Source organism: Daucus carota, chromosome 6 (genome assembly GCF_001625215.2).
Source record: "Daucus carota subsp. sativus chromosome 6, DH1 v3.0, whole genome shotgun sequence".
NCBI classification, from domain to species: Eukaryota; Viridiplantae; Streptophyta; class Magnoliopsida; order Apiales; family Apiaceae; genus Daucus; species Daucus carota.
The window spans coordinates 10,310,173-10,381,170 of record NC_030386.2 but is presented as its reverse complement, the minus strand read 5'-3'; the positions used below and the strand labels follow the sequence as shown (position 1 = coordinate 10,381,170).

Genomic DNA, 70,998 nt, shown 5'->3' with positions numbered 1-70,998 from the left:
TACGGTTATCTTGCTTCTGAAAGTCGTTGATGCACGCTTCTCGATAACTATATATGACGACAAAGCAATCCTTCAGTCGATGAACAATCCAGAGTATCGTCTTACATTGCATAATCGAGATTATATTACTACCCTTCGTCATATATACAGATTATATGTAGATAGTATATACACGTAGTGCCAAACAATATTGCAATTAGTCACATTGACACATAACAGATAATTTGCATGCTTTAATATTTATATAAATATAATCTGATAGCTCTTGTATATAATCCTATACTTGATTATATACCAACACTAATCACCTCAATAATACATCCCTGGATAAAATCCAACTCCAATTTATCATTACAGAAATCAAGTTATCTGAATTACAAGTCCCATTGTAATTCAATCACATCTTAAACCAGCTCAACACTTGATTAAAATAAAATAAAATAATAAAATAATATAAATTTTGGACAACATGTCCTTTAAAATGGAGCAACCTCAAAATCAACAACGCAGCAATCTCTGCTCCAAAATAATATAATACTCGCCAAAATGTCAAATCATATACGGGCATGCTCTTCAAATAATACTAATAATCAGATCTGACAATTAACAAGTCACAATTAACAGTAACTTATAAATAACAATCAGTTCTGGGATTTAAACAAAAATAATCGCGACAACATTATAATAATTTTAATTTAGAATCAATATATAATTGATCTTCAGAAGTAGACAACAACTTCTGGAATTGAAATGAAATTTAAAACTGTCACAGATTTTAAGTAAATACAACCCGAAATTTAAATCAACACTACAATATATACACAATTCCACGATACATAACAGATAATTACCTATAATCGGCTCAATAAAATATTAAAAGATTATTATTATTATCGTTATTATCATCGTTAATAAAAATAATGATAACAATTATAATAACAATAAACTTAATATTTTATCCTCCACACCACTTGGATCTTCTCTAGTTCATTCTGCAATCATGTATACTAAAGTCCTTGTCACAATCCACCCCACTGATTTACTTCTCTGTCCTTCACCATCTTTAATTCTCAATTTCAACTTCTCTGTAATACATGCCTGCACTGATATAATTCTGGCCAACTAACAACTTCTCCTCTCAGCTATGCTGCTACAGCCTAGGGAGCCAACCTTCGCCGGTCACAATTTCAACCCATCGTCCAGCCATCACAGTCCCAACCCACCACCAACGAATCAACACCCTGCAACAATCAACACCAACACTACGATTCCCCGCTGATATAACACCCGTGATCCTCCCTTATTCTCTGCAGAAGGTCCGTTGTTAGCCTATCTCACCTCCTCTTTTACCGTCCTTCTTTACCCAATAATACTTCCTCTTATTTTCTCTGTTTGGCGACTACCAAACACGAGGCCGCTGCCACAAAACACAAAGACACCATGGCCTTAAACATACACAGACTCACACAATCCCAGAATACCACCAAATTCTGTCACAAAACCCCCACCTCCAGTGGATACACAACCCCCATTAATCTCCTTTTTCTCTCCATCTCTTTCTCTGTTAACAGCCTACACCCTGTTTCTTAACACCGCTCCGCAGACCGGCGACTCCTCCACCGCCATCAAAATCAACAGTCCACCACTCTGCCTTTCTTTTCTCCGTCAAACCGCGGCTGCAGCACCACCCGCGGTATCGCCGCTCGCCTTCGCCCATTTGCCTCGGCTCCTCTGTTCACCGATCGAACTCAGGCCACCAGTCTCTATCTCTCCATGGCTACAACCCTTCCTCGACCTCCGAGAGGGCGCCTCCGGCCGGCAGTGAAGTCGTCGCCTCTGCAACCACAACTCCCGCCTGCGACGATCGGCGGCTTGCACCACCACCTCCACACCTCTACTCCTTTACAACCCCACCTCCGAAATCAACAGCACACAGATATGTATACATACACACGTAATAGATGGCACACAAACTCGGATAATCTCACCTGCAATTAAATCTCTTGCTTCTGATTTCTCCCCGCTGCTAACCCTAACCCCCAATTTTGGCCGACTTTGTTTTCTTCTTTTCTTATTGATGTGAATCCTCTGTTCCTTTATTAAACCTAAAGTACTGATGTAGGATTCGCGTGTAGTACTGCTGTACTACTACTACTAAAATAAACTGATGAAAACAAAAAAAAGGAAAGCTGAACTTATAACTTACATAAAAGATATCATAAAACTATTTATATTTAACCAAAATCAAGCCCTAAATTTAAAACTGAACTTTCTAAAGATTTTAAATATCTTGAATACAAAATATTTGCAAATATAATATTTTAAGATCATTTTTCTATTTTTACAAGTAATATTCATAATAAATTTTAAAACTCAAAGAATTAAAATAATCATTTATAACTCTCAAATATCTTTGAACCTGACAGAGATATAAATATACCAAAATTCAAATAACATAAAACTTTTGGATTCAAATAGAAATAATTATTGATTTTGAAATCAACAGACAATTTTGATTTATCAAAAATAATAAATCAAATCAAAATTCTAAACTAACCACTCAGATAGAAAATAAACAATTAAAATGCACAATTAGCACACATATCAATTAAATCAAATGATCATATAATTACAGCAACTTAAAAAAAATATTTTTGAAAACCAACAAATTGGAATAAAATATAATATTTTATTCCTGCTCTTTTAAAAAATTAATGTCAAATTAATAAACAATTATAGAATTTTCCGAGTCATTACAGACTTCCCCCCTTATAAGGATTCCGTCCTTGGAATCCGCGAAGAAAGAGCAAGATAATAAATTTGCTTGCAACTCGTCTCATGATCCGCTTTTGTAGTTGTAGTTTTATAAGAATCTTGAAATGTATTGGCAGGATTAGCTCTTTCAAACATGATTGGCACACCCTCAAAATTAAGTAGAGAAACAAGAATCATGGAATCATAAAATATATCAACTTTTAAATATCAAAGCAAGTGTTAGATGTTTGAGTTTTCAAAGCAAAGCTGACTTAAAACAAAGAGTTACTGAGAGATCAATATGATCTGGAGAACTATGTTGCGTATCTTATTGAAGATACTACTAAAGGTAATTAGCCTTCTTGTAATGCACAACACACAAGTGATGGCGTCCCATCAAACTTCTATCACACAGACAGATAGTCCTTGTGTCCCCTATAAATAGGGTTGTTCATCCCAGTTAGAGCAGAAAAATGTGAAAGTGATTCAAAATCAAGGAAATAATCATTGTCTTTCGATGGATCAAGATGAATCAATCTCTAATGAACACCTTGGATCAAAATCGAATATATTCCAAAGGGGCTAATTTAGATGAAAAGAATAGTCAGAAAGGATACAATGAATTCATGCATCCTCCTATAACTCGAGAAAAAGAATATATGCATTTCAACGAAAACTTTATAAAAAAGATGTTAAAACAAATCACTGATTGGGAAAATAATCAAATTAATCAATAATGAGGAAGGTATTGCCAAGGTTCTCAGAGTTGTCTTCTTGATCGATTCTTCTGATGACTCGTTTCGATTCTAACGATTCTCCTTTGCGTTCGTAGTGATCACTGACATATTCTGGTTGATTCGTATTTGACTCCAAAGATTCCGTCACTAGTATCCATGTTAGGTAGAAGTCTTGTCGAGCTTTATATAACATCAGCACAGAGTTTTGACATCCTAACCTACTCCTGGATAACATGAATTCTATATAAACTCTTAATCAATAATTCTACACTTGGCTTCTCTTTCTAACCTAACAAATCTTTTACTTATTCTATATATCTCTATAAGAAACAATAAATAACCCTCTAATTATTGCTCTAGAAGTGGTGAAGACAGAAAGGAACCTTCTAGATTAGACAAGTTAATCTATAAATCTAGCTGGCACAGGTTACTCAATCACAATTCTATTGACAAAGACTATACCCAATAGTCTCGACTTACCTCTATATGAGGTTCCACTAAACAAAAGCTTATCGCAATCTACATTCTGATTCAATAACTTATAACCTACAGCTCTGATACCAACTGTGACATCCCGCAAATCCGGGGGTCTGGATTTGGTGCCACTATCATAAAAATCTTTTAAAAACCTGTATTTGCGGAAAAAGGTAAAACAGAGATTTGAAAATCTGAACATTTTAAAAGAGATTTAAATCAAAATCACTTTGACCCCCTAAAAAACAGGATCGCTAATAGGTTACAACACTGAAATCAGAAACTAAAACTTTAAAATCTCATTACAACTTAAACTACATTATCAGCTAAACCTCGATAAGAAGAATAACTGATAACCAAATAAATAAATCTATTATACAACTAAACTGGAATAAATCAATTCTAACCAGAACTATTCTTGAAGACATCTCCCTGGCAATCTCGCCTAGCATTACTCCTACGCGCAGCTTGACAAACGAATCATCTAAATCCCTAGCTGAAAAGGTTAAAAATAATAGCAAGAGTGAGCAATAATGCTCAGCAAGTATATAAAAGAACAATTGTAATAAATAAAAGGAGAATAAAATATATCAGATTTTGTATGTAACTTGCCAGGTATTTTCAACAATGGAGAACAACAGTTATAATTCTATAAAAGTATGGCAATTACAAGAGAATATAATCATTTAAAACTATTCTGTGAAAAATCATTCGCTTACGGCGCGTTGTGCTGACACGGTGATCAGCCGAGCATCAAGCACCGGGCACAAGGCGCTACCTGTCCCAAAAACAAAGGGGCCCAAGGCACATATTGGCCTTAAATAATGTAACATGTAACTCACGACCGGCACCACGGTCTAGCAAATGAATTCCGATTGGTTAACAGTTTATAAATAATACTTCTATAATAAAAGTCTTTTAACACCTTTTTCATGTTACCAAACTCAAAAGGTATCCAACCTCTTTAAATCAAAACCTGCAGAGTACCCCTCTGTATACCACAATTTACTGTTAACCAAGTTGAAATCATATATAGTTGGCTATGCTCAACATTCTTAAAAGATATAATATCAAGAGAATATTGCACAAAATAACCAATTGCCACTAGGACAAAGTAAACCAAGAAATATATTTACCAATAAAGAATTCCAAAAAGTCTCAAAATCATCCTTGAATAAATAGAATAAACTGGGAACTTGCTTTTTAAATAAAAGAGAATGATAGGAAAATTGCTCTTTAAATAAAAGAGAAGAATAGGAATACTTGCCTCTGATAGAAAAATAGGTGACAACTCAGTCACTCTACTCAAGATTCTTATACTTGCCTCAACTCTGCTAATCTCTGCAATGACTACAATCTACTGTACTATCTTACGGCACAATATCGCTTATCAAAATATTCTGACTTGACTTGCAGTACGGTTATCTTGCTTCTGAAAGTCGTTGATGCACGCTTCTCGATAACTATATATGACGACAAAGCAATCCTTCAGTCGATGAACAATCCAGAGTATCGTCTTACATTGCATAATCGAGATTATATTACTACCCTTCGTCATATATACAGATTATATGTAGATAGTATATACACGTAGTGCCAAACAATATTGCAATTAGTCACATTGACACATAACAGATAATTTGCATGCTTTAATATTTATATAAATATAATCTGATAGCTCTTGTATATAATCCTATACTTGATTATATACCAACACTAATCACCTCAATAATACATCCCTGGATAAAATCCAACTCCAATTTATCATTACAGAAATCAAGTTATCTGAATTACAAGTCCCATTGTAATTCAATCACATCTTAAACCAGCTCAACACTTGATTAAAATAAAATAAAATAATAAAATAATATAAATTTTGGACAACATGTCCTTTAAAATGGAGCAACCTCAAAATCAACAACGCAGCAATCTCTGCTCCAAAATAATATAATACTCGCCAAAATGTCAAATCATATACGGGCATGCTCTTCAAATAATACTAATAATCAGATCTGACAATTAACAAGTCACAATTAACAGTAACTTATAAATAACAATCAGTTCTGGGATTTAAACAAAAATAATCGCGACAACATTATAATAATTTTAATTTAGAATCAATATATAATTGATCTTCAGAAGTAGACAACAACTTCTGGAATTGAAATGAAATTTAAAACTGTCACAGATTTTAAGTAAATACAACCCGAAATTTAAATCAACACTACAATATATACACAATTCCACGATACATAACAGATAATTACCTATAATCGGCTCAATAAAATATTAAAAGATTATTATTATTATCGTTATTATCATCGTTAATAAAAATAATGATAACAATTATAATAATAATAAACTTAATATTTTATCCTCCACACCACTTGGATCTTCTCTAGTTCATTCTGCAATCATGTATACTAAAGTCCTTGTCACAATCCACCCCACTGATTTACTTCTCTGTCCTTCACCATCTTTAATTCTCAATTTCAACTTCTCTGTAATACATGCCTGCACTGATATAATTCTGGCCAACTAACAACTTCTCCTCTCAGCTATGCTGCTACAGCCTAGGGAGCCAACCTTCGCCGGTCACAATTTCAACCCATCGATTTCCTTCCAGCCATCACAGTCCCAACCCACCACCAACGAATCAACACCCTGCAACAATCAACACCAACACTACGATTCCCCGCTGATATAACACCCGTGATCCTCCCTTATTCTCTGCAGAAGGTCCGTTGTTAGCCTATCTCACCTCCTCTTTTACCGTCCTTCTTTACCCAATAATACTTCCTCTTATTTTCTCTGTTTGGCGACTACCAAACACGAGGCCGCTGCCACAAAACACAAAGACACCATGGCCTTAAACATACACAGACTCACACAATCCCAGAATACCACCAAATTCTGTCACAAAACCCCCACCTCCAGTGGATACACAACCCCCATTAATCTCCTTTTTCTCTCCATCTCTTTCTCTGTTAACAGCCTACACCCTGTTTCTTAACACCGCTCCGCAGACCGGCGACTCCTCCACCGCCATCAAAATCAACAGTCCACCACTCTGCCTTTCTTTTCTCCGTCAAACCGCGGCTGCAGCACCACCCGCGGTATCGCCGCTCGCCTTCGCCCATTTGCCTCGGCTCCTCTGTTCACCGATCGAACTCAGGCCACTAGTCTCTATCTCTCCATGGCTACAACCCTTCCTCGACCTCCGAGAGGGCGCCTCCGGCCGGCAGTGAAGTCGTCGCCTCTGCAACCACAACTCCCGCCTGCGACGATCGGCGGCTTGCACCACCACCTCCACACCTCTACTCCTTTACAACCCCACCTCCGAAATCAACAGCACACAGATATGTATACATACACACGTAATAGATGGCACACAAACTCGGATAATCTCACCTGCAATTAAATCTCTTGCTTCTGATTTCTCCCCGCTGCTAACCCTAACCCCCAATTTTGGCCGACTTTGTTTTCTTCTTTTCTTATTGATGTGAATCCTCTGTTCCTTTATTAAACCTAAAGTACTGATGTAGGATTCGCGTGTAGTACTGCTGTACTACTACTACTAAAATAAATTGATGAAAACAAAAAAAAGGAAAGCTGAACTTATAACTTACATAAAAGATATCATAAAACTATTTATATTTAACCAAAATCAAGCCCCAAATTTAAAACTGAACTTTCTAAAGATTTTAAATATCTTGAATACAAAATATTTGCAAATATAATATTTTAAGATCATTTTTCTATTTTTACAAGTAATATTCATAATAAATTTTAAAACTCAAAGAATTAAAATAATCATTTATAACTCTCAAATATCTTTGAACCTGACAGAGATATAAATATACCAAAATTCAAATAACATAAAACTTTTGGATTCAAATAGAAATAATTATTGATTTTGAAATCAACAGACAATTTTGATTTATCAAAAATAATAAATCAAATCAAAATTCTAAACTAACCACTCAGATAGAAAATAAACAATTAAAATGCACAATTAGCACACATATCAATTAAATCAAATGATCATATAATTACAGCAACTTAAAAAAAAATATTTTTGAAAACCAACAAATTGGAATAAAATATAATATTTTATTCCTGCTCTTTTAGAAAATTAATGTCAAATTAATAAACAATTATAGAATTTTCCGAGTCATTACACTCTTCCACTTTCTTAGGTTCTGTCTGAGATAGAAATGAATGAAATAGGCATTCATTTGCTATTGCAGTTCTAGTTTGTACTCCAGCATCTGGATCTCCAATTATTAGATCTAGAGTGTATGACTTTGTCCACTTCCTATCATGTGGCAGTTGACTTCTGGAATTTGATCCTCCCCCATGATCCATGCTATTTCCAGTGTCAGTCTGATTCTCTGATGCTTCTCCCCCATGATCCATGCTATCTTCATGAGCATTCTGAGTTACTGAGGCTCCCCCTGAAGATGTAGTCTCATGATTTTCTGATGTAGAGTTATCAGAGTTTGATGAATCAGTATCAGAGTTTGCGTTTTCTGCTGAGTCTGCATTACTTTCACCTAGATGTTCATTGTGAAAATGCTCCCCCTCAACTTGTTCTTGAGGGTGATGAGTTGGAGTGACATACACTGATATTATCTCAGAATCAGAGTTTATTGAGTCAGAGAATGCATCTTCATCTTCAAATCTCAGTTGCTCATGTTCATCAAAATCTTCCATCCCAGTTACTTTCTTATCATCAAAGGAGACATGGATGGATTCCATGACTACTCTTGTTCTCAGATTGTAAACTCTGAAGGCTTTTGTTGACAGTGGATAGCCAACAAAGATTCCTTCATCTGCTTTCAAATCAAATTTGGTCAACTGTTCAGGATGACTTTTGAGAACAAAACATTTGCACCCAAATATGTTGAAGTATTTGAGATTTGGTTTTCTGCCTTTGACCATCTCAAATGGTGTTTTTCCATGCTTATTTATCAGAGTTGCATTCTGTGTGAAGCAAGCAGTTTGCACAGCTTCAGCCCAGAAGTAAGTTGGCAATTTTGCTTCTTCCAGCATGGTTCTAGCAGCTTCAATCAGAGTTCTATTCTTTCTTTCTACAACACCATTTTGCTGAGGTGTTCCAGGTGCTGAAAATTCCTGCTTAATTCCATTTGCTTTACAGAACTCTTCCACCTTTGAATTCTTGAACTCAGTGCCATTATCACTCCTGTGTATCTTTACTGCATCTTTAGAAATTTTGTCCAGTTGCTTTACATGCTCAATTAGAAGAGAGGATGTCTCATCCTTGCTGTGTAGAAAATATACCCAAGTATATCTGGTAAACTCATCAACAATGACCAGAGTATATCTTTTCTTTGCAATGGACATTATATTTACTGGTCCAAAAAGATCAACATGAAGCAGATGCTAAGGCTCAAGAATTGAGGACTCAGTTTTAGTTTTGAATGAGGATTTCCTCTGTTTTGCCTTCTGACAGGAGTCACAAAGCCCATATGGAGTAAAAACTGATTTGGGTAGTCCTCTTACAAGATTTTTCTTCACCAGCTCATTTATATTGTTGAAGTTCAGGTGAGAGAGTTTCTTGTGCCAGTTCCAGCTTTCTTCAATACTAGCTCTGCCAAGTAGACAGATTGCAGAGCTTTCAGAGTTTAAAGAGAGCTTGGCTTCATATATATTTCCATGTCTATATCCCTTCAGAACAACTTTCCCAGTGCTTTTGCTAATCACTTCACAGTGTTCTTCAAAGAAATCAACATGATATCCTCTGTCACAGATTTGACTTATGCTGAGGAGATTGTGCTTAAGTCCTGAGACCAGAGCTACAGATTGAATGATGACACTTCCAAGATTGATATTGCCATATCCCAAAGTTTTCCCTATGTTGCCATCTCCATAAGAAACATTTGGGCCAGCCTTCTCCACAAAGTCTGATAGCAGGGCTTTATTTCCTGTCATATGTCCTGAGCATCCACTGTCCAGAACTAGGATGTTTTTCTTGTTGCCCTGCAATCACATGCACAACTAATGATTAGTTTTAAGGACCCAGACTTGCTTGGATCCTTTGTTCTTGTTAAGTTTGTTAACACTAGCAGCGGAAGATTTATCAGAGTTTAAATCAGAGTTTATGCTAACAGATTTTTTAACAGAGTTTAAACCAGGAGAATCAATCTTTATCTTTAAAGAAGGTTTCAGTTCATAATAATCATAGTATAAACTATGGTATTCCTTACAAGTGTAGATGGAATGCCATAAACTACCACAATGAAAACAAGGATTTTCTGGTCCAAATCTAGTATTCCTAGTCTTAACTTCTGATTTGGGAGACATAGAATTTATGTCCTTATTCTTCCTGCAAAAAGAAGCAAGATGATTAGGATTACCACAGTTATGACAAGTTTTCCTAGGAGCATTGGGAATAGGCATATAATTATTGCTTTTGTTTATTCCTACCTTCCAATTTCTGTTTTTCCCAGGTTCCTTAATCCTGTTTTCTTGTTTGACCTCCTTGAGCTTATGCTTAAGCTGTTTCTGAGTCATTAAACCTATGTTGACCTGTTTTGGTTTATCAGTCTTTAATTTGTCATGAGCTTTTGATTCTGCAACAAATCTTACTGGAGTAACCTTAGGTCTTTCAATTTTAGTAGTCTCTTGTTTACATGACTCAGCTTCATTCTTATCAGAGTATCCTAAACCTTTCTTCCAGTTTCCACTTTCTAAGATATTCTGAGTGGTTTTACCTGAGTTAGTCCTTGTTCTGATTATTTCCCTTTCCTTAGCAAGTTCTGATTCAAGAGAAGCAGTTTTCTTTAATAGCTCATTTTAAATGAAAACAGAATCATCTCTTTCTTTTTGAACTTCTAGCATCTGAACTAGTTCTTTCTCAAGGTGATCATTCCTTTTCTTAACATCTAAGATCTCAAATTTTAATCTCTCATTTTCTAAAGTCTGATCTCTATAACTGACAAGCAAATTTTTAAGAAACAATCTTAACTCAGTTACATCTTCAGTGTCGAAAGCAAGAGTGGAATGAGGTACTTTAGATTCAACAGCCTCAGTGATGTTGTCTATGTTTGCCATCAAGGCATAGTTGACTTCTTCCTCAGATTCTGATGAGTCTGCCCAGCTTCCTTTCTTGGTAATGAAGGCTTGTTCCTTTTTTTTCTTGGCTTTCTTGCACTCAGTTGCAAAATGACCTTTCTCACCACAATTGAAGCAGGTATACTTAGACTTATCAGCTTTTCCAGATTTTTCTTCTTTGCCTTCATTCCTTTTGAAGACCTTCTTATCATAGTTTCTGTCTTTCCTTGAGAACTTCTTCCCTTTATTGAAGTTCTTGTAAGCCATCTTCTTGAAGCTTTTAACCATCAATGCTGCCAGCTGCATCATTTCAATATCGCTGTCATCAGAGTCTGAAGTCTTATCAGAGTCTGAGTCATTATCAGAGTTTGATGACTCAGTATCAGACTTTGTGACATGTGCTTTTCCTTTGTTTTTCACAGCTGTTTCTCCTTGAACTTTTAGAGCAACTGGTTTGGGTTTCCCTCCATGTCGTTTGCTCCTCTGTTCCATCTCAAGTTCATAGGTTTTTAATCTCCCAAAGATATCATCCAGAGACATCTCTTCAAGATCATGATTATCTCTTATAGTAGTTACTTTCAAATCCCACTTTTCAGGAAGAGCAAGTAGGAATTTGAGATTTGAGTCTTCCAGATCATATTCTTTATCCACTATAGATAGATCATTCAGCAGCTTGACAAACCTGTCATAAATATCAGTCAATGATTCACCAGTTTTTGAATCAACGTGTTCATACTCTTGAGTAAGTATGGTCCTTCTGTTCTTCTTGATGGCTTTGGTTCCTTGACATCTGATTTCCAAAGCATCCCATATTTCTTTTGCAGTTTTGTATCCAATCACCCTATTAGACATAGCATTGTCTAGAGCACTGTGCAACAAGTGTTTTACTTTTGCATCCTTACTGATTGATGAGATGTCCTCAGGAGTATAGTCTTTCTTTTCTTTGGGAATCATCTTCTGGGGTTCATCTCCAACTGCAACAGAGAGCTTTGTTGGCATGTGTGGACCATCATAAATCCTGTCTGGGTATTCTAGATCTGTGGACTCCAGAAACATAACCATCCTAACCTTCCAGATAGGATATTCAGATGCCTTGAGGACCGGAACCCTAAGTGACTCATATCTATTGTTTGAAGTTTGTGATTTTTCAGACATGATTGTGTGATTGAGATCTCACTGTAGGTAAATCAACAGAGCTGGCTCTGATACCACTTGTTAGGCCGAATTAATTCACTATAATTATGAATATAGTGAACACAATCAATAATAAAATACTCAAATAAGAGAATTATCAAAGTAAACTCTTATTCACAAAACTCAGTAGGTTACAAATACTCTCTTAATGATTTATAACTTATCACTAAGAGCTGCTGGGTTACAGAAACAATATACTCGATGTTCTAACTCCTATAGAGTAAACCCTAAGCTGTGTTTATATACACAGTTACATGATATCTACTGATTGATTTACAATTGTCTGCTTCCTAAAATAATCTAATCAGTAGCTATCCTTCTGCTGTCCTGATCTGCACAATCTTCCTTGATCTTTATCTTCCTTGTTTATATAGATCTGCTCCTGAAAATCAGCCGCCTACAAACTCTGATCTTCGCTAAACTCTGATCCAGCTTGCAGTCGTTAAACTCTGATTTGCAGTTAAACTCTGATATTTGCTTCTGCACACTAAACAAGTTAGATACCTGTGACATCATCAAATATGTAACAGACATGCAAGGAACTTTGTAGCATATATTAATCGGTACTAGATATAAAGTCACACATGATTTACATAGATAAGAATGATAGGAAATTTTTGCATTAATCATGAATATATTAGCTATGCCACTAATTAGTATGTACAATCTGCTTATTATGATAATTAAGGTTAGTACCAATTCAAATCTCAATTTAGAGCAGATAATGACTTGAGGAAATCAACCATTGGATTAGAGAGATGCCTATATATGACTCATGACTTAAAAAAAATAGGACAACCCACTCTCTATTGATTACTAGATAGGATTCTTGGATTGAAGAGTAACTTATGACTAATATTTTTGGATTCATTTTGAATCAATCAATTGGTTACAAGTATACAATCTAAACTTGCTTATATCCCATTTGGCAAATATAAAAGAATGTGGGAGATCACAAATGAGAATCATCATACTTGATACATGAATAATATCAAAAAATAATCTCAAAACATATTAATCTAATATCATAAATCAAATAATATCAATTTACTCTCTGATAAAGTCATAGAATTATGATAAAGTCAAATCAGATCATTTTCAAAGAATACCAATTTACTCTATGAAGATGATTTTATCTGAAAAAGTATAAAACACGAAAAACGTAGAATATTCCGAGACCTTTCTAGAATGGTAAGGCTCGTTAAAAACGAAAGAGTAACGAATTCAGAAAACAAATATTTCTGGGCTGCAGATGCAAAATCGGCTCCTGATTATGATAGTATCTTGATATTTAAGACATCTAAATTATAGAATATGGTAATGGAATGTAAAGACAAAACGTAGATATCGAAAAGTGGTTTCCAGAATGGTATTGCTCATAATATTTGGACAAATATTCAATTTACTATGAATTTTAGAAGTGACAGCATATCAACTTGAATCATATAAACAAATTACACAAAAAGCAGATTTTGATATACTTATAAGCAGATTTTAGAAATACCCAAAGAAGAGAAATTATAGATGATCAAAAGGCCTTTACAACAAGTATAAGCTCAATAAATTCCGATGGACTAAAACATATAACAATATCAAACTAATCAATAATAACAAATATACAGAGAGACACAAACATATTAAGATTAAGCAAATATATGTTACTTAAACTAGATAGAAAACAATTTACAATACCTACAACCGAAGTCATACCATGAATATGTAAATGTAGATGAATTCAAAAACTTACGTATATAATGTCGAAATATTAACCAATTAAAGTTGTAGAAAATTGATGGACAAATATCTTAAATCTATTAATTCTGACGAACAACAAATTCAGTATATATATATATATATATATATATATATTTGGAGAAATGCAAGATTAACATATAACTCAAACATAGACGTTTATTTAGTATAATATTATAAAATGTAAAGAATAGTGAAAGGAGGCGTACCTTAAAATCTTACATTCTTGTAAGTTCAAGATCCCTTGCTTCAAGAAAATTCTTTACCCAAAACAATGATAAAAACCTTTAACATCCAAAAGTATAACTCGCTCTTTGTACCAAAATAAGTGCTCGTCGATTATCCAATCTCAAATTTTCAAATCATGATCCTTTTGAATATGAGTACACGAATATACGAACAGAGTAGAAGAACGAGTCTAACAACATAAAAACAAAACAGAATAGCGAATCGTGCTGATAACGTGTTGTGAAATAAAATAACATAAAAAACGAGAAGAGAGAAATGGAGAGAATATGGATCTTATTAATCTCATCTCAAACAATTTACATGCACCTCTTTATATATGATAATTGACATAGGTTACCAGAGTAGTGAAAAGCCAAAGGTTGGCAAGTTCAAAGGGTAAGAGTTAAAGAGTTAGGAATACAAGAAGTCGTCCATATAATTGTTCATAACAAATAATAAATAAACCTCCCTAATTTAACACAAAAAAATCCTCATTAAAAACTATTGCCAAAAAACTAAAAAAATCTACAAAATTAAACGTATTACAATGCTACCAAAAAGCTAAGAGCATTTCCAACCATTGAAAACTCTTATCTAAAATGTGAGTTAGCATACTAAAAATAAAAAATTTAGCCAACCGCTCTAAAGATTCATACTCCAACCATACTCAGATGTTGTCTATAATTTTAGCTAACCTCTTATGAATGACTAAATTTGTCGAACCTCTACAGGTCTGTAAGATATCTGTAGGAAGATTGCACATCATTTATTACCATATTGAACTAATATATTATATTTTAACAATATAAAATATTAATAACATATTATTTTTAAATTATAACCAACCAATATAACCAATACCATTGAAGCAAAATGTCTTACAGGTTCAGCAAATTTTACATAATGTCTTGCAGGTTCCATTTAGCCAACCATTATAGCAAACGCCGTTGGAGATGCTCTAAGAGCATGTTCAATGGGGTTCGCTATAATGGTTGGCTAAATTGGAACTGGAAGACATTATGTAAAATTTATGGAAGCTGTAAGATATTTTGCTTTGGTATTGACTATATTGATTGGCTATAATTTAAAAATAGTATGTTATCAATATTTTTGATTGTTATAAATAGAATCTATGACTTTAATACTCACCCTGTCGCAAAATAAGTGTCACTTTGACTTTTTGCACGTGATTTCAGGTATAAAAAACATACTTCTACACATTATTTTCCAAATTTTCTTTTTCTGAATAAAGATATAGGTGATAAACTTTTATTCAGAAAAGGAAAATTTGAAAAATAATATGTAGAAGTATGTTTTTTTTGCACCTCAAATGACTTATTTTGGGACAGAGGGAGTATGGTAATAAGTGATATGTAATATTCTTACATATTTTTTACAGACTTGTAGTGGATTAGGAGGTTGGCTATAATTATAGACAGTAGGTTAGTATGGTTAGAATATCGTTTTTTGAAGACCTTGGCTATAATTTATATATATATATATATATATATATATATATATATATATATGTGTGTGTGTGTGTGTGTGTGTGCCAACTAAATTTTTAGCTAAGGAGTTAGAGATGCTCTAATAAGAGCATCTCCAACGGCGTTGACTATAATCGTTGGTTAAATTGAACCTGTAAGGTATTATGTAAAATTTGCTGAACATGTAAGACATTGTACTTCAATGGTATTGGCTATATTGGTTGGTTATAATTTAAAAATAGAATGTTTTTTTTTTGAAGGCTAAAAATAGAATGTTATTAATATTTTAGTTTGTTAAAATAGAATATATCAGTTGAATATGGTAATAAATGATGTGCAATCATTTTACAGATTTTTTACAAACCTGTAGAGGTTCCACAAATATAGCCATCATAAGAGGTTGACTATATTTTTCATATTTGGAATGCCAACTCATTTTTTAGCTAAGGGGTTTGTATGGTTGGAGATGCTCTAACAGCCTATCTGATAAATGCTACTCCCTCTGTTTTTTAATATATGACGTTGACTTTTTGTCACACAATTTTAAGTGTTTTGACCGGATAGTTAAGATTATTTTTTTTGAAATTCTTTTTTTGAATAAAAATATATAGTCAAAATTTTAACTAGTAGATATGCCCGCGGTGCAGGGCGTGGTATTAAAAAAAACATGTTTTTAAGTAAATAATTTTGACTTGTTTGTTGGTAAAGTCTATTCTCATATCTTTTGCAGTTACCTAACTGGATTTGTCTGCATAAGAAAACTCAGTCGTTAGACTGATTTACAACTAATGCTACTGTAATTTAGTTTAAATAATACATTTGCGTTTAATTTTATTGTTTTTCAATTTGCATGAGAAAACTATCCGGATAATGATTGCTCATGCGAAAATTATTGAAAAACTAATTTGATGTGGATATCAGAATAAAAGCCTGCATTCTAAAGTGCAAAGATTTGATAGTTTAATACAGACAACAAAGGATGTAAGGGAAAGCATTATTTCTAAAAACATCAGGCTCTCGAAGGAGCAAATCACAACACGGATAAATAGAGAGAGCAACTTCAGGTTGAACCAAACTGAAAGTAGTAGAGGAAATTCCACTTCATTGCTTGCTTGTATTTCACAAACTCATTAATTGTTATGCCATGCAGCCAACCTGTAGCATCGAATTGTTTCATATTGATTTTAGACATGAAGAAAGGAATTTATCTTTCAATTATATTTGTTACGTTACTAACCTTAATGCGTCCCTTAGATCCTCAACTGCTCCATGATTTGGATTTATGAAAAACCTTGTTGGTGGCAAGTTTGACAACTTTGGCGCGTCTAAATCATAAAATGTAGTAATTTAGTTCTGTGAAAATATTAGAAGACATGAATTTAACTAAATGAAAACTACCTCTGAAGAATTGTGCTTGACAACTTGAGATGATAACGATAATTGGATGTTGGACAGCATCATGAATTGCTTGATCAAATTCTTCTGCCATTTCGTCGTAGAAAAACACTTCTGCTGATGTGCTGTTCAAAGTTTGATAGAATATTTCAGTCTTCGAATATGAACTATCTATTTATTTAACATTAGAGCTTAACAATCTAAATACTAACTGCATATCATTGATGGTAAAGCGAAAACAGGATTTTTGCTGGTTATATCTGTTTCTAAAGGTACTGATTGGGTCATGGTGCTCCAATATTCCAACAACATCTACATAAGAAATCATATAGTCAGAAATAGTTGAAATCACTATATGGCATTGGTGTACATAACAAAAAAGACTCACCGATCAGAAATTTGTTTTCGCTTGCAGCATCCATTAAAGCTGACAAATCAGTGAATTGAAAGACATGAGGCGGGATATAATCCACATCTCCGGTCAACAAAACCTCAGTCATATGATTCAACTGGATATAGATATCACTTGCGAAGCATCTTCCAAATTGCATGTCCGAATATCTCCTAACAACAAAATTATTCACATCATAGGTTTCTCCTTCAATAATATGATCCTCGAACTGGTGCCTGATTTGTCGGGGAATATATGCCTGAATCCATCCTCCCTGTAGGTGAAACACTACCATTAATATTATCATAAGCTTCAACTGTATATTATTTGGAGTTTGAACAAAGTTAACTTACCAACCCATCGACGAAAATCAAGTTAATTCCAACTATTTCTGCATCGCGATTGATCTGCTGCCACATTCTTGTTACTCGAACCTTAAGCCTCCAATTATTTCTTGTTTGAGGGCTTAGGTTGGATATCATTTGGTATGGAATGTCATCCATGATTGTGTGAATTTTTTCTGCTATGCTCACTGGAATTTAAAGTCACGGTTCATTCCATTTATCCTACTGAATTAGTGCTCATGACTGTGTATTTCTTGGATGGTAGCTATTATTAGAAGGAATCTTCCTACTTTAAACTGTAGTCCTGTGCACGGTGTTGTATTATTGAACTTTTCAAATAGAAGGAGTTTATGTGTTCGTCCAGAATGTGTGGTTTACTTGCTTCTATGTCGACATCGGTTGCATAATTGGAGATATATGGGGCCTGGTAGACTGAGTGCCCTGCAAAGTGCATGCTTTCTCTTTTGTTTTTTCTCTCCCATCTGCAAAGTTATATTATTTTTTGACTTATATATTGGGCAGTTTCCAATAGCAGAATGTTTACAATATAATTCCCAATACATTGTTAATATGATAAAATCTGAATACTAAAATTTCAGAATAATCAAAAGCATTATACAGCATGGTTAATTGTCTGCTGAGGCTGACAATTAGTAGAAAGTAGTCCAAGTAGTATCATTACAACAAAATAATAGTCATTGAAATTCATATTACGTGTTCATTCTTCCAAAAGCATTAGCTGGTGTTCTTAGAAATGGCTTATTCGGCATAACTGTAGGTTGTGTTGCTAACACCCTGGGAATCAAAGTTCAGCTGAGAGAGACCTTGTAAATGAGTGCTTAAAGATGAAGGCTGAAAGAAATAATAAAGTTTGGTCAGGAATTGTTAAATTCGAATGAATTATTGATCCTAGAGTATGATTAAACTTTGTTTGACCTGTGCATGGCCAGCTTGCTTGGTTTCTGATTCGTGAACAGCCAGATCATGGAATCCTTTGCAGATATTAGTTGCTAAATACAATTTGACATCCTTCAGAACATTGACATCGCTGATCAAAATCTTGACAGTGTAGTTTTGATTGAGCAGATCCTTTAGAATTTGCGTAAATGTTGTAGTGGGCTGATCCTAATGTAGCAGAAAGAAAATGATTAGTAGAACCATAACAAATATTTATAAAACAAATCCAAGTTGCTTAAGCTTAACTACGATGTCGAAAACCCTCTTGCGAATGATTGTCTTGACTTGACGATCTTTTAGAAGGATCTGTAATTCACCACTATTATCACATGCCATCACTGCTAATTGAAACCTGGAGTAACGAATTCTGCAATTAGTGAATTTCTGAAAGTTTTAAGTTGTTTCGAAATACATGTCCTCACTTACTTCTTATCTGCATTAGGTATTATTCTGTTACATAGAGAACATAAGAACTGGTCATTGTTGATGTGCACTTCATTCCAACAGGTGGTGCAAACATTTCTGTACCATGGTACACTCTCGTCAACAGCCACAAACTTTACGTGTGTAATCACCTCTGTCTGCAAAAGAAGAACGAATGTAACCTGATACATTTGTAAACTGAGTAAAAATGTAATTATATGTTATTAAACACTGACCTCTATGTACTCTTTCCCAAGAGTATGAATTGAGTCAATGGAATGCAACTCGGGTATCTTCCTTTTTGGTTTCCCCATAGTTCTTAAAACAGTACCTGGTTTTTTCAAGCTATAAACAAAAATTTATAACCCATATTTAAATGCTCAATACTGTGATTGTAGATAAAATGTTATGTACATTTTTCTGAGTTCTCTAACACTTGGATCACTTGAGTTTAGATAGAATTTTGACGCAGCTGTATTAGATAATTGCACTGCACCTGTAAAAAAAATTAATAATCCTCAAATCAACTAAGAATGTGTAAAATATGAGTGTAGTACGCTTACCATTCCATAAGCCTACTTTGCAACTTGTTATGATGATTATCACTGGAGTTTCAGTTTCTTTTGCCATTTCATCATTAAGAATTTCAGCCATGCGATCCCAGAACGTGACTTTCACATTTGAACTTGATGCAGTTAAAAAAGTAAAAATTATAAATTACGTGCATATATTTTAGGAGGAATAAAATAAGTCTAAACTTGTAAGTAAATCAGTTTATTCACCTCCCATCCGTAATAGAGAAATTCATCTGAACTTGGTCTATTCCAAATCTATTTTTGAAAGGGTGTAGCTTGTCATAGTCTTGTATTATCCCCACAATATTTGTTAAAATATATAAACATGTTTAATCTTTCGAAGACTATTTGTATAATGTTTTCAAGTGGATTACCTGTCAAGTACAAATTTTTATCTGCAATATTCTTCAAATCTGCATGATCATAAAAATCAAATACCTCCTCCTTTGCAATACTATTATCATCTTCTATGTCCTTCATTTTTGTCTCACCATCAAATATGAGTTGCTTGGTATTGTGTAGACATCTGAACTTGTCGTCCGCTTTGTAAGCTTGTACTTCAAAGTCTGATACTATGAACAAATTTGGTACTATTATCTTCTCTTCAAATTTGTCCACATTTTGTCCTGGAATGAAGGCATGGATCTTGTTGTTCTGCATCGAGAAAGAAAATCTCAGGCAATTTATTCAATAATCAGCCATAATCCTCTATTTAAATTTACTATGCACAGAAGAAAGAGTTATTACCATAGCATCCATGACTACCAAGTTGATTCCCCTGAATGGCACTCCTGCCTTAGTTGCTCCTCTCCAGCATCTCATAATTCTGATCTTAATTTTTCCATGTTGTCTTCCTGTTTTTAGTTTTGACAGGTAATGGTATTTGGTGGTTGACATTGTAACAACAGTTTAATATTAAAAACATATATTTACCTCCTATCAGGATAGGGAATAATTCTTTTACAGTCTGGGCATTCAAATTTTGTTCCCTTTTTTACCACTTCTTGCAGGCAACGGGTGCATTTCTTGTAGAACCATCCTGACTTCTCATCAACTTTCTTTAAAACAACATCACAACATACTTGTTTCTGCAAAAGGTTTATATTTTTGGTTAGAGAAATATTAATTAATGATCCTAATAAAGAACATAAGTCTACCTGTAAAAAATCATCACGGAGCTCTGTTATTTGTTTCACTCCAAATTTTGGAAAGATTTCTTCTTCTTCAGGGCTTGAAATATCCACTGTTGATAGCTTCTCATATCTGTGTTATCTAAATTTCTTTAATTATTTTGCTTAAATATAATAAGTAATACATTTGTAATTAAATTTACCTGTCTTTTAGTTGGGCTACGCAGTAGTGTTTAGGATTTATGTAAAATCGGGTTGCCGGGTAGTTGGAAATATAGACTTTTCCTAAACAATAAACTAAGGTTATTCAGAGGAACAGGAAAGTTTGAAGGATGTGCAGTGTCAGAAAATGTACTTTACAAAAATCAGTTAAGTTACCATGATATTGTGCAACTTTTCCACTTGAAATTGCGATTACTGTATTGTTCTGATAATCCTCAAGAAGAGCATTGTCACAAAGTCTTGCCAGATCATTGAAAAATGTCACTCTAACTGCTGACCTGAAAATTCTTTATTGTTCAATACATACTGATGGTATTTTATAGTATAAATAATGTTAAAAAAGAAAGTAAGTGTAATACTACGCACTTCCCATCAGTGATGTCAAACTTAAGTCTCAAATGCTCCTTCCCATCTTTAACGTCCGATATAAATGGCCTTTTATTTCGAACAATCCCCACAATGTCTAAATATTGGTATGTTAGATACTCGCCAAATAAAGTTAAATGTTATTGCAATTTGACAAAAAGTTTACCGATTAAAAAACGGTTGTCGTTAGCAATCTTTTCAATTTCTTCGAATGCTGAGAAATCGAAAGCAAACATCTCGATCTCCAAACATGGGTGTTCTAACTTTTCAAGTACTGTGAAGGCAGTAAAGTAAATATGCTTTGGATTCTTTACAGCCCTGTGTGTTTCATCCCCCACATATTCTTTAACTCGAAAGTTGGATAACATATAAAGGCCTCCTTCAACTAATTCTTTCTCAAACTTTTCACTTACTTGTTTATTCATAAAAGCATGAATTTTGGAGTTCTACATAAAAAGATAAATAGAAGGCAAAAGTAAAAAAAAGGCAAAAGTTCATTGACAGTTGACATAAAGATATAGCTTCTGCGGTTCAGTAGCTAACTTACTGTGTCATCGATAAAAACAACATTTATGCCATAGAACTCCTGTTTTTCCCTGCTTATTCCTTTCCATATTGATTGTACTCTGACATGGCACTTCCAGTCATAGTTGCTGATGTCCAGATCCGTGAAAGCATCAAAGTTGTTCAATATCATATTAATTTCTCCATTTGGTTCTGGTAAACATTAATGAACAGAAGTTAGGTATATTATAAATAGTGAAGAAGGTCTTCTATATGAACCCCTATCGAATGTAATAAATTGTCTTACCTGCAGGGCTGGGACGTTGCGTTAATGTTTGATGCTCCATCTGTGATTTGTTGCTAGTGATCTATCTTCTCTGTGATGGAGTTATGAGGAAGACGGTAAGAAATAAAGTAGTTGTACCTAGGAGGAAAAATTATTGTACTTTTTTGTAGAGATAGATCTCTAAATTTTACTGTCCCTTGACAACGGTAAGAAAAGATCCCACCGAAGAGCTGTGAAATATTTGAAGGAAAAAACAGTAAGCACATATGAAATATTTTAAGGATAAAATAGCATATAATTTTGAATGTTCAATTTTAATATTTCGTATTAAATGTTAAAAAAATATTTATGAAAGACATTAAACAAATAATTTAGAAATTAATGTAGATTAAGTAAATAAAAGAAGATTGAAAAGTTGAATTAAGTATTGCATATATGCAATATAAAAAAAGGTATTCCATATATGTTTAATATTTCTTCGGAAAACCATATATACCAATATAATAATCTAAAAATGTAAATATTGGTTGGTTGTATATTTCAATTTTTATATTAAATTAAGAATTGAAAGCAATGGTTGAAAAGTTGTGTAATTTTGATGTAGGAAAATGCTAAAATAGTTATCTTTTTTGTAAAGTAAAATGTATTGCAATAAACAAATTTTTATAATTTGAAATAACAAAATAAAAATATATTTATATCAAGAAATATATTTTTTGATATAAATTATCAGACATTTAATATGAAATAGACGAAAAGCATTAAATGATCTTTTGACTGGGACTTAAAATAGTAGTATTTTTTAAGGTTACATGAGATTCAGGCTTATGAACACATAACTTTGAGTTGAAATTTTGGTATTCTTAATAATTATAAGTTTAATATTTCTTCGGAAAACAATTTATTCCAATATAATAATCGAAAAATGTAAATATTGGTTGGTTGTATATTTCAATTTTTATATAAAATTAAGAATTGAAAGCAATGGTTGAAAAGTTGTGTAATTTTGATGTAGGAAAATGCTAAAATAGTTGTCTTTATTGTAAAGTAAAATGTATTGCAATAAACAATTTTTTATAATTTGCAATAATTTTTTTTTGATAATTTATATGAAATAGGCGAAAAGCATTAAATGATCTTTTGACTAACACTTAAAATGATAGTATTTTTTTGAGGTTACATGAGATATAGGCTTATGAAAACATAACTTTGATTTGAAATTTTGGTATTCTTAATAATTATATGTTTAATATTTCTTCGGAAAACCATTTATTCCAATATAATAATCTAAAAATGTAAATATTGGTTGGTTGTATATTTCAATTTTTATATTAAATTAAGAATTGAAATCAATTGTTGAAAAGTTGTGTAATTTTGATGTAGGAAAATGATAAAATAGTTGTCTTTATTGTAAAGTAAAATGTATTGCAATAAACAAATTTTTATAATTTGCAATAAAAAAATAAAAATATATTTATATCAAGAAATATATTTTTTGATATAAATTATCAGACATTTAATATGAAATAGGTGAAAAGTATTAAATGATCTTTTGACTGGTACTTAAAATAGTAGTATTTTTTGAGGTTACATGAGATACAGGTTATGAACACATAACTTTGAGTTGAAATTTTGGTATTCTTAATAATTATAAGTTTAATATTTCTTCGGAAAACAATTTATTCCAATATAATAATCGAAAAATGTAAATATTGGTTGGTTGTATATTTCAATTCTTATATAAAATTAAGAATCGAAAGCAATGGTTGAAAAGTTGTGTAATTTTGATGTAGGAAAATGCTAAAATAGTTGTCTTTATTGTAAAGTAAAATGTATTGCAATAAACAAATTTTTATAATTTGCAATAAATTTGTTTTGATAATTTATATGAAATAGGCGAAAAGCATTAAATGATCTTTTGACTGACACTTAAAATAATAGTATTTTTTAAGGTTACATGAGATACAGGCTTATGAACACATAACTTTGAGTTGAAATTTTGGTATTCTTAATAATTATAAGTTTAATATTTCTTCGGAAAACCATTTATTCCAATATAATAATCTAAAAATGTAAATATCGGTTGGTTGTATATTTCAATTTTTATATTAAATTAAGAATTGAAATTTGAAAGCAATGGTTGAAAAGTTGTGTAATTTTGATGTAGGAAAATGCTAAAATAGTTGTCTTTATTGTAAAGTAAAATGTATTGCAATAAACAAATTTTTATAATTTGAAATAAAAAAATAAAAATATATTTATATCAAGAAATATATTTTTTGATATAAATTATCAGACATTTAATATGAAATAGGCGAAAAGTATTAAATGATCTTTTGACTGGGACTTAAAATAGTAGTATTTTTTGAGGTTACATGAGATACATGTTTATGAACACATAACTTTGAGTTGAAATTTTGGTATTCTTAATAATTATAAGTTTAATATTTCTTCGGAAAACCATTTATTCCAATATAATAATCTAAAAATGTAAATATTGGTTGGTTGTATATTTCAAATTTTATATAAAATTAAGAATCGAAAGCAATGGGTGAAAAGTTGTGTAATTTTGATGTAGGAAAATGCTAAAATAGTTGTCTTTATTGTAAAGTAAAATGTATTGCAATAAACAAATTTTTATAATTTGCAATAAAATTTTTTTGATAATTTATATAAATTGGCGAAAGGCATTAAATAATTTTTTGAATGGTACTTAAAATGATAGTATTTTTTTAGGTTACATGAGATATAGGCTTATGAACACATAACTTTGAGTTGAAAGCAGTGCAGACTTGGAAGAGGGTGGAATGCATTTGTCAAGGGGCACGAAGTAAGAGCAGGGCAGATTCTAACATTTACTTATGGTCAGAATGAGACATTTGAAGTAGAGGTTTCTAGTTAGGGAAAATTTTACAAAATTTGGGAAGCCAGATAATCTGAAATGTAATGCTCATAAGTGTTATGGATACAACTGTTGCTTAACTATTCCAATTGCAAGCTGGGTTTTGTAGTGATTTATATTTGGTGCCCATTACATCACTCCTGTTTGTACATGTATCAACATATATATTTGACAGCATAAATATATAAAGCAAGATAAATTTGTAACTGCCATTCATTGTCAATAGCTCACCAAAATAATAGTTTCAGAGGAATGGCTTACAAAAACATAATACACCCCATCAATCCTACAGTTTTGGTAAAGAGTAGAAAACTTCCTTATATACAACATTTTGAGTTATATCAGATGGTTCCCCACTCTCATCATCACAGAAAATCTTTAAGCCAGATGGAGAAGTGACTCGGCTGATTGCTACGTAATATTGGCCATGTGTGAATACACCTTTAGGCAGGAAAAGACCTACATTGTGAAGAGATTGACCCTGGGATTTGTTAATTGTCATGGCATAGCAGACTTGTACAGGCATTTGTTTTCTAATCAACTTGAATGGCAGTTTACTATCACTGGGGCACAATTCCATCCTTGGTATGAAATGTCTTGAACCAATATAGGTACCGCATATGACCTCACATTCTATACAAAACTTCAAACATTTTGTAACTATCATTCTTGTACCATTGCATAAACCCAAAGTTTGGTTTAAATTTCACATAAGCATGACGACAACTCCAACTTTGAGTTTCAATTCATGATTTGGCATCCCAGGCATGCAAAAAGAGTTTAGATATTCTATTGGGAACGCGGAATTCAAATCAGACTCAGTTCCACCAAATTCGTCTGCGGTGTCAACACTATAATATGAAAATGAATCACCTTGAACCATGTCAACAATCTGTGCATTAAGATGTCCAACAGTTTGGTTTGTTGGAGTAAGAATACTTCTTTCACTTAAATATCCAGGATTTTGGCAGTTTTGCGTGAAATCTGGATATGTGGTGCTAATCATTGTGTCAATAGTGTTTGGTTTGTCAAGATCACAAAACTGAGCTGGAATCTGGATATCATACTCATCATATGTTCTTCCGTCTGATTCAGGCGGCATGACTTGGCCATCACCAATTTGAAGAACCCATTTAGCAAAATTCCTTAGATCTTCAATCTCTTGAGATGATTCCCCTTCTTTAAGACGCATATTCTTGGACAGAAGGAAGATATGACAGAGATACCATAAACGCGATCTTGTAATGCACGCCCCAACAATGTCACTGCGGTCACCTAAAGGGATAACAGGGAGAATTTGTCTAAAATCCCCACCAAGTACCACAGTAATACCTCCGAACGGCATTTCACCACGTGCATAATCAACAGATCTCATAATATCTTTAAGAGAACGGTCTAAGCATTCAAACGCGTACCTATGCTGCATTGGCGCTTCATCCCAAATAATAAGCTTGGTTTGCTTTATAAGTTCAGCGATGTCTGAATTCTGACCAATACTACAAACCGAGAAATCATCAAGAATAATTAGTATTTTAAATCTTGAATGCGCGGTGCGTCCGCCAGGCAACAAAGTTGCAGCTATTCCTGAGGAGGCCACTGGTAAAACAATATCGCCCTGGGATCTTAACTTGGAAATTAAAGTTTTCCAAAGGTAGGTCTTTCCACAACCTTCACTTCCATAAACAAAAAAAATCCGCCTTTCGCTTCCTGGATACTTTGCAAAACAGCATTGAAAATAGTTTTTTGCTCTTCATTACAACTGGCCCATAAAATATTGAACTCTGCTTCCATTTCATCAATGTTGTAGCTAGTCTCCTCTATAATCAGATTGTTTGTTCCTTGCTGTAAATAACTCTGAGGAGGTTGTGGTAAGCCTTGAAATTTTTTTAAAGACTTCCTAATTGATTTAAGTAATTTATCAATTTTCTGCAAAAAAAAAAATTGTTAAAAAATATTGATCAGCTCCTGACATACTTTATTTCTCAGCTGCCGAGAATAATAAAATTACATAAATATTAGTTCATATTTAGGTATATACATATGATCTACTGAATTATCTTAAAAAATGTTACCTCTTTTATACATATATGCTCTACTAAAAAACACAAATTTCCTGATATGAAAAACATAAATTAATTGGAATTATATTTATGAAATTTCCTGATAAGAAATTTCCTACTTGGGGGAGAAGGATTTTGTAATAAATTTTGACTATCCGGGTATTTCACAGCTGCCGACAATAATAAAATTACATAAATATTAGTTCATATCAAGGTATATACACATGATCTACTAAATTATCTTAAAAAATTAACCTCTTTTATACATATATGATCTACTAAAAAACACAAAGTTCCTGATATGAAAAACAGAAATTATATGGAATTATATTTCATTACCTGCAAGTGCATAGAACTGCAGTTGTTTATCGTTGAGCAGGAGGTTCAGATCTTTAGACATTGCTCGTCTGGTCAAAAGTATATCATCAACCATGCTCCTCCAATGAGACAGCCACAATTGTTTCAAGTCAGTAACTTTGCAGTGGACTAATATGTGTACAAAGAGTTGACGTATCTGGGGTGCTAATCCACCTTGTGCACATTGAGTCATAACCTCATGCCATTCCTTGTCATCGTCCAAGAGCCCATATTCTTTGCAAGCATCTCGGAAAGAAGGATACAAAACACCATTGACGGTTCGTAAACTCTCATAAGAAGTAGGTCCTCTAACAAAAGTTAGAAGTATCTAAAGATACCAAGGTTCCCCTGTGCTGGATGAGTATATGCCAGCCTCCCAATTTGAAATCCTCTCTTGCGTCTATTCCATGTCCTGTGACCATCATCCCAAACATAATGTTTGGGAATTTCATCATAGGTGTATTCGCGTGCAGATTGATCATTCTAATTTAGTATAAAAAATGCTTCAAGTTTGCTATTTCTATACTTTTCTCGCTCAGCAACTTTTTCCAAAGATTGGTTATCTCTAAAAGTGCAATTCCTTTGTCCAGGGAGGTGAAATGGCAGACGTTCAACTGAGATAGTCCGGTAATGTATAGGAAATCCAAAAATCCTATAGGCCGCCTCACAACCGCAGAGATATCTCCCATCAAAATATGCATTGATTTCATCAAATCCATCTTCAGCAGAATTGTCAAGAGATTTTTTCATCCTTCTACCATTCACTTGAACAGTAGCAGTGTCATGACCTTTAAGACAATATTTAAACAAATATTTCAAGCTTCTTGCGTGACAACAAATTTCCACATTCATATGACACTGATATTTGACTAACGGATCCCGGTTGTAAGGAACAACCCATTGATTTTCTAAATCAGTCTTGCGCACACGTACTGTGATATCTTGTTTACGACGCATATATAAAGGAAATCCACTTTCATCAAAAACTGTACGGGAAGAGTACCTGCATATTTAGACAAAATAAGTGAGGTTATGTATGAGTAGGAATTTGCAGACATGGGTATTCACTTACAGGAAACTTGTATGGTAACTTACGCTTTTGGAAAATGGCGTATGCACCTGAATTTCTTCATACACTGGGATTTAGGATTTTGCAGACCGCAAGGGCCATGCATCATGAATTGTTTTACTGCAGCGTAACCAACTGGGTCTTTCAAAGGATCAGGAATTTCTGCGCTAACAAATTTATCCAAATTCTGTTTCAGATACATTTTAGAAGGACTGTCAAGCCATATTAACATGTGTACGTGAGGCAAACCTCTCTTCTGAAACTCTACAACGTACATGACTGTATAAGACAATAAAAAAACACATAATTAGTAAGATCTGCTAGTATAAATTCTTAAACATTAATATAACATAGGCATGTTGATAGAGAATGCACCTCCTATACATTTCCCAAAATGACCATTTTTTTTAATGTCATTTGTTAGCTGATCAAGTTTGAGTTTGAAGACTCTAGATATAATGTCAGGACAATTCTCAACCTTACAATGTGGCAAAAAAGACATCATTTTCTGTATCTCATCCCAAAGAGGGTTTGTTGTCATTGTTAGAAAGACATCAGGATGTCCTACATGCCGACATACAGCTAAGGCATCCTGAAAATTTTCTTGCATGTACCTTTTGGAGCCAACATAGCTAGGGGTGAACATAAACCCGTTCAACCCGCTAACCCAACCCAAACCGACCTTTTTTTAGGCCGATTAACCCGATCCGTTCAAAACCGAAAAATAAATGGGTTAATTTTTAAAAAAACCCGATTAAGTTGGGTTGGGTCAGGGTTTTACAGATTTTAACCCTGAACTAACCCAACCCAACCCGATTATATATATATATATATATATATATATATATATATATACATATATATAATATTTACATATCTATTTTATATTTTTTAGTTTATCTCAATCAATCTTTAACCTAAATTTGATTTATCTAGGGTGTGTCTATACATTTACAACAGCAATATGAATAATTTTAAGTATATCGATAACTATAAAATGTAAATGATGACTTTTGGAATTTGAACATGGTTAATAATTTGTTAATGAACTGATATACACCTTATAAATAAGAGTTCATAACTGAGTGTGTATACAACAATTTCCTATTATTTCACCATTGTTCAAATGTTTCACCAATGTAATAGGCTTCCCTCTTCGATTAAAAACTTACGCATCGACTAATATTGGTGAATGATTCATAGAAATTGAGTAACTATAAATATGTATGCCGACTGTTACTAGCTACCGGTGTACGAGTGAGTATTTTTTTTCCTGTCGCGATGAATGACTAAATTTTTATTTATTATGATTTTCGCAAGTTTAACCCAAACCAATCCGACCCAACCCGAATTAATTGGGTTGGGTAGGGTTGGGTTAGATAAATTTTTTTCAGTTAACGGGTTAAGTTTTTATTAACCCGAACTAATTGGGTTGGGTCGTTTTTTTCCAAAAACCCGCCCAACCCAACCCATGTTCACCCCTAAACATAGCTACTTGGAAGAATAATACCTTTACCGATCTTAGAGGAATCAGAATTTCCTTTACGTAGTGAATCACAAATATGAGTATATAACTCATTTCGTAAAGTAGTCTGATTAATACGGAACCACCAAAGGAGAGTTTGCTCAATGGATGAGAAAGCATCCACCATATATTGCTGAAACAACCGACCACCCAAACGTGCAGTCATCCCTACATTTTAATAATAAAAAATTTACACATGTGCTTAATCAGTAATACTACTTTAAATTGACATAAGTGTTGGCAAATTACTTGGAGATAGTCCTAAAGAATGAGTACCTTCACTCTCCCTGACTTGAAATTTATAGGAGTAGTAGTCTTTCATGGAGATGTATTCATGAGAATTGTTGGAGTTGTTTCCATTTTTTTCAAATGGAATTTGGTCATGATAACCATCTTCACCATTAGGAAACAAAATAGGATACTGCAATGCCATTAGTTTCGGATGAATGAAGGATATCCGTTCCAGTCCGTCCTTGTAACTATCAATGATTATATCTCGATCACCGCAGGTAGTGTTGCTTTCACCAACCATGATCCCAGCCACCTCGTCTGAAGGAGCAATGTGATTCTCTCTGCCACTCTGGGCTCGACAAACCTTTAAGGTGATCTTCAAATCAATGATGTCATTATTTTCAAATCGGTCACGTCTTGTTCTGAATTCTCGAACCAACTCATTGGTATCATCCAACATGTTAATAAGACCCTGAACAACCTGAACATCGATTTTATCCTGGTCTTTAACATTTACCCAACGCATGCGATTAGTAATCTCATTGGCAGTGTCATATATATATAATTGACAGAATTTGGGCTCCTCGCCTGTATTTGGTATCAAAGAACCAAAAACATGAAAATTCTGACCATTCAATCTGTATATATATGGACAGCCTCCTTTATTGATTGAATGATCCACATTCCCACCTGTCGATGTAAACGAAAACATAGAATTGTATAGTCGTATACAGCGATGATGGAGATTTAACAGCATCAGTGTGAAGGTGCAGTAGATAGTCAGGAGTTGGAAGAGAAGGTGGCAACTTCACGGCACCTTTCTTACAGCATATAGAGAATATTGGAGTGCCCTTCGTAACATTTTTATTGACCCTCTCTTCTTTCCACATTCTTGCATTGCATTTTAAACACTTAGCAGAGGGTCCACCCAAGCTTGCATACTCATCTGCCACAACACGTTTACTCTTCCATTTATCTTTTGCTCCTAATTGGACGGGAGGAACAACATTTTCCTCTGCAATAAATTTTAAATCAATGTATAAAATAAAATGTTGACAGTTTTTATAATAAAATTACAAATCTGAAAAAACATGTTTAATACCTTGATCACTATCACACTCATCTGACATCGAGTAGTCTTCAATGGAGTTCTCTGCATGTGGATTTATATTGGACATGGTTAAATGCTAATATGGAAGCAGTGAAATCTTCGCACATGTCCATTGAAATATAACAATAGAGTTAAACTACATATGACATAATCTGAGTCATCCTCATCGTCAGTAAACCATGGACCATGAACAATGTTAGTCTCTGGTTCTGCAAACACGATATTAGACTGAGTACGGGACATAATTTATGAGCCAATTGGTAGCAAAATAGATAAGTACCATAGATATCATTGCTTTGATCTTGTGTTTCCAGTACTTCTTCATCAGGGAATAGAGTTCTACTCGATTCAAGATGGCATCGTCTCATAGCTTTCTTTGGAGGAATAAATTGGTCCCCACTACTACTGGCATTACATATTGTACTTGCAGGAGTGGACGTAGGAGAAGTGAGGTTGAAACTATTTCCTATGAACGTAAATGCATGAAATTATTTAATACATTTAGCAACACACTAAATCATCAGTAATACATCAAAGCAAACAATTAAATAAGATCATAACCTGTTGGAGTGTGGTGAGGTACTTTAACATTTCTACGCAACCTAGGCTTGACAGAGCAACGGTCTTGAACAATATTATTGGTTATATCAGACAGGGCACTCCCCTGAGCAGAGGGGCCAGAGGCTCGAGAACGTAATGGTCCTGACAGTAATTTGCAAATATTAGTTGGGCAGTTGAATTGAACAGATATTATCAAACTTAGGATTTACAGAGCACAGATCCTCAGCACTATTATTTGTTATGCAGTTAATTTAAACAATGATTAGTAAATCCTACTTTAAGTCCTATATCTGGTTATCATAAAAACTACCTGATTGAGGAGTATGCTCAGCAAACACATTCTCTTTGTTGGAACTAAACCTCCGTCTCCTCCTTTTCAACTTTTGATAACCTACGCAGCCATTTCTCTATATTAAAATAATCTTGAAGAACTGCTATTGTAGTAAATCATCCAACACCAAGATATGTACCTTCATTCATATCCTCTGAAGTAAAGAGGCGCCAATTGTTCCCGGAATTGTTCTCCTGCAACCATGATTGAGAGTGATGAGTGTTATAAGAACAAAATCATTCATTAACACAACTGTGATAGGAGGAGTAAATCTACCATATATTCTTCACTGGACGATTTTGATGATTTGCTGTTCATGATGGATTGAGTACTTTGTCTTCCGCTTGGTATGAATTTTGTTAGATTGTAGTTCTAAATTTCTTGCATAATTAATTTTGTAATTTGAATTTGAATTAGTACAAAGTAATGATGTTTCTGCATGTTTGCACGAATTCGTGTGCAAAGCTTCAGAAAGAAGCTTGGAAGTGTGAAGCGTGGAATACACGTGGATGAGAGACCTGCAAGGTTGGTGAAACGTGTCAACTGGTATTACTGTAAATAAGTTAAAGTTTAGTGGTAATGTTTTAGACGGAGGGGTAACTGTAGTAAAGGGGATGTAGGAACTATTATATACATTGATTCACAATAAAAATCAATTGAAAATAATAATTTTTACTATCCGATCAGCCGATCTAAAGATACGTGCCCAAATTAAAAGTGGCATATAAAAAAAAGGAGTAAACGAAAAAAGATCATGTGCAACTGTGCAAGCAATAAATATAATCTCTGCTGGCCAGCAAGTTGCACCGTGCATTCCAACTGCCTGAATTCAATTGGACAATGAATTATAACTGCTGGTCATTTAGAGGTTGTGCTTGGGCTTAAAATCCGGACTTTAAATCATCTCTGGCTTTAAGCTGGAAAATGTTTGTTTGTATAATAAGTTAGAAGCTGGCTTAAAGTCAAAATTAAATCAGAAGCTGATTTAAAGCCAGAAATTTATTTGAGTTACTTTTTTCAGTGACTAATTTTTTTGAACTTTTTTTTGATAAAAATTACTACTGAGTCATAGATTACTCATAAATCAATTTTATTTTTATTATTATATTTTTAATAATTCATAAGTAATTAATAAGTCAAAATCACCCAAACAGACACGTTAAGTCATAAGTCACGGCTAAACAGCCTCTTAAACTCTTTAGCTTAATGTAACAGTATCTAAAGGGGTTGTGTAAAATCCTGATTTTCTTAGTAATGTACTTTTATGTTCTATATTTGCTTTATAAAAATGTACAAGACAGTTCTGAAATATAATTTATAATTTTTAATAATAATTTTTATATCATCGCTTATAAACAATAAACACTTCCCTTAAATACGCCAAATACGCCGGATAGTTCCCCCCTTTGCCAACTTCAACTAAGACAAAACAAGGTCACAAAAGTCTCCTAAGAGACATCCACACAATTCTATTCAACTCTTTCAATTCATATTCACACTTATAACAAGTGACCCTTTGCATTTCTTCTTCCTTTCGGAGGAACACATATTAAGATTAAAATAATAAAATTAACTTCCACAAACAGACCCTGCATTCTAAACCAATATTAACGATCAACTTTCAATTCAGAAGGCCAACATCCAGTAGCTTAATCGTAAAGGAGGTCAAGAACTGATGCAAGTTAATATATAGAGCACGTATGTAGAGTCAAAAATGCCACTCAACCCAATCTCAAAAGACTGCAAAGAGAACTATTAAACTTTTCTTTTTTGCTAATTCAGAGAACTATTAAACTTCGCGAGAAAGGAATTCTAAAACTCAACATATTAATAGTTTATGAGAAAAAAGTCGGTATTTAACCTCTTAAGTCTAAAAGACAAAAGCCATTACTCAATACAATCCAAGAGACGTAAAAACAAATATTTAACTTAATCGAAGAGACTGAAGCCCATATCCTGCAACCAAATAAAGATAAAAATAGTTAGTGGAACCACTTGAACGAATGTGAGCTAGCTATAGTATTTCTATAGAAGTAAACAGTAAGAAGCATATAAATCTGTTAAAAGATGTGCTCCAAGCATTAATATTCATTTCAATCAAATTATAAATTTACTTGTACTTGGAGAAGGATAAAAATAGATGAAAGGGCCTTACATCATCCGACTCTTCTTTCTCTTCTACTTTCTCCTCTTTCTTTGCCTCAGCAGCAGGTGCGGCACCACCAGCACCAGCACCAGGAGCGGCTGCAGCTACAGCACCACCACCACCACCTGAAGGAACTGAAGCCAACTTCTCCCTTCCAGATGCGATCAATTCAGTGATATCCTTTCCTTTGACCTCAGACAGTAGCAATTCAATCCTATCATCATCAGCATCTGCTCCGACTGCAATTCACAAAAGTTTGAATCTGTTAATTTGTCTAAAACCTAAACATGTTAATAAATTCTGATAAAAGAACATCCTTTATTAGCTTTTAGTGGTCCATGCTTAAAAAAATTTGTTTGCTATACTGAACTCCAAAATTTCTATAGAGCAAACTTCATTCCAATAATCAAAATAATTTCAGTGTCGATTAGAGACTACTACATTGGTGCAAGAAGCCCAGCATAACATCCTTTACACATTTACATTTAATTTTACAGAGAGGAAAAGATAAGAGAATATAACGAGAAAAACAGGGTTAGAAAACAAGCCTGTAAAAGAGTTGTACAGAGCAAGAATGCTACAAGCAACACTAAAAACATTAAATTAATTCATAAACACGCTGTAAACATTATTTCAATGTACAATAAGTAACAAGTGGGAGCTGACCTTATCAATGACCTTTAAAAAAATTAGAAAGGCATTCTCTACAAAGCAAAATAATCCAAATATCAATCATCCAAGAAAGAAGGCAACGATCTCAGAAGAGCCAAAATTTCTATTTCTATATAACAATTGACCATACAAAAAAAACACAAAGGGAATAAAAATCCCGTGAACACAAAACATTGCAGCCTTTTATAACAAGTCTCAAAACATTTTATCTCTGAATGTAACCGGAAAGGCTACTAAAGAGCATCTCCAAGGATGATTGGTAAAATAGTTAGCTATAATCATTAGTTATATTGATAATGTAAAATTTTTGTTAAGGGTGAAGACATGTGCTCCAATGAGATTATCTATAATTATGATTAGGTAAAGTTATACATAAAAAATTAATCATTCAACAAATATAGCTCATCAAATATGGTTATCTATATATTTTTGTTAATGGATGAATGGTTGGAGTGCTCCAAGTTTTACATATTTTCTAAAACATACCAACTAGATGACATGTAAAAGCCAAATGGACAATATAACTAGCAATAATTGTTTAAGAGCCTACTAGCAAGACTCCTCCTATACGAAGACCGATGTCACTAATCGACTCCTAAAACTCCTATTTCCCAGTCCCCGACAATCATATATACCGAAAAATGCATAATCCACAAGTCCACACACACACAATATATACATATGAGCTAGGGATCCCCATTCCAAAAACTACACAATCACATAAAACAGATCCAAACTACAAATGCTATACTAACAAAAACACCATGAAAGCCAAAAAATCACAAAACATTACTTGCAAATATAAATATTTAACATACTTAAAAAAAATAATTAACCTGAGCCAAGAATATTCTTGATATCATCATTAGTTGGGCAAGTGTTACCACCCAGCACAGCTAACAAGTATGCAGCTACAACCTTCATTTTGATACCTGCAATTTCAAATTACAATCAATTCAACTCAAATTACAATACATACTTACAGAGAGTAACAAACATCGCTTACCGTGAGATTTGGATTTGGGTATTAGAGACTCAGATTTCTAGGGTTTGCGAAAGGGGCGACAACAATCAACTGCTTTATATGTATGAGTTGTAGGTTGGACTGAACACACAATGGCCCAAATCAATTCACAAGTGGCCATTGCTCGCCAGCCCAGATTCAAACAGAAGCCCACAGATAACGATTTTTATTTATTTATTTATTTATTTTTTTTACAATCGAGGGTTATATGTCATGGGAGGAACTCCAACCCTAAATACATATCCTAAATGAAAATTTAAAACATTTGAAATAGGGTCTTTCTATTGTGTGCTCATTAGCACACATTAAGCATTAAATTTGGTGAATTTGGTGGATTTTAATTGGTGGATTTTGTGTAAATGCAGAGGAGCCATCCTTATTTATGATTAGACGACCAATAAAAATGCAACAAATTCATAGGAGTTGGTGTTTATTGTGTGCCCATGGCCACACCATAGAAAAACCGTTTGAAATAAATGTGTGCTCCAACAATGTCCCAGTGGTACTTTGAAACATTAGAACATCTAACAATTGCTTTATTTTTGAGACACCACTATGCATGCCCTGCACCTTTTTTATCAATAAAAAATTACTTTATTACATTTCAACACATCTCTCTCTTCTCTCCTCTTCATTTCCCTTCAATAATATTTTAAAAATATTACTATTTTAATAAAAAGGCACAATAATAAGACATGTTGTTGGAGTTGATATATTAATATGATGTCCTAAATCACTATGACACTATTTTTTATTATATTAATAAAGCACTTGCTAGGACATTGTTGGACTTGCTCTTAGAGCATCTCCAGCAATGTCCTAAGGAGGTTCCCCAAATATATGATAAACAATTCAATTTCTAAATAATAGGGACTCTGTATTGATTAATAACTCCAATAATGATCCCTATTTGTCTTCACTATTATTATTATAAGGTCATGTTTAAGAGAGAACTATTAGAGAGAGAACCCATAGAACTTTACTTATTACTAGTATTAGTTAGGGTTTTACAGCAGATTTTCACATGCAAAAAATGTTAATATCTATGTATTATATTTTAAAATTATTTTTGAACACACACAACGATGAAAAAACATGTATTTAGATTTAGATTCTAACATTTAGAGATTGAGTAAGGACTCTACTGGAGTGAATTTTTGTGCATATTCCTCAAAATTATAGCTTAAAACCTCATATAGCTAATCTACTGAAGATGCTCTTAGGGACCTTCAAAATTAAAATATGCAAGATAATGGACCTATCAAAATATCAAAATATTTATACTTATATAACTTTTTTTTGAAATATATATTAAAGAGTAAATAATATTTTTATTTAAAAAATAAATACTAATTTTCAGGTAAAAGAATATTTATACTTCTTCTCTTTCAGAAATAAGGATTTATTTCTGTAAAATAAAATAAATCAAACACTCACAAAGTAAATCTATAGTTTCTTTAATGGAAAACTCATATTTATAGTTGCTATTGTTGGTTGTGTGATAAACCTTATAATGGTTCTCTGGCTTAGTCATAGCCACGATCACAGTCATGACACTGTCACGATCATAGTCACGCACATAATCGCCATTATAGTCATGACCACAATCACATACACATTAACATGAAAAATCATGATCTTAAGAGTAATCACAATCATGATAGTCATACGCACAGTTGGAGTCATGATCATGGTTATATTGTTAGACCCGATTATGATCAGGGTCCTAGTAATACTTGATTACGCTCATGGTACATACAATGAATCTGAAAATGATTATCATGGAGTTGAATTATGTGAATGGACTGAAGAAGAGATCACCAGTCTGGTGCCAAATTCCCCAAAAAAGAGTAGGATACTGAAATATTAATATTTAAGGCGTTGGCATATCATCACTGATTTGATTCTAATCATTAGATTATGATCGCTGGAGTTATCATATGGGGAAAACAAACTGTCAGGTTCAAACCCTTGAGCTAAAGCATTCAAAGTATATGTGATGCTTAAAAATCATGGCTTTCTCTCTCGACGATGGTCTCACCGGAAAATAATAATTGACTAAATGGGTTTCTGGAGGATATCTCTCTTCCTTATTCCCACTCCTTTCTTCAAACTCTTGTCTTTAATTGGCCTATCATCAATGCTTCATCAAATACTAGGTTTTCGATCTACATTTCACGTAATTGATGGATTGACTATGTAAGGTCTAGTATGTTTGATGGAAATGGTCATTCAGCTTGGGCACAAGGTCCCAAAATTTTCCTGCTCCTAATGGTTCTTTCAAGTCTACTGAAAAATTATTTGGAGGCTAAGAAGAATAGGCTTCCATAACAACATCTGCATATCAATCATGTAAGTTTTCTCTTCTCAGTTATATGCTCACACCTTTTTGGTTCCGATAATCAGATTGAATAAATATTTATATATGTTCCATGTTAAGGATTCAAAAATACACACTTGCTCTTATTATGTTCCCTTGTAAATATTTATAATATTCATATGAGATAAGAATACTATTTGTTAAATGTTTGATTTATGATCTCTTAATGTCGTTTTTTGCTAGGTCTGTCTTGATATACTAATTTCACTATTTTTTTTTACGAAACTAATTTCACTATTAATATATCTATTGTCATGACTATTTTTTTTAAAAATTTATTGATATGTTCAATAAATCTATTGAGCCTTGAGTATGATATTATGATCATTGTGTTTGATAGGTCCATTATCTTGCATATTTTAATTGCTTGTTTATTGTTTGTTTTCGCATTTTTATTAGTTAATTGTTTTAATTTCAGGAATTTGTAGATAAATAAGGAAATCAAGAAATCAAGAGAAAAACGAACAAAAAGGTGCAAGAAGGGCAAAAGAGGAAAAGAAAAGAGAATTAGAAAGAAAGAAAAGAAAATCAAGACACAAAGACCCTTCTACCCCTAAAACCCTAATCTAGGCCTATATAAACATCATTTTCTCTCATTAGCCAAGTCTTTACCTTAGTTTTACCTAGTTGTTAGTAGCCTCCTTTATCATTTTCTACATCTGGAATAACTTTCTTTTTCAAATTGTAATCTCTCTAATATTATAAACACTTTCTAGTTAATATAATTTCAAGTTTAGTTTTGTTATCTCCTTCATCTTTACCTTGTTGAAATTTATGGCTATGACCTACTTTCTTTCCAACAAGTAGATAAAGTGGCATGTATGCCAAGCACTTGTGGATTGAAAGAGCCTTTATTTTATGTTTTAATTTTACATTTTTAGTATTTAGATTGAGCCCCTTTTAAATCTCAATATTATTAGTGGGTTCAATGGTTTAGTATTTTTATTTAGATTTTGGTTTGTTGTTTTGTATTAAAGATTGATGGGTTTTTTTTTAAAATATGTTAAATAGGTTAGATTTGAAATTTTGTTTGATTTGTCGTTGGTTTGGCTTGATTTGGTGTTGTTCTTGGTTTTCGATTTGAGATTTTTATATGATTTTTTTAGTGTAAAATTTATTTTATGATTTTTACTCGAGGACGAGCAAAAAATAGGTATGTGGATGTTTGATAAGTCCATTATTTTGCATATTTTAATTGATTATTTATTGTTTATTTTCATATTTTTATTAGTTAATTGTTTTATTTTCAGGACTTTGTAGGAAATAAAGAAATCAAGAAATCAAGAGAAAAAGGAACAAAAAGGTGCAAGAAGGGCAAAAGAGGAAAGAAAAAAAGAAGAAGAAGAAAGATGAAAAAGAAAATCAAGACACAAAGACCCTTTTACCCCTAAAACCCTAATCTAGGCCTATATAAACATCCTTTTCTCTCGTTACCCACCAACTTAGTCTTTACCTTAGTTTTTACCTAGTTGTTAGTAGCCTCCTTTATCATTTTCTACATCTAGAATAGCTTTCTCCTTCAAATTGTAATCTTTCAAATATCATAAACACTTTCTAGTTAATATAATTTCAAATTAGTTTTGTAATCTCCTACATCTTTACAAATTTCAACAAGGTAAAAATGTAGGAGATAACAAAATTAAACTTGAAATTATATTAACTCGAAAGTGTTTACAATATTTGAAAGATTACAATTTGAAGGAGAAAGCTATTCCATATGTTGAAAATGATAAAGGAGGCTACTAACAACCAGGTAAAAACAAGGTAAAGACTAAGTTGGTGGTGGCTAATGAGAGAAAAGGAAGTTTATATATGCCTAGATTAGGGTTTTAGGGGTAGAAGGGTGGTTGTGTCTTAATTTTCTTTTCCTTCTTCCTTCTTCTCTCTTTTTTCTTTCCTCTTTTGCCCTTCTTGCACCTTTTAATTTGTTCCTTTTTCTCTTGATTTCTTGATTTCTTTATTTATCTACAAATTCCTGAAAATAAAACATTAACTAATAATAAAAATACGAAAACAAACAATAAATAGGCAATTAAAATATGCAAAATAATGGAACTATCAGTGTTGAATATGTTTATTTATATTACATGTCTGTAGAGAAGGTAACATGATATATTAACACTTAATTATAATTTATAAATAGCTTGTCTGTGACATTCATGCTACTTGACGCGTAGTCTAGTTATAATATTAACAAATGTATGGGCTAGAGTGACTGTAGTCCTCAAGAAGATATATGATTATCAACTTGGTATGTGATAGTCATCCTACTAACACATGATGATTTCACAGTCTAGATAACTGTTACATACAATTTGTTGTTTTTTGAACGTATTTATATGTACTGGAAGTTGATAATGTTAGTAATAAAGGTTCATATTTTGAAGAAGTATGTATGAGTGCTGGTTTTCATGCTAATGTGTCTGTACCACAAAGGCTGGGGGCTATGTATGATGGCTCTGTGTGTTGTTAAGAGACAATGGGGCGATGGTGTATACCATGTACATAGTTATGTCTTTTGACATATGAAAAATATTACTCATCTCTACCACCAAATTTTTGGTATGTTTTCGTATAGCTCTAACAATAGTTGTAGTTAATTAAGAATTCCGGTTGTCAATGACCATTAGACAAGTATAGATATTTGGCATTTCTATGTATGAAAACTATCGATATTAAAGGTGGTGTATTCAATTGAGATTTTAATGGATTGTTTTTAATATATGGATTTTAATGGATTGTATGAGATTTTGATTTTGTGCGGATTCTTGATAAAATGTCGTAGAATTGATATAGATTCTTTAGGATATAAGCAGAATGCTTCAAAATCTCATGGATTTTGGTGAGATTTCAAAAAAGGTTAAAATACAATGGGGAATCCCACAAAATTCATCATTTTATGAAATCTAAAAAATCCATCAGCATTTGAATACCATCATATTTTAATAGATTTTAAACAATCCCAATTGAATACCATCGGATTTTTAAGCATAATTTAAAATCCTGATTGAATACCACCAGATTTTATACCATAATTTTAAATCCTAATTAAATACCCAAAGATTTTATTGGATTTTAAACAATTCCAATTAAACAACCTCAGATTTCATGAATGAAAAATCCTATAAAATTTTATCGAATACACCCCCAAGTGGTTGTATGAACTGAAAACAAATAAAAGATATGTATCTTAAACCTTTTTACAAGGATAGGTGAAAGCATAACATTACTTTTCATTGAACAGACACTAGAATCTACAACTATAATATCTGTATGACAAATCAATATTTGTCATACTGAAACACTCCACCAGATCATAGACATCTATCTAAGAGGCAGGAGTACAATTATTTTTTTAAAGTGAAAAAAACACGCTCCGCGCGAGTGCGAAAGTTATAAAATATGAATTTTTTAAAAAATGGTGTGATTTATAATTTTTGAGATCTTTAATTTTGTGTTTGCTATTGGAATATAAGAAAATATTGTTAATTATAAAGATTATAAAAAATCTCTATGATTTTGAAAATGAAAAAAATAATATACATAAATGTTAGAGGAACATTCAAAATTCATGTGAGATTCACAAGGCCAATCAGAGGTAGTTTACCCATTGATCTCTTCACCAAGAATATGAAAAAGTAAAATTAGTAAAGGATGTGTAACAAATGTGTACAATAGTTTAAATCGGCGTTAGGGTTTTCAGTGTTTAAACGAAGAAATTTAAGAGAGAAGATAAGAAATATTCATTCATCCAAAAGTGTATCTACCCAGCAGGGGTGCATGAAACATATAGTAGTGCATTACAGTCCCCACTTGCTTAATTTCTAATAACAGAATTAGAAATGAAAATAAGAGAAAGTTCCAGAATAGCTCAAAACGGTGGCGTTTAAGGTGTAGTGAGTCAATCCTTCTCCTGACTAAACGACACCGTCCTTTAATCTCTTAATTTGTGACAGGATGATTTGGATCTACGACCATAAGCTTCAAGTTATTTTTTCACCAGACAAACCAGAAAGAGTTAACAAACCTTGAAAAAGGAGCGGTCAAAAATAAGAGCTTAACTGTATACTAATGACAAAAATGCAATTAGGCTTCTTAAAGAATTACAGCATGACAGTATATGTGAATACACCTTGTCACTTAAAGAACAGAGTTCACCCACATATGATTACGTAGGTGATCAAATGAAGAGCATGCACAAACATGTAATTTCCAATTCGGATGTTCGTGCATCATGTCTCAGAAATTAAAACTTAAACACCTATAGAAAGTTCTACGATGAATTACAGTCCCCACTTGCTTAATTTCTAATAACAGAATTAGAAATGAAAATAAGAGAAAGTTCCAGAATAGCTCAAAACGGTGGCGTTTAAGGTGTAGCGAGTCAATCATTCTCCTGACTAAACGATACCGTCCTGTAATATCTTAATTTGTGACAATGCCCTCTTCTTGAGCGGCGATGTCCTCAGCAACGAATTGAGGAAAGTTCTGATGGAGGACAGAATAATCAACCCAAGATGCGTCCTCTGGCATCTTATCAAGCCACCGCACTAGTATTGAGGCTGGAGTCTGAAGGGTGGAACTTTCCGGCCAGAATCTTGACCGGTGTGACTGGGCTGGGCAAGTCGATGGAGAGTGGGGGATCAAGTTGGATGAGAGAGTCTAGGCCGACCTTCTTCTTGAGGGGGGATACGTGAAATGTATTATGAATCTTGGCCGTGGAGGGCAGCTGTAAGCGGTAGGCAACCTTTCCGATTTTCTTTAAGATCTTATAACGTTTAAAATATTTAGGGGTGAATTTTTTGTCCTTTATCTGCTTCAAGGACGTCTGTTTAAAAGCTTGGAGTTTGAGGAATACTTCATCTCCTTCCTCAAATTCTCTTTCAGATTGGTGCTTATCAGCGTAAAGTTTCATTATTTCTTGTGCTTTGTGCAGGTTGGTATTGATGAGTCGATGCATCTCTGTACGCTGCTGGATAAAATCATTAACACATGCATTGGTTGATTTGCCAGCTTGGTGGTAATTAAAGCTAGGAGCTTGTCTGCCATAGAGAGCCATGTAAGGAGTCATTCGAAAAGTAGAGTGATGGCTGGTATCATACCACCATTCGGCCATGGGAAGCCACCGGTACCACTGGTTGGGACATTGATAGGTGAGACATCTGAGATAAAGTTCAATGCATTGATTAAGACGCTCTCTTTGCCCGTCAGACTGCGGGTGGTAAGCGGTAGTGAGCTTGGACTTGGAGTCGAGTTTCTTAAATAGCTCAGAGCAAAAGGATGAAGTAAAGATCCTGTCTCTATCAGAGATGATGGCACTAGGAGGCTCATATAATTTGAAAACATTATCAAAAAGCAGCTGAGCGACTTGAGTTGGAGAAAAAGGATGGTGTAGAGCTAACAGGTGAGCATACTTAGTGAACTTGTCAATAATGACCAGAATTGTATGCTTACCCCCAGACTTAGGTAATGACTCGACAAAGACAATGGTGACAGTATCCCAAGCGTGGTCAGGAACGACAATAGGATGAATAAGGCTCGGGTAGGGAACATTCTCCATTTTACATCGATGGCAAGCCTCACAACTCCGCACCCATTTAGCAATCTCTTGTGTCAAGGTAATCCACCAAAAGAAGTTCCTTACCCTTTTTATAGTAATCTGAGTTCCTGAATGTCCCCCTTCAGGTCCCCCGTGAAGTGACTGGAAGATATGGAGTCTGGTGTCACCCATTTTTCCCACCACCAGTCGGCCTTGGTATCTCAAGTCACCATCTTTGAGAGAACATTCAGAGTCCTGTAGGTCAACTGCCGCCTGAGTAATGACAGCTTGCAGGTCTGGATCTTGCTCCCATGTCTTTTGAAGATCTAATTTCCACTGTGGAACTAATAACGTCACAGCTCTGTTTTCAATTGTCATTACAGGTGGCGGCTCATGTAAATGAGAGAGAGGGTCAGCTTGCCCTTCTTGTAAACAGTGGAGTAGTCGAATCCAAGTAGTTTAGTAAGCCATTTCTGTTGCATTGACGTTGAAATCTTTTGGCTTAATAGGTGTTTGATGGCTGCTTGATCAGTTTTAACAACAAAATGTTTACCCAACAGATATCCCCGCCATTTATTTATGTCCATAACAACTGCCAGGAGTTCTCTCTCATAAATAATAAGACCCATGTTCCTCGAAGAGAAGGCTTTACTGAAGAAAGCTATGGGCCTGCCTTCCTGCATCGGGACAGCCCCGGCGCTAAACATACAAGCATCAGATTCTACTACGATTCTTTGGAGAAATCAGGATCCCCCAGTACTAGCATTGTACTCATCGCAGATTTGAGCTAAATGAAGGCATTCTGAGCTTAGGGAGTCTAGTGGAAAGCCCCCTTCTTAAGCAAATCCGTCAGTGGTTTGCTTAAGATCCCATAGGCCTTGACAAATCGTCTGTAGTAGCCTGTCAACCCGTGGAAGCAGCGAAGGGATTTCACATTTGTCGGTTGGGGCTATGATGTCATAGCTGATATTTTCTTCTGGTCGGCTTCAATGCCCGCCTCACTGATGACATAACCTAGGTACTCCACTTGATTCTGGGCGAAAGCACATTTGCTTAATTTAACACATAACTGGTTATCAACAAGTACTTGAAAAACCGTTCTTAAGTGATGCACATGCTCTGCAGGTGTGTAACTATAAACTAGAATGTCGTCACAGAAAACGCAGACAAACTTTCCTATGTGTTCACTGAATATTTCATTCATAACGGACTGAAATGTGGTTGGTGCATTGGTGAGGCCGAAAGGCATCACCAAAAACTCGTAGTGACCCAATGGTGTTTTAAATGCTATTTTCTCTATGTCTTGAGCTCGAACCTGAATCTGATGATAGCCACTACGTAAATCCAGCTTTGAAAACACCTTGCTGCCATATAATTGGCCCAACATATCATCAATCAGAGGTATAGGAAATCGGTCTTTTATCTAATTTTGTTTATAGATAGTTTTCATAAAAAAATCTCACTGTAGAGTACCATATCCATCGAATTAGTTATTTTTTATGATTGATGTAGAACCACTCATTTTTCCTGCCATTGGAGGGTCATCAATTGTGCATCAAAGTCGAAACAAATGGGACTTACTTGTTGGAGCTAGTGGATGCCTAAGATTGAATCTTATCCACCTAGTGGCAGAGCGAAGAAGTTTGAAGTAAACTCAGTGGTTCCATCTGACCATTTCAGCCCAACAATCTTCCTAGTGCAACTAGTAGTCGAGCCATCTGCTAATGTGACCTTTATCGCAGGGCATGGAACGGTTGGTAACCTTTGAGATTTGACCAAGGCATGAGAAAGGAAATTGTGTGTCGATCCTGTGTCGACCAACATGGCAACTTCATTCTTCTTAATTCTACCATCAATCTTGAGGGTGTGTAATCTTTGTGTACCCTGTAGCGCATGAACTGAGACACTTGCATCCTCTGAATCCTCTACTTCAATGTCAACAACAGGGTCCAAGTCTTCCTCCAATAATTCTTCATCATCCATCATGAGGAAGAGTTATGGTTTTTGGCACTTATGGCCTCTCGTATAAATCTCGTCACAATTATAACATAGTCCTTTCTCTTGTCTTTTGGCCATTTCTTGCGGTGAAATTTTCTTAACCTCAGGATATTTGGTGCTGGTTGTGATTGTAGGTTTAGGTGTTTCCCTTGGTACATAAACTGAAGATTGTGTGGTACGATTAATTGTGCGGACTCACTTTTCCATCAGGTCCATAAGAGTTTCCTGTTCAGCCGCCTTTTCCATGGCATCACTGAGTGTACTGGGTTTATACACATAAAGAGCTTGCTGTATATCCGGGCATAACCCACTCATAAAACTAGCCAAATAAAATTCATCAGATTGCCAATTGTGCCGTAGCATCATATACCCTCTCAACTCTTCAAATTCAGCGATGTAAGGCTTCACAGAGCCCTTCTGTACCAGCTTGTTAAACCTACCCACCAGATTCTCCTGATTTCCTGATGAAAAACATCGTAATAGTTGGTCCACAAAACTATCCCAAATGATACCCCTTTGTTCAGTATGAATAGTATGGAACCAGTGATCAGCTTCTCCATCAAGGTACAATGAGGTGAAAACAACCTTGGTATGAGCATCCATTCCTGGGTTAAGCATAAAAAATTTCTCTGCCTTGGCCACCCAACTCCTAGCATTAGTGCCTTCGAATTTCGGGAAGTCAACCTTAGGTAACATGTATGGTACGTTAATGTGATGGCGAAAAGAGTTGAAGTCGGGGGTGTGGCTATGAAGGTTTGGTGGAAATCCCAGAGTTGCTGATACGGGAATGTGTGGAACAAATTGAGTGGAAAATGGTGGATCTGTAGTAGGTGATACTGTTGTGATGGGTGGTTGTGGATGGGTGATGGACGGTATAATATAGGGTGGTGTTTGTGCAAAAACAGGTGGTGCCATCATTGTAACGGTGTGAGTGGTGCGCGGTGTAATCTGTGGTATGTTGCCGCCAAATAGTATTGGAGGAGTATGGGTGTTAGGTGAGTGTGTGGTGGGATTACGTGTGGATGAAATGGAATTACATGTGCTATGAACAGGAGTAGAGGAATTACCCATATTCTGGCGTTTCATGACGTCAACGAGATCCTTGATCTGGGTTGTTAATTCTTGCCGATCAGGACGAAACTCGTCCTTGAGAGAGTTGACATGTTTATTCATCTTTGAAAATTTAGAGGCCAGATCTGTAATCTGGAGCTTGTGCTCCTACTCTTGTTGCAACGCAATACTACGTATATCTGCCAGATGGGTTTCTAGAGTTTTGAGGTCTTTTTCATGCTTGGCAAGCGAATGCCCAGCCATGGCCTGATACCAGTTTGTAAAAAATGTGTACAATAGTTTAAATCGGAGTTAGGGTTTTCGGTGTTTAAACGAAGAAATTTAAGAGAGACGATAAGAAATATTCATTCATCCAAAAGTGTATCTGCCTAGCAGGGGCGCATGAAACATATAGTAGTGCATTACAGTCTCCACTTGCTTAACTGCTAATAACAGAATTAGAAATAAAAATAAGAGAAAGTTCCAGAATAGCTCAAAATGTTGGCGATTAAGGTGTAGTGAGTCAATCTTTCTCCTGACTAAACGTCACCATCCTTTAATCTCTTAATTTGTGACAGGATTATTTGGATCTATGACCATAAGCTTCAAGTTATTTTTTCGCCAGACAAACCTGAAAGAGTTAACAAACCTTGAAAAAGGAGCGGTAAAAAATAAGAGCTTAAATAGGGCTGAGCAAAACCGAACTAACCGAACCGAACCGTACGAATTCGGTCCAGTTTGGTTTGGAAATTTTTAAAACTCCGGTTAGTTCGGTTTTCAGTCATAACCGAACTAAAAGTAAGGTTGGGTCTGATTTTTGAAACACAAAAGTTCGGTTTAACCGAAATAACCGAAGTTTTAAATATGTATATATTTTTTATATTATATATATATATATAATATAATTCATATAATCAAAATTGATAATAATAATAGATATACTTAACGTTAGTCGGTTAGTGAGAATGAGTCCCCTAAATCCCTAAACCTTACGCCTCCACTCCACTCCACCACATCTCTGATCTCCGTTCTCCGATCTGCTCACTGTTGCTACTCTGCCTCACATCTGATTCAAGAAAGTGGACCATAGGAGTTGGCAAGTTGCGGCTAGCTAGTAGTGTATGGCTACTGGGAAGATTAATACTGATGTGTAAGTATGGATTCTAAATTTGGGTGATTGAATTTCTGTGAGCAGAGTAGCAGACATGTGTGTTAACCCCTTTAGCTACAAACTTTTTTATGTATCTTTTTTTTTGTTTATGCTCAAGTTTTTTTTAATTTAAATTTCGGTTTTAACCGAACCGAACTGGAAAAACTGAAGTATTTTTGGTTCGGTTCGGTTCGGTTTGAAAGACAACTACGGTTCAGTTCGGTTTCAAAAAATATGAAAGTTCGGTTTTTGGTTTTTTCGGTTCGGTTCGGTTCGGTTTTCGACCGAACCGACCGTTTGCTCAGCCCTAAGCTTAACTGTATACTAATGACAAAAACGCAATTAGGCTTCTCAAAGAATTCATCGAAAAGTGTATCTACCCAGCAGGGGTGCATGAAACATATAGTAGTGCATTATAGTCCCCACTTGCTTAATTGCTAATAACAGAAATAGAATTGAAAATAAGATAAAGTTAACGTTGGCGATTAAGGTGTAGTGAGTCAATCCTTCTCCTGACTAAACGACACCGTCCTTTAATCTCTTAATTTGTGACAGGATGATTTGGATCTATGACCATAAGCTTCAAGTTATTTTTTCGCCAGACAAACCAGAAAGAGTTAAAAAACCTTGAAAAAGGAGCGGTCAAAAATAAGAGCTTAACTGTATACTAGTGACAAAAAGGCAATTAGGCTTCTCAAAGAATTACAACATGGCAATATATGGGAATACACCTTGTCACTTAAAGAACAGAGTTCACCCACATATGATTACGTAGGTGATCAAATGAAGAGCATGCACAAACATGTAACATCCACTTCAGATGTTCATGAATCATGTCTCAGAAATTAAAACTTAAACGCCTACTGCAAGTTCTACGATGAGGATCTAATCATCTAACTAAAATGTGATGCCAAAGTTGGATAGGTATCCCCACAATTTGGAAAGTTCAAAATTTTGTTACCAAAAGATGAACCACGTTGACATGAGCTCAAATGATATTTGCATAAGTGGAAGTAACATACTTTATAAGCGCACAAGATATAATGCTTTTCTTTTTTAAAAAACAGAGAGGAGCTTGGGGTGTCCACTTGCGACAAAGCCAGTAATTCCAGTACCATCCTACACCTCAGTATTTGATCTCACCCGCCCGGCATGGCATGCCATCACTCTTACATTATGAACTCCGTCTCACTCGTTCAGTTGTTATTTCTTGTCCCCCAAGAAAGTGAACCTTGCACAAGGATATATATCCCAGCTCGAAAGGCATTTCCTCCATAAAAGATCGCTTCTGAATCCATTTTAAAAACCAAATTGATCATCTAATTAGAGAAGTTCTCATTCAATGTTGGCACAAAACATGAATGGAAACGGTAGATACACACAACCCGTGAAATGACATATGCGAGAACTAAAGTCTGATCCACATGTAACAATCGAAAGACACAAGCTAGAATTGTGACACCCATACATAGCTGTTAAACTACACTGAAAGAAAAAAGAGTTAAAAAGAAAGGGGGAAAATCCTGTATGATGTTAATTAGGCAGCTTTTGACACTGATCTTGAAGGCAGCCCATCCAATCCTTGGCTCCAGGACTCATTGTTGGAACCTGGTAGAGGAACCAAACCCTGAACACAAGTGGAAGATAAACAAATTCTTTATATATATAATTTTGGACGAAAATAATATGAACTTAGTCATTAAAGTATGCGGAAGAAAAGTAACCAAGAGAGAGCAAAAGAAATCTCAACTTTGATGCCATGTATGATATCCTTTGAATGAAGAATTCATTCATTTTTTTCCCATCTGTTGTTGACTAGTAGAGGGTTTCTTGAAACATAATGACCTCAGAAATATATTCACCTAAATCAGGAGTTGGCCTCATGTTGCATATGACCCGTACCTGTTTTTCCAAGCCTGTTCAGACATACGGTTCCCGCGGATGGCAAGGATACTGCGGCCAGGAGATGCAATAGTTTTCTATCACAAAAACAAAACAGTACTGTAGATTAGATCAAAGCGATAACACATCAAAGATGATGAGTTAACTTATTTATATTTGTATATATAATCTAGCAATGGGAACCATTACAAAACAAAAAAGAGTCGTGGCTCTTGACATCCTCTGAGCCTATAGTGAAATAAATAATAATAAAAGTAAATATATAAGATATTAAAGGAAGGCATCCTAGAAATTCAGGAACTCTAAAATACCATGCTAGGAAGAAGCCACATCACCTCTCCAAGACCCTCCTTTATATAAATATAAGAAGATTACATGCTATTAGTTAATTGAACAACTATGTTAACATTGATTTAGGTTGATAATAAGTAAGATTAGAGACATTAACAACTCAATACGGAGTCAATTATATAGAGATTTATCAATATCATTATAATCTAAATTCCTGCTAGCATAACTACCCACTTTTCATGTCTATTTTGGTCTTTTTCCACTAATTTGGGTTGACCCATATAGCATGGATAATACCCGTTAAGTACACTGACTACTTGCACTTCAGTTATGGAATAGTAGTTACTTATATCCTAAATTATAGCAATCATCATACTGTTACACGGGTGGTAAAATTTCAAATTTTTCTTGCCTCTTCTGAAACTATAACAACTGTGATCTGCGTTGCACACCACAAACCCTTATTCCTCTCCAAACTTCGTTCTACACACGCCCAAGGGATGGATGCATCGGGTGATGTTTATTGTTTCGCTGTCGCTTTTTATTCTCTTTTGTTTCATGGTCTGACAATTACACCTTTTGCAGCGTCTGCGCGGAAGAGGATCGCTCAAGGTCCTCACTCGCCCTCTTCCACGAATAAAGGTTTGTGTTTAGACGATATTGCATGGTCGAGGTGTTGTTTTGCTGATGTCTTTGGTTACTATTTGTCACTGATCTTTTAAAACTTTTGATTTACACAGATCGGAAGCGTCGTCCACCTGATGAAGAAGTGACAAATGACCAGTCCACGTCTACCGTGCATGACTCTGGAGTAAGCAACAAAGAAAATTCAAACCTCAATTTCCGCTCTGCTCCTTCCACTGACAGAGGTACATCGTGTCTTATTGGAATGTTATATCCAGAGACCTATGGTAGGAGATCAGGTGTTTGTTGTTTTGCTTTAGTTGAAGTTAATTTTTTTTTCCAATGCCATATGAATTCCGTGATACTCAGGGAATCGTAGATCTCCTGTCTTCCGTGTACCTCTTAGTGCGGTCTGTAGTACACCATCCACGCATTCAGGTTATCATATCTATGTTGTGTAGTACTCGCTTTGTGTGGCAACTGGCCTCGGTCTGAGCCTTTTGAATTGCATGCCCTTTTTTGATACAACTATTGCCAAGTCCTCTATCTCGCGTGCTCATGCAGCCAAGCAAGTTGCGCAATCTGGATCTAGTTCGCATCTTTGTATTTGTTTGATTTTTTTCCTGTGGCTTTGATTGTGTGTTGTTGAGTATAATAAATTGTTTTTTACCTGGCTTACTGCATTGATGTCATGTAACCGAATTCCGTGACATAAGTTAAGTGTTCATGAAAAAACTCAGGAATTTCTTCGTTGGGCGTTGATAAGTTGCCTTCCAGAGCGGTTTTTGATACACCGATGTCCTCTAAAGGTTGTCATATTTGTGATTTTTATTGGTTGTCTAATTGAATGTGTACTTTTTTTTATTATACCCAGTTCTGACAATTCCACTTTTTCCCGTTAGCGTCCTGTCAATCTACCGTCATAACACAACAGGCGCCGCAACCTTACACAGGTCTAAATTCATGTGTGTGTGTTAGTTTGATCTATTTTATCTTTAAATGCACCTTGATAAGTTTGAAATTTTGTTACAGCTGACCGCCCCTTTACTCCAAGTCCTCATAGCACAAGACAAGGTAGATATCAATATATTTAACTCCTGTATATGTTTTCTGATTTCTTGCCTTCACATTCATGTATCTTTTCTCAAATTTCTTGCATATTCAGTCGATTTACTCTGTCATTTTTCAGAGGAAAATGTTATGTCGCCCTCCCAGCGACGGTTGAGACGTCTAAACCTTGCACGTAAATATTTATTGGTTTTAATCAATCTCATTAACTTTCATTTATTTTTTAAATCCAGCCTTGCTCATTGTAGTTTCTTGGGATTAAATGCAGAGCTGAATACGCAGTCTTCCACTAATCGTCCGTTAGCAAACCATGACCGTCCATACCAGTCAACCTCCAGGTTCTAGCTTCCTGCGTCTGTTGTGTCTCCCCAGCAAGAACAGTCCGCTGAGTTCATGCAATACCAGCGATATCTGGAAACAATAAATAAAGGTTTTCTTCACATGATTCAATATCATAGATTAGGATTTGTGTCAACTGTTAGCCAATTTTTTGGATCTTGATTTGTGCAGAGGGCGGTGGAGAGGTTATCCGGCCTTTGCAGTTTTATCGAGGTCACAGGCAAATGGACTCGCGTGTATTGGACACATCAGAGTCGTCAATGTTAAAAGAAAGCCGACGTGCTGTTTCTGTCACCGTTCCTGATATTAACGACCTTGATATCCCCAAGCCATGTGAGGTTTCCATTGGTTCTTTTTGCGTAATGGATGACATTAGGCAGATGTCTGGAAAACATATTAGTTTAATTATTTTATTGTTTCCCTATTCAACAGCCTGGTATACTCAGAATTCCGCCACAAGCCATGTCACCACGTCGAATGATGCAGCAACTAACACTAACTCAACTGTTGAGAAGGTTCTGAATCCTGTCCCTCTAGCTGGTGTCAAGAATCTGATGCAGTCATTTGATGAAGCGGGTGGTGATGATACTGGTGATGTTCCACCTCCGACTCCTGGAATGTCTGGTATACTAATATTCTATAGCAAATTGTTGTTTATATGTTGTGGTATTTAACTGTAAAAAATCCTAACCTTTGGAAACAGATTATTCGCTTCTAGATAACGAAGATTCTGACGACGATGGTCCATGTAAGAATCATTTATTTACATTAACTTGCACATTGTTGTATAATTTTTGTTGTATTGACATGATTATTTAATAGCTCATATTGGAGAGTATCTCAGTGACGATGAGGATGAGCAAACCAATGACAGCCTAGTATGATTATTTTTTCATAATATACAGGATTATTATGTTTTTTGACATTCTTTGACAATTGAGCATGTTGCTTTTGTTCTATCGTTTGTTTTGACTTCCATAGATTTGTGGGCTGGGTATATGAATCTTGGTAAGCCGGATAGAGTGTCTGCCAAGTGCAAGGCTTAAATGTGGAATGAAGAGAGGAATATCAAGTCATCAAAAAATAGCACGCCCATGTTTTCTGTATGTTGCCAGGACGGTCAGGTACAACTACCCCCTGAGAGGCCACCTCCTGCATATCTTGCATCACTTCTGCATGGCGGTGAGAAGACTGAACATTTTAGGCTGAATATCTGGGCCTACAACTCCATATTTCAGTTTACTTCTCTGGGTGGTAAAATTGATCGTAGATTGAATAATGATGGAGGTCCTTACTGCTTCAAGCTTTGTGGTCAGAATTATCACACGATTGGAAGTCTAAAGCCCAAAGAAGGTGAAACGACTAAATTTGCCAATTATATGTTTACGACACAGACAATGAGGTGCAGAATTGTATGAATGCAATCCCTAGCAGTGATGTTCTTGATCCTGAAATTGTTGAAGGGCTCTTGGGTATGCTGGATGCAAATAACAATTTAGTTGAGGGATTCCGATTTGCGCGCGATAGGTATAAGCATGAAGAGCTCGAGGAGTTTGATTTGCTCTTGGTTTCTTCCAAATCTGCATCTGGACGTCCCAACCAGGTTGGGCCTTCGAATGAGGTTGCTGCATTGATAGTTGTCGATGATGATGATGCATGTCCATCAGGGACTTTATAATTGAGACTAAGCAGATGTATCTTAAGTGTGTATTTGAGACGCGTAAGCACTTTATGCAGCTTCAGTATCCCTTTTTTTCCCTTTGGCGAAGATGGTTTCCACCTAAATATTCTGTTGAACTACAAGAACAAATGCCGAAATGTTACTCCCTAAAATGATGACCATCCGGATGAGACTAAACATCGTACCACAGTCATCATGAGGGAGTTCTATGCCTATCGAATGTTCATACGTCCAGGTGAAGGTGTGTCTTTAGATTAAACGTACTGTTCTGCATATTCACACTAATATTGTCCACTAATTATCTCAACACGAACAACCTGGATGTTTTTGCCATGTTTAAATCTCCATCTTCACGGACGTTTGTGGCAGCAATTTGTAGTTGATGCCTTTTCTGCTGTTGAACAATATAGGTTGGACTGGATTCGGGGTCATCAACATATTATACGTTCTGACCTATATAAAAATATACGTGATTCTCTTCAAAGAGGTGACACAGACCCTGTGAATTTGGGGAAAAAGGTTATATTACCTGCAACGTTCACAGTGATATATGAATCAGTACTTCAAGGACTCACTTGCAATATGTCGTACCATTGGCCATCCCTCTCTCTTTTTGACTATGACGTGTAACACAGATTGGCCTATACGATAAAGCATATGCTCGAGTATTTGCCTCGAGTAAACGTTGCTGATGCACCGGATATCATAGCAAGGGTTTTCAAGCTTAAACTTGATTAGCTACTTGATCTAATCAAGAATAAGAACTATTTTGGTAGATGCATAGGAGGTAATTAATTATCTTCATTGTTGAATTATTTGAGTTTCAGTTCAATGATGTATTTTTGAAGAGTTGCTGATAAGTGTTTCATTTCAAATATTAGTTATGCATGTGATTGAGTTTTAAAAGCGTGGACTTCCCAACACTCATATGTTGATATGGCTACATCCCAGTGATAGGCCAAGCAGGACTGACCAAATTGATCAACTAATTTCTGCCGAAATACCTAATGAATTAGATGATCCAGTCGGATATAATGTAGTAAAGAAGTGTATGATTCACGGACCATGTGGTAATGATTATGTTTATTCACTGTGTATGGTCAAAGGCAGATGTAGTAGGCATTTTCCGAAAAAGTTTGTCAATCTGCTATTTTTTAAATCCCTTAATGCGGTTGTTGCAACTTATGCAGTTAGCTAATATGTGTTTATCTTTCCTCTGATTTGAAGGTACAATGCAAACACCTTTTCTGATGACTGTGGTTTCCCGGTTTATCAAAGGTGACGGACTGGAAGGATTGTCAAGAAGAAGGGTGTTTTTCTCGACAATCAATATGTTGTTCCTTACAATAGGGACCTTTTGATCCGATTCCAGTGTCACATTAATCTCGAGGTCTGTAATAGCTCTCGGTCTTTAAAGTACTTATTCAAGTATTGTTTGAAGGGTCATGATACAACGACAATGATTTTACGTAAGAATAAGTCAACCAGTGGTGCAGGAACATCTGCCTCTAACGACGCCTGAAACAGAGATGAAATAAAAATAATAATCTAGATGGACGTTACATATGTGTCGTCGAGGCTGCTTGGCGACTCTTGGGTTTTGACATTCACTATAGGTTTCCTTGCATCGAGACACTTAGAAGGCGAGAAGAGTGTGAGTTTTAAGTCAAGCAATAAACTGGAGAATGTGGCTCGGAGGGCTACAATAAGGCTTAGCAAATTGGAAGGGTGTTTTGAAGCTAATAAATTAGTTCCTGAAGCAAGAGGATACACGTATGCCGAATTCCCGCAGGCCTTTACTTGGAAAGATGACCAATGCAAGTGGAAAATTAGGGAGCGTGGTCGTGTATTTGGTCGTTTGTCTGATGTTCATGCCAATTCTAGTGAGGCTTTCTATCTGCGGATGCTTTTGCTTTAGAAGAAAGGATCAACCTATTATAGAGACTTGCGCACTGTCAATGGTATTGTGTATCCTACTTTCAAGGAGGCGTGCAGCATTCTTGGTCTACTTAGAGATGACAACCAATGGCATATTGCAATGGAAGAGAACGTTGTTCATGCCATGCCCAATCAGCTTAGATCACTATTTGTGCACATCTTAAGTAACAACCAAGTGGCCGATCCTCTGAAACTATGAAAACAACACTGGGTTTCAATGTCTGAAGATATACTGCATCGTAGACGAAAGTTGTCAGATAATATGAGTCTTCAGCCCAGTGATCATGAGATCCACAACATTTGCCTAACAGGTTGCACTGCATTATAATTTCGTCTCACGTATTTGTCGACTACTAATTTTAATTACCATTCACTTGACTGTCCTAATATAATATTGTCTAAATGTTTCTAATTATTTGAGTGAAACTTTCAGATATTGAGAAAATTTTCAATGAGGTTAGTAAAAGCATCAAAGATTTCCCTGATATGCCATTTCCAGAGTATGGCTTTATACATGAAGTGGAGAATAGCTTGATGGTCGAGGAGCTAGGTTATGATAAAGATGTGATGCATAATTAATTTGAGCAGCTATACAAAAACTTCAACAAGGAACATCTACAAGCATACAATTCTATTGTTAAAAGTGTTGAGACTAATAATGGTGGAGCGTTCTTCATGTATGGTAGTGGTGGTTGTGGTAAGACGTTTTTGTTGAAAACTTTGTGCTGTAGTCTGCGTAGACAAGGCAAGATTGTGCTCCCTGTTGCCTCATCTGGTATTGCTGCTGTGTTGTTGCTTGGTGGTTGGACAGCCCACTCCCGCTTTCACATTCCTTTGAAACTGGACCAGCACTCTACAGTTGGGATTAAACAACGATCTGAAGTAGCAGAAGTTATAAAACACAGCAGTCTGATCATATGGGACGAGGCACCGATGTAGCATCGCCATGGATTTGAGTGCGTTGATCGTAGTCTTCGTGATATTATATCGACAGTCGATGTTTCAAGAGCAGGTTTACCCTTCGATGGTATAACAATTGTGTTTGGTGGAGACTTCAGACAAATTTTACCGGTCATTCCAAAGGCTCCCTGTCCACAAATTGTTTCTGCATCATTGAATTGGTCTAGGTTATGGGATCCCTGTACTGTTCTATTACTAGAGCAGAACATGCGCCTCACCTCTGGCAGGACACCCGAGGAGAAGAGAGAGATAGCTGAATTTAGCCAGTGGGTGCTTGATGTTGGAAATGGGAAAGCCCCTACCATTGGCAACAAGGATGATCTTAGTGGTCCTAAGATTGTTAGTCCTGATAGATTTATTATTCATTCCTCTGCAGACCCGGTCAAAGACATCGTCGATATCATCTACCCAGACCTGGCTAGCAACACGTTCAATGTAGACTATTCTAGGCAGCGTTTAATTCTAGCTCCAACTAATGCAGTTGTTGGTGACAGTCAAGATTGTCTTTCTGACAATTTTGGTGAGAGAAACGACTTCAATTCTGCATTTCCTGTGGAGTTCCTCAATTCTATAAATATGCCGTGTATTCCAAAACTTGAGTTAAAGCTCAAGGTTGGTTCTGTTGTGATGCTGATGAGGAACTTAAATCAGATAATGGGATTGTGTAATGGTACACAGATGATTGTGAAAAAGTTAATGCCTAACAGCATTGTTTGCGAGATTCTTTGTGGATCACAAGTTGGTACAACTCACATAATCCCTCGAATTGAAATGGAACCATCCGACAGCAAGTATCCTATAGAATTCAAACGAATACAGTTTCCAGTGCAGCTATGCTATTCCATGACTGTTAACAAAAGTCAGGGACAATCCCTAGATAAGGTTGAAGTTTATTTACCGCGTACAGTGTTTTCTCATGGTCAGCTCTATGTAGCCGTCTCTCGAGTGACTTCTCCTTCTATCTTGCACATCCTCATAGCCAGTGATAGCGATGGAACAACAAATGGCACGTCCAATGTTGTCTACGAGGAAGTCTTCTATAATCTTCCAAGCTAGAGAAGACTATCAAAAGTCGAGTGTTTTTTATGCGTATAGTGTTTTTTTGTGTGTGCTAAATTTTTAACTGAACTAGTGTTCCAAAGCTCTCTATTTGACATTTGTTAGGACCTTATAAGATATATTGTGTTGTCTATTTCAAGATTCTACTTGATTTGAATTGAATTTCCAGCTAATGTTAACTAAGATCAAGAATATTATGTGCCTAATATTAATATTAATAGTTGATAATAATGATAATGTTGTTTGCTGTCAAAACAGTTAGGTTAACTCCTAATTTTGTTTTTGGTTTGTTATGATTTGTATTGTAAGTATCACCGTGGATATCCATTGATTGGTATGTAAATGTAAATTATGTAAATAAATAGAATATCTCCACTTTGAATTAAGAACAGATTCCCTTTTCTAAGGAAATGATCAAGTTTAGTTGGAAAATGGTCATAGATGAATATTCTGTTATATGTGAACTCCTAATTTTAGGCTAAGATCTCTCCCGCTTTCCAATTCTCATTTATTGGATATCAATATAAATATATGTTGAACTTGGTCTTTTTATTGATATCTTGCAACCTTTTAGTTTTACAATTTCTTCAAACATCTTGCCCAGGCTTCTCTTCAATTTCAAAAGTTGTATAACTCAAATTATTTCAATGCTGTTTTAGTTTAGTAGTTTATGATATTAATGTTGTTTCTTAACTATTTGTGTCTGTCACAGTTATGGACGTGCACGATCATCTATCGACCTTGGATGATTCTAAAACTGCGTGAATTTTGAAAGTGCGTGTTTCAAGAATCTGGGTATCACGATCGAGTACGAATGGCGAAGTCGTGTCTAACAGTATGATCCTGTTGGATTGCTTGGTAAGTCAACGGATTTACAGACATACATTTTTTTATCTTCCTTATAATCTTAGACGCCCGTGTCATCTTTTATCAGACTTATTGTCTCATTTAAAAAATCTCAGAACAACCACATTCATGCGACTGCAAGGCCTGAAATCTGGGAACAACATAACAATATCATTTTCGAAGGAGGGTTGTACCAAATCATTAATATTCGTGTTCGTGAGGCAGTTGACCCCTACAAGCCAGTGCAAAACTCGAGGATGATATCTCTTCTGCCTTCAACAGTCATCAATCTATATGAGGATGATAACTTGATGATACCATTTCACAAGTTTGAACTAACACCCCTTGTTGATCTTAGTAACCTGGTTTTCCCACACCTTTCACATACCATGATATCTAGTTCGCCCTAGGTAAATTATCAAGAAACTATACCGGTGTTAGTCGATATTTTCAAATGTTTTTAACTGGTATCACCATTTACAGATGTGATTGGCATTTTGGAAGATTTGCAACCTTTACAGACTATTATAACAAAAGAAGGTCCAAAAGATGTTGTGAAATTCATGATCAATGATGGAAGTTGTTTGCTTATTTCATTAATAATGTATTGAGTATCACCCTATTTAGCACTCTCATTCCTTAACTTTTTATCTATTTTTGTTTTTCAGTGTTTCACATAGAGTTTGCTATTTTGGTCCATTAGTTGCTGAAACTGACTGACTATATGCGAATGATTTGAAAATGCCTATGATTATTGTGCTTGCCAATTTCAAGCTACGTGCATATAATTGTATCGCCACTCATTACCGCTATGTAGAACATCGGTTTTCAGTTATACGTTGTTTCTAAATGATGTATGTGTTTTTGTTAAAGGGGGAGTTCAGCTGTCAAACCTTTTTTTTGAAAAACAAAGATTCATTCAAAATAAAAGATAAGTACATAAGCTGATGATATCTCCTGAAATGATTACTTCACAAACAAGATCCTAGAGAAACCCAAAACATCCAATAAAAGACCCAGACAAAATATTCCACTAGACAGCTTAAACTACTTTTCCTAGGATATCCCACCCCAGCCACCAAAACACACTTATCTAAACTAGCTCCATGCAGACACCAACACCTAATGATAACCCTATAGCTAGCCATCCATGCAAGCTTCCACTTCACTGTCTCTTCATCTTCATTCCTGGACTTCAATCACCTCGATCTGGTCTCCATCTGCATTCACCATGCCTTCTCCTTCCTGGCCCTACTGCAAAGCCACGACCTCTTCCTCCTCTGCTTGTTCTACGACCTCCGCATCTTGAACCACTCGCAAACCCACATCCTCTTCATTCACAGCTTGGAAATGCGGACCCGCAGGCCCTAAAACCATATCATGGTTCCAGATTTCAAACACTCTGCCAAAAGGCTGTGCAATGACAACCATTGTTGTGTAGTTACGCGCACCATGATCCGCTAGGTAGGCTGCCAATTCATTAGCATCCGGGTCGAAGAGATTTACATCCATCTGGAAGTTTGGATCCTCTCGGCGTTGATTCAACTGCTGCACAATATACTGATGTTCTGGATGGACTCCTTCTAGTGCTGAGTGCCTCCACTCCCAATAAGAATCGAAGTGGTCAGTTTCAAGAGTGAAGTTCTGCCAATCTTCAATGTATGTTCGCTTACAGCCTTCCATCATAGCATAATACTCATTAACTCTGTGATTCTGCATCCCCAGGGACCCTGAAAGCATTCTTAGGATCCTTCCTCTACTGTTTCTTATCACCACTCCTATGCCAGTTACATTCCCATTAGGCAGAGCTTGAGCTGTCAAACCTGCCGTATTCAAGGATATATATCAACCTTGATGTCCCGGACGTCTTCTCCTTCCGAAGCAGGTTGTAATTTCTGTATTTTAGAAGTGACTATGTAAAATACGATAAATAATTTCTATGTTTGCATGCTCAACAGTATTTATATCATTTCCATTTCTCTGTCTTATTAGATTGGGCAAGCTTGGCTTTTGAAGTATCTTCCGTTATTTGAAGATATTATCCGTCAGAAACAAATCTACATACGAGCACTTTTAGTTTATTCAAGTTCCCCTTTTGTTTTTTATTCCTTGGACTCGAATAATGTTATGTATGTTTTTTCCCAGTTGCGGATGAGCATGACATTCTGTTTTGGTCTGTCAGTGTGTAATTTTTGTACGCTATCTATCTATGTGCATTGCGCCTTATTTTAAAATAAATTTGTAATGTTTCTAAACCATGTTTTGGTTATCTATTTCTTGCTCAATCTTTGAGATGAACTTGAAACATAGATGATAGAAATCGTTTCAATCTGCAATACCGTTTTAATCCAAATTTAATTACAAGTGCACTATAGAATTCTTTACACATAAGAAAACAAAAAATTGTAGCCAAGACATTGTGAAAAGATATATTTGTAAGGTTATTGCAAGCCGAAGCCTATTCTTGATCCTTATCCTCCCGTTTCTTGGAGAACTTGATAGTTGTCTCAAATGATGTTCCATCTTCACCCAGTGTGAAATTCACGGTGTCTCCCTTTTTTAGATCATTATCTCGAACAAAAGCATTCCATCCCCTGCTGAAGTGAATTCTATTGTTTGTCTTGGTTATACCAATTGGCCACGAAGAGCTCCCTTTGTTAAACGTCAATACTGTCGATGTGTTCCAGTTCTTTGCTGCTGATTCCATGGACTTTGATATATACTGGGACAACAAGATGTTACACTAATGTCATTTCACTAACATAAATCCACGCGTTGGTTAACTGACCATATAAGATCTTATCACCCCATGTGATCTCCCGTCGACATGTGATGATTGAAGAACTTCCGCGAAGCTAAGCCCACTGCACACTGCTTCGTTTTCCACAGAACCATCTTCATCAGATATCACTGTGTGTATGGTAAATAAAAATTGATGTTATCCACTATAATAAAATAAACAATGTATTTTTATACGTCGGTCACCATTATATGTTAAGATACTAACCAATCACTTCAATGTCTCTTTCTTTTTCCCTTGAATACCGTGCTTCTGGTGCTATCTCCTTTCCAACAACAAAATCAGTGTATTTAATCTCCATTCCATCGTTTTGAAAAATCTTAACACTAGACTCACCACCAGGTGTGACACTGAAGAAAATAGTGTCTGCTGCAGTAACGGCATATTCCCTTACAATAGGTAAAAAGCCAGTTAGTGTTTTATTGTGTTTGCAGTATCCAAGTTGCCACTCTCTATCACCACAAAGCACGCGTTCCACAGTCTGCAGAATTTCTTCGTAGTATTTTGTCACAACCACCGGTGAGATCTAAACATGTCAAAAATAAGTTGAAATTTAACATTAATCAAGCAGTTCAGAAAAATGTTCCCATCAAATTTCACCTTGCAAGTTTACTACGTACCATAACTCCATCCCTAATCAACAAATCATTCCCATACTGGAAAAAAGATACGCCGGTCTCTTCCTTCCCTGTTAAACCAAAGAGCCAAAAATATTTATCTCCAAACAATCTAATTATAGTATTCTAATTTGCAGAAGTTAACCTTTTTACCTAGAGATTCTTGAATTAGCTGCATATCTTCATGTTTAAAAACACACGCAAATACCTCAAGTGGGTCATCATAAGTCCGTAGGACAAGTCTATCACCCTCCTTCAATGCAGCCTCCTCACAGAACTTGAACCAGCCTGGTCCAAAGTTGAATACCTCTCCCGTCTTTATAATTTCAATTCTCCACTCTGTTTCCTGCAATTTTATACTTATGATATCACCTTGCAACCATTTACCGTACAGTCCACGCATATCCTCTTTAATTTGCTTGAGACAAAAGTAAAGATATTTAAAGCTAACTAGAGTGAATTATATGATTTCAATACCAGGCAGGTGGTACTTTGCATACCTGAGTCTTGCTATCTTTACAAAGGCATGTCCCTGTTATTTCCATTTCATAGTACGGTCCTTGGCCATGCTCAGCATTGAACATTATCAGTGCCTTTGTTTTTTGGTCCTCCACTCTTTCGGTACTAACCATGGATTCTGAACCACCTAATTCCACAGTTTCTCTAAAGGTTTGGCATCGTCTTGGTGCAAACCAGTTGTAGTCTGCCTCTATCCCTATTGGTTTTTATATTCTCACTAAGAAGCTTCTGTATCCCGGCCACTGAAATGTTATGATGCTTTGTTGCGTCACGCAGTGATCTTTGAAGAACTTCTCCAGCCCCGCGATCTGTCTTTCCTCCCGGTTGTAATGACACCTGTACTTGAATCCTTCCCGGCAGGGGACCTTTATCTTTTCATTTATGAACTTTCCATGTCTATTGTGGAATCTTTTTGGAACTTTCTGTGATGTTGGACAAAACTTTTTTTAAAAATAGCATTTTATGGAATACTCTTTTGTTTATTAGTTTATGATCAGCTCAACAAACCAACAACAAAGAAGAAGTTAAGCAGCTTACTACTGTTCCAAAGCTCATGTTTGCCTCCACCCGACTTTGAAACTAAAAAAATTTATATAGTTCTTCCAACCAAATTGCACAAGAGCAAGGGATAAATTGATTTGTTTAAATAGAAGTTAATGGTTACTCTCACGGAGTGTTTGTCGTACCTTCTCTGCATTCACATGTTTCAGAACCCATCCATTTTGCCATCTCTTTTTCCTGTTTAATCTTACAAGTTGAAGGCAGATTTCAGTCTACACAATTGTTACATGTTGTTGAAGGATTATTTAAAATCACTGATGACAATGTAAGTTAGTCCATTAAAAAAATTATATATAGTTTCCATTTGGAGTTATTCCTGTTCCTCAGTTTATAGTCACATTATTAACAGGGAAATGCTAACTTATTGTGTCATTTTATCAAACATATTTAGAGCGGAGAAGAGTTTCTAATAATTCACTAAGAGATATTCACTTTGGAGATAGTTCATATTGACTTCTATCGTGTTAACATCATAATCTATTATGACATTTTATCAATAGCATATAATCAAAAACTTAGATTCCACCAAAATATCTCCTGTTGTTTTCCAAATAATAAAATGCATAACTGTAAGTATGATACTCATATCAAATCATTTCTACTGATCAGGCCTGCAAAACTGACCTTAATGTCCGAGTTTGATTTGATCTTTCGTCGCTTGGGTGCCAAATTAACCTCCATATTCTCGGTCGTTAGCGAGTCTGGGATGTCTTCAGTTTAGATTATTTGAGTTGTAGACTGTACTTATTCACTTCTTTGTATCTGAAAACGATATTCACAATCTTTGAAACCCGCTTAAAAGATGGAAGTGGGTTGTACTTGAATATTCTCAAATTTTATTCTATTCAGGTTGAATGATTTCATTTTTTTTATAAAAAGTATACATCAAATTCTTTAATGCTTATGCTATATATATTAAAGAATATGTTAAGTTTGGTTTTTTATTTTATATATCAAAGCAAATGTTTAATACTACCGATTAACAGATGTTTAGAAATTTGTCTTTTTGAATTCCGTTGTAAAAAATATGTTCAGTATTCAATTACGATAAATAAAACATGGTCAACTAATTCTAATCTTTACCTGCAATATCTTCGAAGGCAATCGATATTTTTTGTGATACACAATTATAGATTTAAAATCATTTAATTTATTTGAGCAATCTTTTATTTTTTTATTATTTATTTTATTAAATCATTTTAATCGTATAGTTTATAACTTCTCACTATGCAAAATAGTTCTTCTTCATCTCCTTGGACACATATATTAGTCTGACTCAAATTCGAAGAAAATTGTTTAAAGTTCAATGATTATACAGATAACTTGGAAAATAATAAGTTCACGTTATATAAATAGTTCATAAAGTGCAAAAAATAATAGAGGAAAGAATGGAATAAAATATATTTTTTAAAATTTAATTAACGTAGTTTTGTCTCATGTTCATTATTAATTTATATAACGATATAATGATAAATTTGTTAATACATGGCCAATGTATATTGTAAGCTTTTGTGTGGAATTAACTAACGAATTCCATAAATTTATTAATCAGGGGAAAACAAGGCAGTTAAACAGTACCTGATTTATATATTCCATAGATATTATGCAAAGAATTAAAACATGGAACAAGAAGATCTTGGGAAATCGTGTTCAAATCATTTTCAATTTTCCATTGATTATACATGGATACACGTCCTTCACGGAAGACACTCATATGAATCAGCACTCCTAAGCTACCTACTAGCTAAAAAACTATAAAGATATCACAATAATGTATATTTTATATTTGACTAATTAGCTTATTAAATATCATTTTCCACCTATTAATAGTAACAAATGTCTTGATTATAGAACCAAATCTCCATAATTTATGCACTAGAATTTTTGCTTTTTGGCTATAAATATTCTGCAAGTATATACTTTCTCGAAACAAACCATATAGGCTTATATGGATGCAATCGATCGTCTTTCAGTTGTCGACAATAGCAAGATAATGTGGAAGGTCCGGGTATGTGTCACAAGAATATGGCCTTCGAGAAAAAAAAATGGTGTCATAGTTAGGCAGAATCTACTCCTTCTAGATGCCGAGGTAACAAAATACAATTCGAATTATGAATGCGAAATTCAGTCAGTTGCTAATTTTTTTCAGTTAATGTTAACCCAGAACACACACGTGCATGCTTCCACTACCCCTGAAATATGGATGCGCTTCCAGAATTTAGTCAATGAAGGAAGTCTGTGCATGGTTCAGAATTTATGTGTCATACCTGCCAATGGTTTTTTCCGACCTGTACATCACCATATGGAACTAATCCTTATCTAGTCAACCATAATTGATGTTATACCACAAGACGATGTTTCCATCCCCATGCACAAGTTTAAAATGATTCCACTGGGAAAATTGAATGAATATGTTAGTGGACGATATCCACATCTACAAGGTCACTTTTCTGCAGGTATGCATGGTCTATAAATTATTTTCTTATAATACATTTATATTTTTTTAGTATTATAGTATGTGTATTGTACTTTAATAGATGTGATCGGGGTAGTTGAAGATCTCGAACCGATTCATGTACTCCAAACGAGAGATGGTCAGGTAGGAGCTATAAGATTCTCAATCTTTGATGGGAGGTATAGTTTTCTAAACCAGTTTATTTCAGTATGAGGACATATTTTCTTAAATTCAACTGTAAAATATTTATAATTGTTATGTTAGGCTTAGGCAAAAGGTTCGTATATATGGACCATTCAATCCCGATGCAACAGCTTTGTATGACAATCAGTTTTTCAACCCCAAGATTGTCATATTGGCAGGGACAAGAATTTCCGAGTATAAAGGTTTGGAAAATAATACACCTTAAAAAAAACAATCCGTCATGTTTTTAGCTTCCATATTGATCCAAATCTCCTCCAGGGAATATTAACATAACTAATCTTTCATCAACGAAGATTTACATCAACTTGGAATGTCCAGAAGTCCACAACTTTCGACAGTGGTAATATTCTTATACTTTTTAGATTATGATGTGGGACCTATTATTTATTCTAACAGTCCGATGTTGTGCTATTCATCGTATAATATACTCTACATGTAGGTTGATCAATATTGATGGTTTCATGGAGTTTTGGCCTTTCCATTGAAACAGATGCTAAGTAGTAGATGCTGACATTAACAGTAGACAACTTCATGAGGCAATCTATTGCTATTGTCCTTTTGAGAATAAGAATTTTAAAAGTTTAGCTTGTGTGTTTTATCAACTTTTTGGGAAAAAGAAGTGAGGTATATTAAAGATCTTTTTTTTGTTAAATATAGTATATAAGAATGCCTTTAAATAATTATTGTTTTAATAATTTTCGCATGAAATTAATAAAGTAATTGCACATGGTCATTGTGGTAATTTTGGTATGAGATGTCTTGACGAAGGGAATAAATAATTTGTATTTTTAACATCATGTTGTTAATGTAAATTATGTCAAATCTCATACAAATAGATTTTATTGAATGTGATTAGTGACAAAATATATAAACTAATAACTTAATATTGTATTAATAGTTTATAAAAAGCAAAAAAAATTATGATGGATTAAAAAAAAAGATATCCAAAGACTCTTTCAAAATTAAATCAACCGTTTCATGCTCATTTGTTTTTTGAATAAGTAAAGATTTGCTGCTATTTTGGCCAGTCAATATTTTTTGATTTTATGTCAAATTAAATAACTATTTCCATAAAAAAATGAATTATTCCCTTGGTTTTGATTTCTAATTGAAAAATTACCCCAAAGCTTTCTACGTGTTCGTTAATAACTTTAAGATTTAAACAGAATGTATTTAATTAAACTTCTTTTCATGACCAGTGGTACAAGACAATGGTATATGATCATTTTTTGTAGAATACGCTGAAATAAAAATTTTGTCTATCAAATCCTAAATTCAGAGAATGAAAAACAAGATTCAGCAGCTTGAAATAATATCAACCTAAGAATGGAAAGATATTTAAACAAACGTAGATAAAAAATGGAATCTAAGGCACATGGATATTAGTCCGAGTCAGAATCTATAATCTCATAGCGATTGAATTCTAAAAGCTTTGCAGACAACTTTGCTCTTTGATTTTCTATAAGCCCAGCCCTCTCCTTAAGCTCCTTCATGTTCTGTTTCCAAATTGTTTCATATTTTTCAAACACCACGTCCATCTCTTTGTTCTCCTCTTCCATCAACACACCGAGATTCTTAAGAGAATGCCCTGAATCTGTCAGAAACCTGTGAAAAGTTGCTGCATAAGCAGCTGAAAGAACAACATTCTCTCCGACTGATTCTCCATCTTGGTCCGTCACTCTTCTGTCAAGAACACCAAGGACCTCGCTGCATCATACATCGTGAGAGAACAAGTAGACATTATGCATTAACAACAGTCATGTAAAATCATGCATATCTGAGATAGAAACAAGTTTGATATGTTGCGTTGCTTACTCGTATTTCTCCTCGAGGAACAGTGATCGCGTGAGGAAGTCGGCTTGACGATCAGCCATGCTTTTGCACATTAATTCAAAATCTTCTCTTGCGCTTCGAAAAGAGATGTGCAAGTTGCGGGAATCTTCCGTTAGTTTGGTAAGCTCGACGCTTAAGTCGTTCTTCAAGACCTCATAATGCTTCCTCTTCAAAGATCCACTTTGATGCTCCATGATAAATTCCTTACAGTCGAGAGTATTATGTGAGATAATATGAGATAATATTTCTAGGTTTATGGGTGGTGTGATGTATGTGGTTATTTGGCAAGTGTTATATAATGAGTTGGTTTGGCATGACTTTATTCACACGATCTGTTTGTTACAGCACTATCATGCATAACCACGTATTTTTTGGCCCGTTTGTACGTGTTTAATTGTTTCACACGTTTTACTCCAAAGATTTTCATATCCCATTAAATTAATTTAGTGTCTATTACCCAAGCTAATTTATAGGTATGAATTATATATATCTAGACATCTTTCTTAAATATAACAACATACCTTAAGTTGGTTGCGGGAAAGAATAATTTGGCATACAGAAATTGATTTAAATTTCCGAGGCAATATTGAAAATGATTTACACATATAGGTTTCTAATTTAAATAATTTTGTAAAACTATAATTTTTCTCCGTTTATTAATTTCCCAATGGAAACCAAATATTCACTTCAGTGTAAATGACAATTTCCAAATTATAATATAAATTGTCCATTTCCAAGTTTGTCTCCTTTGAAAATAGTTCCATGATTCTTGGTGTTAAAATTTAATTGCATACATAATTTAGTTTTTTAATGGATGTAGATGTGCAATTCTCATACTAATTTTTCGGATCTTTTTCTATACAGCGATTAGAATGATGTATGTACATTTGGACATAATATCACACACACACACACACACACACACACACAGATATATATATATATATATATATATATATATATATATATAACAATTGATAATACAGAGGCGTCAAATTTCGTCTAACTATAATATCGCGTATGAATATCTAGGATTAGCTGATATTATTGTATTGCTTTGTATTGTATCAGTATAATTCTTCCTCAATAAATTAAATAATACTAAATTATATCCAATCTAATATATTTTAATATTAGTACGGTTTTCGTCACTTGGAAACCTGTTAATCTTATTTGGTTAGTATTATTTTAGTATTGTGTACTCATTATTATTTTTGCATTTTTTTGGAAATAAAAATTCAGCACGGATCAGATTCTTAGAAAGACAAAATTCAATTTCCTAAAACCGTGACATGGTTAATTGTAAAATATCTGAATTTCTGATATTAGTTGAAATGATTGCTTCGAAACCGGTATTTATAAATTAATTAAGATATTATGAGATATAACATCCTCCTAATGATATATTTGTTTTGCTAACATTGTAGAAATAGTCGAGTGTACTCATTAATTGTATCACATATTTTTGAGAGAATTTGTTTTAGAATAAATTTACATCACTAAAAACTGTTTTTAATTATAACGTTATATATCATAAAATGACAAAATTTTGTATCTTAATATGAATTTACAAAGATATTGTTGATTATTATAATAGTAAAAAAATAATACTTTTTGTGGATTTTTATATCTTGATAGGTAGTGGACAATGAAATGTTATTGATATCAATGTTTATATTAGTATATTATCTTATTATTTGATTATTTGATCTCCTTACAAAAAAGGGAAATTAATTAGTATTTGATCCTGTAAGATAACACATGCCAAATCAATTCTCTATTTAATTGATTAATCATACAATTAGATTGTGATAAGGTTCAAACGTTAATGAGTTTTTTCAAAGACAAATCTCATCTCCACGAATCAATGCACATTTTTAGCTGGGATCAGTAAAAAAATTTCAGATATATAGCAACTATCACATCAAATCAAAATAATTTTAAGCTTATGGTCGCAGATGGCTGCACACCACCAAATAATGGCATTACACGAGAACAAGACTAACTGGAAAGTTATCGTTCGTGTCACCACAATATGGACTGCGGTATCCGAAGATGGTGATGCGTTGCGACAGAATCTGATACTTCTTGATTCTTGGGTATATCTGCAAGTTTTTGTATACTTATATGTTAAAACTTTTAGTATATTTGTTGTGTGTTAGCAAAATAATGTTTTCAAATATTTCTATCAGAACACTAGAATCCATGCTACCATCACGCCTGAAATATGGAGCCAGTTTAGTGATTTTGTTAACGAAGGCACATTCTACACCATAAGGAACTTCTCTGTGGCTCCAGCTAATGGTAACTATCGCCCTGTACGCCACCCATTTAGCATTAACTGAATCCTCAGACACTAATCATGTCTGTCGAGTTACCCGATGTTTCAATTCCACGCTACAAGTTTGATATTAGACCATTGGGTGATCTACTTGAGTACTCTGTTGTCCACAATTCACTCTCGCAGAATCAATTTTCCACAGGTACACATGATCTTAAATATGTCAGTGGTTATATTTTACATTGCTACTTCATGCCAGGACGTGGTAATATTTTTTTGTTTCTCTGTAGATGTTATTGGAGTTGTCGAAGACCTTGCACCAGTCCAATTGTTGCCATCAAATCTTGGTGAAGTCCAATTAGTTCGTTTCACAATATGTGATGGGAGGTAGTATTGTGTTTTTTGCCCTTACCCGATTACCTTTCTCACACTTCGATCACGTTATAATTTATTCCTCCTACTCTTTCAAAGAAATTTGATAAGAGTTCGTTTATCAGGGTGGTTGTTTCCCGACTTAGCAACTTTTTATGAAAGATTCGGAGGAAGTCCTATGATCGTCATACTGGCAAGCATAAAGATTAACATGTTTAAAGGTAAAATGTTGCTAAGCGTTGAATT

At 34.7% G+C, this 70,998-nt stretch overlaps 7 protein-coding genes and 1 long non-coding RNA gene across 9 annotated transcripts in view; 1 reads left to right on the top strand and 7 right to left on the bottom strand.

Moving 5' to 3' along the window:
* The window catches only part of LOC135146989 (uncharacterized), a 6,369-nt gene extending 1,140 nt beyond the window's left edge, over positions 1-5,229 (bottom strand). The window contains exon 1 of the long non-coding RNA XR_010284207.1: positions 4,373-5,229. This is a non-coding gene — a long non-coding RNA (uncharacterized LOC135146989). The remainder of the gene's footprint in view (positions 1-4,372) is intronic.
* An 11,389-nt stretch (positions 5,230-16,618) lies between these two features.
* On the bottom strand, positions 16,619-18,052 carry LOC108192635 (uncharacterized). Its single transcript, XM_017372259.2, has 6 exons — positions 17,843-18,052; positions 17,487-17,763; positions 17,311-17,410; positions 17,102-17,223; positions 16,941-17,028; positions 16,619-16,858 (listed from the first exon to the last, which is right to left on the bottom strand). Exons 1-6 carry the CDS (start codon positions 17,990-17,992, stop codon positions 16,834-16,836), a joined length of 762 nt encoding a protein of 253 aa, XP_017227748.2. The 5' UTR covers positions 17,993-18,052; the 3' UTR covers positions 16,619-16,833.
* A 310-nt stretch (positions 18,053-18,362) lies between these two features.
* Positions 18,363-22,475, bottom strand: LOC135146987 (uncharacterized). 2 transcript variants are annotated; one of them, XM_064079050.1, is made up of 10 exons: positions 20,536-20,721; positions 20,163-20,442; positions 19,996-20,074; positions 19,777-19,898; positions 19,628-19,709; positions 19,450-19,558; positions 19,217-19,371; positions 19,037-19,142; positions 18,770-18,958; positions 18,363-18,685 (listed from the first exon to the last, which is right to left on the bottom strand). In XM_064079050.1, exons 1-10 carry the CDS (start codon positions 20,683-20,685, stop codon positions 18,593-18,595), a joined length of 1,365 nt encoding a protein of 454 aa, XP_063935120.1. In that variant the 5' UTR covers positions 20,686-20,721; the 3' UTR covers positions 18,363-18,592. The 2 variants fall into 2 exon arrangements, 1 of the variants encoding a protein (XP_063935120.1); XR_010284205.1 differs by lacking the exons at positions 18,363-18,685; positions 18,770-18,958; positions 19,037-19,142; ... (3 more) ...; positions 19,777-19,898; positions 19,996-20,074 and adding exons at positions 20,722-20,876; positions 20,946-21,051; positions 21,122-21,203; ... (3 more) ...; positions 22,054-22,223; positions 22,318-22,475 and having other exon boundaries at positions 20,302-20,442; positions 20,536-20,642.
* A 2,901-nt stretch (positions 22,476-25,376) lies between these two features.
* On the bottom strand, positions 25,377-30,966 carry LOC108203360 (uncharacterized). Its single transcript, XM_064080407.1, has 5 exons — positions 30,486-30,966; positions 30,195-30,377; positions 28,711-28,963; positions 27,598-28,618; positions 25,377-27,124 (listed from the first exon to the last, which is right to left on the bottom strand). The coding sequence occupies exons 1-4, from the start codon at positions 30,964-30,966 to the stop codon at positions 28,099-28,101; spliced, it is 1,437 nt and encodes a 478-aa protein (XP_063936477.1). The 3' UTR covers positions 25,377-27,124; positions 27,598-28,098.
* On the bottom strand, positions 25,905-27,808 carry LOC135146781 (ATP-dependent DNA helicase PIF1-like). The gene is made up of 2 exons (XM_064080039.1): positions 27,598-27,808; positions 25,905-26,905 (listed from the first exon to the last, which is right to left on the bottom strand). The coding sequence occupies exons 1-2, from the start codon at positions 27,806-27,808 to the stop codon at positions 25,905-25,907; spliced, it is 1,212 nt and encodes a 403-aa protein (XP_063936109.1).
* Positions 30,967-31,094: 128 nt separating the features above from the next.
* Positions 31,095-34,090, bottom strand: LOC108192731 (uncharacterized). The gene is made up of 7 exons (XM_017372263.2): positions 32,720-34,090; positions 32,583-32,637; positions 32,423-32,503; positions 32,113-32,253; positions 31,832-32,017; positions 31,543-31,593; positions 31,095-31,455 (listed from the first exon to the last, which is right to left on the bottom strand). The coding sequence occupies exons 1-7, from the start codon at positions 32,759-32,761 to the stop codon at positions 31,103-31,105; spliced, it is 909 nt and encodes a 302-aa protein (XP_017227752.1). The 5' UTR covers positions 32,762-34,090; the 3' UTR covers positions 31,095-31,102.
* Positions 34,091-34,238: 148 nt separating this feature from the next.
* On the bottom strand, positions 34,239-36,418 carry LOC108203357 (large ribosomal subunit protein P2z-like). The gene is made up of 4 exons (XM_017372258.2): positions 36,268-36,418; positions 36,098-36,193; positions 34,599-34,828; positions 34,239-34,399 (listed from the first exon to the last, which is right to left on the bottom strand). Exons 2-4 carry the CDS (start codon positions 36,183-36,185, stop codon positions 34,373-34,375), a joined length of 345 nt encoding a protein of 114 aa, XP_017227747.1. The 5' UTR covers positions 36,186-36,193; positions 36,268-36,418; the 3' UTR covers positions 34,239-34,372.
* A 19,441-nt stretch (positions 36,419-55,859) lies between these two features.
* Positions 55,860-58,261, top strand: LOC108203358 (ATP-dependent DNA helicase RRM3-like). The gene is made up of 5 exons (XM_017372261.1): positions 55,860-56,153; positions 56,226-56,409; positions 56,679-56,782; positions 56,834-57,152; positions 57,240-58,261. Exons 1-5 carry the CDS (start codon positions 55,860-55,862, stop codon positions 58,259-58,261), a joined length of 1,923 nt encoding a protein of 640 aa, XP_017227750.1.
* The last annotated feature ends 12,737 nt before the right edge of the window (positions 58,262-70,998 follow it).

Excerpts from the sequence above, each read along its gene's own strand:
- LOC108192635 (XM_017372259.2), bottom strand. The coding sequence starts at position 17,992 with ATGGATGACATTCCATACCAAATGATATCCAACCTAAGCCCTCAAACA. Across the intron at positions 17,764-17,842 it reads TGATTTTCGTCGATGGGTTG|GGAGGATGGATTCAGGCATA; the intron begins GTAAGTTAACTT and ends TTTCACCTACAG. Across the intron at positions 17,411-17,486 it reads CGAAAACAAATTTCTGATCG|ATGTTGTTGGAATATTGGAG; the intron begins GTGAGTCTTTTT and ends TTTCTTATGTAG.
- LOC135146987 (XM_064079050.1), bottom strand. The coding sequence starts at position 20,685 with ATGTCAACCACCAAATACCATTACCTGTCAAAACTAAAAACAGGAAGA. Across the intron at positions 20,075-20,162 it reads TAAAAATTTGTACTTGACAG|ACTATGACAAGCTACACCCT; the intron begins GTAATCCACTTG and ends GGATAATACAAG. Across the intron at positions 19,372-19,449 it reads TTGGGAAAGAGTACATAGAG|ACAGAGGTGATTACACACGT; the intron begins GTCAGTGTTTAA and ends CTTCTTTTGCAG.
- LOC135146781 (XM_064080039.1), bottom strand. The coding sequence starts at position 27,808 with ATGACTCAATGTGCACAAGGTGGATTAGCACCCCAGATACGTCAACTC. Across the intron at positions 26,906-27,597 it reads GCAGTTCTATGCACTTGCAG|GAAGCGAAAGGCGGATTTTT; the intron begins GTAATGAAATAT and ends CAAAGTATCCAG.
- LOC108203360 (XM_064080407.1), bottom strand. The coding sequence starts at position 30,966 with ATGCGTTGGGTAAATGTTAAAGACCAGGATAAAATCGATGTTCAGGTT. Across the intron at positions 30,378-30,485 it reads TCAAGTCAGGGAGAGTGAAG|GGATGACTGCACGTTTGGGT; the intron begins GTACTCATTCTT and ends ATTAAAATGTAG. Across the intron at positions 28,964-30,194 it reads TTCCTCTAAGATCGGTAAAG|TCATGTACGTTGTAGAGTTT; the intron begins GTATTATTCTTC and ends TGTCTTATACAG.
- LOC108192731 (XM_017372263.2), bottom strand. The coding sequence starts at position 32,761 with ATGAACAGCAAATCATCAAAATCGTCCAGTGAAGAATATATG. Across the intron at positions 32,638-32,719 it reads CGTCCAGTGAAGAATATATG|GAGAACAATTCCGGGAACAA; the intron begins GTAGATTTACTC and ends TCATGGTTGCAG. Across the intron at positions 31,594-31,831 it reads TCAAAGCAATGATATCTATG|AGAACTCCATTGAAGACTAC; the intron begins GTACTTATCTAT and ends ATCCACATGCAG.
- LOC108203357 (XM_017372258.2), bottom strand. The coding sequence starts at position 36,185 with ATGAAGGTTGTAGCTGCATACTTGTTAGCTGTGCTGGGTGGTAACACT. Across the intron at positions 34,829-36,097 it reads CAAGAATATTCTTGGCTCAG|TCGGAGCAGATGCTGATGAT; the intron begins GTTAATTATTTT and ends TGTGAATTGCAG. Across the intron at positions 34,400-34,598 it reads AGAAAGAAGAGTCGGATGAT|GATATGGGCTTCAGTCTCTT; the intron begins GTAAGGCCCTTT and ends ATTTGGTTGCAG.
- LOC108203358 (XM_017372261.1), top strand. The coding sequence starts at position 55,860 with ATGGACGTTACATATGTGTCGTCGAGGCTGCTTGGCGACTCTTGGGTT. Across the intron at positions 56,154-56,225 it reads AAATTAGGGAGCGTGGTCGT|AAGAAAGGATCAACCTATTA; the intron begins GTATTTGGTCGT and ends CTTTTGCTTTAG. Across the intron at positions 56,410-56,678 it reads ACTATTTGTGCACATCTTAA|ATATTGAGAAAATTTTCAAT; the intron begins GTAACAACCAAG and ends TGAAACTTTCAG.